Genomic DNA, 70,453 nt, shown 5'->3' on the forward strand with positions numbered 1-70,453 from the left:
AGCGCGGCTCTGATAGGCCGAGGGCGCTGCCCGTCGCTCGGCCCCCGCTGCCCGCCCCCCCCTCCGCCGCTGCCTTTGCCTGCGCTGCCGGCGGCGGGAGAGCGGCGCTGGGGCGGGCAGCGGGCGGGCGGCGCGGGGCCATGGGGCCGTGCTGAGGGTCGGGGGGTGCCCATGCGGCGTTGGGCAGAGCCGAGCCGAGGCGGGCGAGCTCCAGCCATGCATCCCGGCGCGCCCGCGGGCACATGGGGCAGCGCTTGAACCGCTGCCTCGATGTCCCCGTGGCGTTGCCGCCGCTGAGGCGGAGGCTCCTGCTGCTCTTCATCATGCTCTTCCTCTGGCTCTACATGTTCTACTCCTGCGCCGGCTCCTGCGCCGGGCTGGCGACCCGCGGTTCCCCCGCCCCGTCCCGCGCTGCCCCGCCGCTCCCCCAGCTGCTGCCGCCGGCTGCGGGGGAAGCGGGTGAGGAGAGCAGCCTGGAGGAGCAACGGGCAGCGCCCGACGCCGCCAGCCCCATCTCCAGCTTCTTCAACGGCTCCGGCACCAAGCGGCTGCCTCAGGCCATCATCATCGGCGTGAAGAAGGGGGGGACGCGGGCGCTGCTGGAGTTCCTGCGGGTGCACCCCGACGTGCGCGCCGTCGGCGCCGAACCCCACTTCTTCGACCGCAACTACGAGCGGGGACTCGCCTGGTACAGGTACCCGCCTCTCCGCCGGCACCGCGGGGCTCCGGAGGGGTGAGGGGAGGAGGGGGGTGTCCCCCCGTCCCGTCCCGTCCCGCCCGCCCCGGCGGGGAGGTGCGCGGCTCCCCGGAGCGGAGCTGTGCGGGGCGCGGGGTGCGCCCGCCCCGGGCTCTGGAGCAGGTCGGGGGAGCGGCCGGGGCGAAACGTGAACGTCCCGCTAAATAACACCCTCCGAAAAAAAAAAAAAACCCTAAAAAAACCCAAAAAAACCCCAGCCGAGCCCTGCGCGGGACTCGCTTTCCCCGTTAGCCCAAGCGGCGGCTTTATGCGAGCCAGACCGTATTTAATCTTTAAATAAAGGTTAAATATTTTTAATTTTTTTTTTGAACACTCGTATTTCGTTGTACTTCCAGGGCTTTTGCTGGAGCGTGTATTTTTCCTTCAGCGTGGGGTGTTGCTGGGGGGTCGCTGACGTGTCCCAGATGCCCGTCGGGTCGGGGCACAAGGCAGCGCTCCCGGCAAAGGCAGGTTTGGGGGGGCGGGGGGGCGGGGTGACCCCTCCGGGGAGCGCAGCGGCAGCCCGGGGCTGGCAGGCGGCAGCTCCGCGGCAGAGATAAAACTTCCTCGATCGCTTCATACGCTCCTGCTCGGTTAACTTTCTCCTACCGCTGTAATCAGCTTTATCGCCGATAAATTACTCCGGTTTGCCATTTCCAGCCTGGAGCTGGGGGGGGAGATAAGTGGCGGGGCACGCGGTGGTGTAACCTGTGCTTTGGGGGACGGGGTGACACTTTTTGGCTGCGGGGGTAAAGTCTAAAAAAGACGGGATTTGCATCCTGCGAGGGTGGATGTGGAAGTAATTTCGCGAGGAGCAGTGATGGTCTGTGCCGGGCGGGTTGGCAGGAGCGGGAGGGGATGGATGCGGAGGGAAAGGCGGGTGCTCCCAGCCCTGCTGAGACACGATGTGTCGGGCCGAACCCCCTTACGATTTATTTTTTTACATCCCTTTATGATTAAATTTCCTTCAGCAAGAATATTTTGAGCGTGCCTTGCTGCTGAACGTTTACAGGAATAATAAAGGAGCAGAAGTTGCAAACTTTGAAGCTGGATGGGAGCTGGGAAGTTCTGAATTTTAACCTCTTTGTAGTCTTGAAGCTCCCACTCTGCAAGTCCGATTAGCTTTATGTCTCTTTTTTAAATTTTTATTTTTTTTTTTAATGTTGCCATCCCTCAGCAGTTAGTGAGATGAAGGCAGGATAAGATCTGGTGAGGAGGAAGGCAGTTTTGAAAGGCAGTTTTCGTTTTAAGTGATTCTAGAATTTTGGTGGAGGATGCAGCTGCGTCGTCGTCCCGTAGCGACCGTGATGAAATCTTCATAAATTCAGTTGTTTGTTAAAAAATATTCATCTGGCGTTTTGAAAGGAGAACTTGTGTATAACAGAGCAGAAGACCTGTCAGGGTTTATTAGCAAAATGGTGTTGTACGCGTTGAACTCTGTTTTTAATTAAGCACCTAAATTAGACCATAAAATGGTTGATTAATCTTTTACAAGTAAGAGGTGGAAGGGGAGGAGGAGGGAATAATGCTTATGATTACATTAATCTGTTATCCCAGATGCGGTGGGTGAAAGTCACTATTTAAAGGATACGCATTACTTTTAAATTCGGAGAAGCTGGCATCAAAGTTGGGTATAACTGCTTAAAGTTTCACCTTATCAGCTGCTTAATTTGAAGCAGCACGGGCCCTATCCCTGCAAATCCACTGCTACATTATTAAATAGACATTATTAAATAGTAGCTTTGCAAAAGGGATGTTTTCACTGAAATACAACGGATCTTCAGGTCCAAACGGTGACGCTCCCGAGCGTAAGTGATGCTGAAGGTCTTGAAATCACCCAGGGACGATTCACCCTGCGGATCAGAGCGGGTTTGTCTGGCTGTGGGAGCAGGACCTGAATCGACTGGGGGAGGGCAGTTGTGCGTAGAAGACTAAATAATGCAAAATAAATGGGGGGAGGATGTATTTGCTCAAATCATCAGGCAAGTTGTTTGGTAATGTGCGTTATTTCTAACTTTGATATGAATTAGATGCAGAAGTTTGTTCCTATAAATTTCAGCGTTAGAAATCAGATACTATAAAGCTCGAAACTCCCCCTGACTTGAGTGAATCTTGGCTTCTCAGCACTCCTCGAGAGCATGCTTATTTCTCCAAGCCCTAATGAGACTTTTATTTATTATCTTAATGCCAATAAGGAGATGCGTTTGTATTTTCTTGTTAATGGCCCAATAAAACCAGATTAAAAATGCCATCAAATATCCGCTGTGCCAGCCGTCGTGCCGAGAGCTGGGCAGCCTCGTCGCTGTTTTTCGGATGCTTCTGCACAAATTGACTGAACTTTGGAACTCAGGGAGTTACTGGTGTGCTCAGCACCCCCGTCCGTGCAGTTTCAGTCCAATTGCCTGGCTTTGAAAAGATGAAGATGCGATTTTTGACCCACGTCTCATTGAAAGTATATTTTATTTGAGTGGCTTCTGGCTAAATTTGGTCAAATCTGTTAGGAGAGAGTGTGTGTAAGTTGTTCCTGCCGTGTAGTGTTTCAATGTAACGTTTTTTCAGATTTCCAAGAGGCAGAAGACATCACAAATTTGCTTATTTAGCTTGATGAAGGCTTCTATTATGGGCTATTTGCGATTCATCCTATTTATGTTAGCTACTGATCTCTGTCTGAAGTTTTAATCTATAGAAAATAACTTCTGAAGGAGGGAATACAAACTTTTTTTCTTGGTCCGTTTTCTGCAAAGCGAAATGAAATCTGTTTGTTGTTTTTTTTTCCCTTGTGTGGAAGGCAAAACAGAATCAAGTGGTGCTGACCACTGTTCCTAAAAAGCAGAGGAAAAAGGGGAGGGGGGGTTGGAAATTGATTTTTTTTGATAGCGAGATCGCCAAAAATCTAATGGAAATAACTTCTGTACGCACATTGCGGGGGTTTTCCCCCCGGTAATGAATACAGCATGTTAACCGCTTCAAGCGAAAATATGTACCATGACAGAGGAGAAACGGGATCCAGGCACTATTGCGAACTAATTTTAAGTAGTGCTTGGAATTTTCGGATAATAAAGAAGTTTCCTCCTCGCAGCAGTAAGGAGTTCAGCGCGGCCGCCTGTGTGCGCATGTGTCCGTCTGTCCGGACGAGCTGCCTGCCCGGCAGCCCGTCGGGAAGCTGTCGTTTTCTTATGGCTTTACTGCATGGATTGGGGGGGAAAAAGTGTTTCTTGCAAGCCTAGAAAAACAGTTGTTGAGATTATTTTATATTTTTTGTATTGCCTTTCTTATTTCATGCAACGATGATGCATTTTTAAATATATTAGGGACTTGAAAGCCTTTCGTCCTATAATTAATGTGAGGTAAGAAAAAAAGATCATGTCATTAGTGTTATGGGGTTTTTTAGGGTTTGTTTTTTTTTTTTTTTTTATTGTTTCAGGCCTGGTGGGCTGTAGTACCCGGTCCCTTCTGCTGCGGGCTGAGCGTTCCCAGCCCCACTCAACATCACTGATTTATATTACGAGGCTGGAAACCCCGTGCCGTGGCTACGCCGGCTGCAGTCTCGGTCGCCGTGCTGGCCCGAGCTCCTCCACCTCTAGCAGCGAGACGGGACACCTCCTTTTTTTATTTTTTTTTTTTTTGGGAGGGGGGAAATTCTTCAAACTCTGGGGCTGCATCTTCCCGCTCTTGCCAGGCTGCCTTAATTCGCTCTCCGTGCTGAGGCTGTGGGTGGTTTGGGTCAGCAGGATCAGGCCCACTCGTCTCATGCTGCACAAGAGCTTCAAACGTGTTTCTTACTCTCCCTGATGACCTAAATAAGTGTTGGGGACCTCGATGTGCGAGTGCTGCTTCACAGCAATTCCTGAATCATGAGAAACTTTGTTTGTTTTTTTTTAAATTTTTTATCTATTTTTTTTCCACCCCAGGAGCCTCTTTTTTTGCCCCAAGGAGTGTGTGAGGGTGCGAGCGGCGCTGATGCTTGTGACGCGCTGAGCTGGGAGCAGGGGAAGGACAAGGTGATAATGGTTGAAAGTTCAGGGCTGAAAGCGTGGCTGAACCAAGGGCAGGTCTTGACCAAGGCAGGATTTTGCCCCGGCCTTTGGCCATTCTCTCTAAATCCCGAATTTACAGTGGCAGTGAAGGTTTAGTACCAGCCACTTAATTGCCACCATGCTTCGCAGCCTCCCGAGCAGGGCAAGGATCCGGCAGCGCGGGCACAACCGAGTGCTTGCAAAGCTCCACGTGTTGTTTCCACTGGGAGTTGCAAGGTTCGTTGACCCAGGGAAGTTTGAGAAAGGTCTTGATTCTCCCAACTGAACTTTAGGCACAAATGGCTGTGTTTGAGCAGAGACCGATTCCTCCAGCGCGTTCCAGTGGGCTGCGTTGGGTTGGAAGGAGCATATCCTCAAGGATGGTTGTGTTCTCTGGGATGGCTTTGCCAGGCAGCTTTCCCGTTGAGATTTTTGTCGTCTCGATGTAAAAAAAAAAAAAATTAAAAATCAACTATTGACCTTGCATTGAGCCGTGCTTGAGCGAACGGGGACTTTTAATGGTCCCCTCGACACGTGCACAGGGTTCGGCGTCGTCGGCCGTTGCAGCAGCTCCCCATGACGTTGCCTTAGCGAGGGAGAAAATGGCCCCAAAAAAGAAGGGCTGGGCTGCTATAGTCAGTCTGCAAGGCCCTTGTGTTTGCACGGGATCATTCCTTTGGATCTGAGGAGGGTTGAGTTGTTCAAACAGATGGCAAAGATTATTCGTGTTGCTGGGGTTTCAGCGCGCTGCGCCGTTTCAAGCATGTTGCCCGATACGACGCACGTGACAAGTTCTTCCCAGCACGACGCTGGGAGGGGGGGACGACATTGTCTGCCGTGATCGGGTTTCACGGCCTCACCTGTCGAGCTGCTGAACTTTTCAAAGTTGACCATGCGTTGGGGGTGACTTATTTGGATGGTGGATCTGCCCGGCTAATCGCGTTAGCGCAGCGCCGCGCGGCGTGCCGGGGAGCGTTGTGCTCCCTCTTGGCACGAAAATGATGGGAATGAAAACCCGCGGGCTCCACTCTGGGTTTGGGATTTATTTATATATATATTTTTCTTTTCAAGTGCGCCATGGCCAATATCGGTAACACACCCCAAGCTTTGGATCCCTCAAGGCCCTTCCAGTGAAGGCTTTGTTTTTGAAAGCATCCAGCAAGCCCCAGATGCAATGGCTGTAAAAACTCTACCCAAACCGCTGTTCTCTTGAGCCATGTTTCCAACCTGGCCTGGTCCTGGACTTGCCATACCATCAGGCCTTGCTTGCTGAACAGCTCTGTCTGCTCTTGCCTGGATTTGTTGCTCTTAATCCATCCCAAGTAGGAAGAAGTCTAATTTAGTGATCATTCAGCGTGAGTGGTCGTGTCTTCTGCTGGGGTGGCCATGGGTGATCAATGGGTTCAGGGGATAACGAATTGGCCGGGGCCACGCGGGACGGTTAACGTATGGGCTCAAAGAACAACAAACAGGGGGCACGTCGTTTCGGCGGTGTAATTAGGGGGTCAGGGGCTATCGGCTGCTACCTGTTGTCGCCATGTGGTGTGTGAGGAGGGGCTGGTGGAGAGGCTGCTGCTTTGGTTCGTGAAATGACTAAGTGCTATGCTGGGTCCTGACTTGCTGCTGATGACTGTACCGGGGCTTGCCCACGCCATGGCAATTTCAGGTCTTTCAGCAGCTCGCTGCGTGTTTCTTAATGAGCTTGCAAGAAACACCGTGTGCTTTTTGAAGGAGCTCAGCCCAATGGCCATCATCAGCGGTAGCCGGAAGGCAACTGAGTAAATGGACCTTATCTTGACTTTCTTAACGGAAAGAGGAAAGAAATGTATTGATAATCAGCAGGCTCAAAGGGAAGGTGGGGTTAACTCGGGGCAGGGGTTTACTGGTGGCCAGTGTGCTGTTGGGGAGTGTCTCCTGGACTGGAGGTGGTTGCAAGGTGCCCACAAACAAGTCTGGAAGGGCATCGCATCATCAGGCGAGGGGAGGAAGTCGAGGTTGGGAGCACGGTCCCTCTGTCTTGGGTGTCTTTCTTCCTGGGGGTGGTGGGGACTGCTCAGACGTGATGTGCAGTAGACCTTAGTCCGTTCGTAAAAGTGATGGGAAGGAGATAACCTCTCCTGGTGTCACGTTGGCTTCAAGGGTTCCCTGCGGTGGTTTTCATCTTTGCAGTAGCTCTGAAGACAGAGGAGGAAAATGGACTCAGTGATGGTGATTTTCCATGCAGTGTCCTTGTACTGGGAGGGGGTGAAGGCTGTTGAGGCGTGAGGAGGGGCGTGTGGGAAGCTCTGAGCTGGCTACCTTGGCTGCTGACCTGCAAGACCTTCCATCCCAACTCTGTGACCACATATGCTCCTGTCTCAGGAGTCATGAGAGGCTCAGACACTTGGGTGGTTGAGGTTTTAGATGTTTTAGAGGGTTGAGGGTTTAGGGTGGGAATGTTAGAGGAGGATAGAAGTGCTGCTGGCAGAAGACCTCATTCTGATTTCAAATAAATGAGTAATTATTTTTTTTTAATTCCTGCTGTTGAAGTAAGTGAGCGTGGCAGTGCCCTGTCACGTGGTGGGTAGCAGGGAAGAAGAGAACTTTATTTAAAGGAAAATAACACCATGTTCTGCTAAAGGCTTTACATCTGCTTCAACCTCCTCAGAAGCACCCTGGAACTAGCCCGATACAAAATCTGTTTTATTTTCTTCTCTCCCTTCAGAAGAGGGATGGAGAAAACGCCTCTACTGCGGGATGCTGTGACTTAGCGCTGGCATCAAGGGAATCATGGCACTTTATGGCAGCAGAGGGTCTGACCCAGAATTTAACTTGCAGCTGGTCTCAGATGCCGGGCCACGCGTGGGTAGCCCGGCTCTCGACGTGGCTTTGTGCGGCAGCGCCCGAGGGGCTCGGCTCTGGCAGCCCGTGCTGGAGGGAGATGGCCTCCCTCGCCAGGACAGCCCTTCGCCTTCTTGTCGTTCTCGTGCTGCTAAAATTCCTAACAGCAGAGCTGCCATCTCGCCAGTCCGCTCGACCAGTGCTGCTGGGGCAAATCCACCGAAGTGACCGGATCGTAAGAAAAGTGAGCGGTTGTCGCCTCTCCCGTGAGCTGCCACGGCCTCTCCCCTCCGCAGCGCGTTGCCGGCGGCGCAGCTGGCAGCTCTTCCAGCGCAAAGTGAGAATCGTGCATGGGCTTTGGTTTTATACGCCGGTGTATAACGTTGTAGGTGGATGTATGTATTTTATACGTCCCTCGCGGAATGTGAACGCGAGGCCAAATCCTTTGTTGCCGCAACCGCCGTCCGGCAGTACCGAGCGCGGCTGGAGTGAAAACACTGATTCTCTGTAAAAAAAAAAAATGTGCTTTTCACGTGGGAAGTGCTTTTCATATGGGCTCAGGTTGGCTCTGCTTCCTCATCGTGCTGGTGGCCAGGTCTGGACCAGGTCCCCAAACTTCACCGTGTTTAACGCAGTCCGAAGCCCTGCCCGGGGGAGGGCTCCAGGATCAGGCCCTTGGTGTGTGTCCGTGTGACTGTGAGTACAAAAAATGTTTCCCCAGAAGCCAAAAATCCATTACAATGATTAAAGCAGCTGGACAAGCTTTATCCTAGAGCCCCGAGCTCGCAGCCTGTCTCAAGCATCGAATGCAAACTCGTCTTAGAACTCGAAAGTCTGCGGGATACAGGCGAGCGGCACGGGGAGGCGTAGGAAATCTTTAGAAAACTGCTGATTTGGCAAAAGAGCGGTTGAACGCGGGAAAAGCAGCTGCCCTGGCGTTACGCTGAGGTTAAATTGCGTTAATGTTTTTGGTTTGGAGCCGGGGCGATGGCGCGGCTGGTTGCACGGATCTTCCCGTCACTAGGGGGAGGACGGAACGCCGGCGTTTTATTAATAAAAAGTGCTTTTTTGCTGCTTCGTTGAGCTATTTGTTGAAAAACTGGCAAGGCTTGCAGCTTTGGCGTGCCTTCGGTTTGGGTTTGTTCGTTTTCTTTTTTAAAGGTGTATCGGGCTTGGAATGAAAGCAGGAGGTGCCGGAGTAAAGAGCAGGAGTGTCCCAGCAGCGGCTGTACCTGGTCCTCAGCTGGTTTATACGTGTGGTGGAGAACGTGGCTGCGGAATGGGAATTGCAGAGGGACCCCATGGCTTTGCTCTGTGCCTCTCTGCTCCGAACGCCCTGCATCTGCCTCTGGTGCCACGTTTGCCCAATTGTGCTGGATTGGAGCCGGTATCTGTGGGCACTGGGGCTGTCTCTGTCTTCTGCAGGTGGGATGGGATGGGATGGAGGAAGATCCTGAAGGTCTTGTCTGGGAGCAGTGGGCTTTGGGGGTGTCCGTTAACATCCCCAAGCATCTGCCCTGGCTTCATGGAGGCTGGGTGGGACAAAGTGAGCTGCCCAAGAGCCAGACAGCCTGAGCATCACCCTTTCTTGAGGAAGGGCTTAGCGAAGTCCATCTCCTTCTCTCTTGTTGCAGGGAACTTGTTGCAACTTCACACAAAGCTGGTAGCTTTTTTTTTTTTTCCCTTTTTTTTTTTTTTTCTTTTTAATTTCCCTCTCAAGCTGGTCTGGTAGCTAATGAGCCTTGGGCTGTCTGCATGGCATTTTGACAAGCAGAGGGAGTAGCGAGTAGGGGTGTTGAGCAGCGCACAAAGCCTTGGGAGAAGATATCAGCCGTGCCAAAGCAGAAGCGGAATAGCCGGTTAGGGTTTCAAACTGGGTTTGCTGCAAGTCGAGAGAGGCTGGGAGCTGCTGTCTGCTCCAAAGCCTCCTAATTACAGGCTGGCGCTGCCCGGACAGCCGGACGCGCGGGAGGAGCCGCCTGCCCCGCGCGCGGGGAGCGTCCCGGTGTCTCGGCACACACCGACGCCTTGGCCGGCTGCCCCGGCTGCTGGCTCCCCCCAGAGACGATTCCAAGGTGACATGGCTAAATGCAGTGTAATAATTAATCAAGCTATAAATAAACAAGCAAGCTCATGTGGTCCTAAAGCAGATTAAGAGCCCGGGAGTTTCCTCTCGCCCGCCTTCCTCCCCGCGGTCTTCTCCTTCCTCGGTTCCTCTTGCGGGGACCCCAGTGGTGGTCACGCTCAGCCGTCCCAGTGAGGCTCACCGGTTGGGTTAAGCAGCTGCATGGCTGGGTCTGAGCCCAAAAGTGGTGGGGACAGAGCAATGCCTGCTCCAGCGGACACCCTGGCTCACCCAGCTCCTCCACCAAACCCAGTCATCTTCTTGCTGGTGCTGGAGGAAAGGCCACGTGCAGCATCTCTGCCATCCTGGTGGGGATCACTTCAGTGTCGGTGCCTGAGGCTGGGAATAGCCTCGTACTGGGAACAGCTACTGAGATTTGCCATCAGTGTCATCATTATGAAGACAGGCTGAGAGAGTTGGGGTTGTTCATCCTGGAGAAGAGAAGGCTCCAGGGAGACCTTCCAGCAGCCTTCCAGTACCTAAAGGGGCTACAGGAAAGCTGGACAGGGGCTTTGGACAGGGGTGTGTAGTGACAGGACAAGGGGCAATGGATTTAAACTGAAAGAGGGCAGATATGGATGAGATGTAAGGAAGAAATTCTTCCTTCTGAGTGTGGTGAGGCACTGGCACAGGTTGCCCAGAGAAGCTGTGGCTGCCCCATCCCTGGAAGTGTTCGAGGCCAGGTTGGATGAGGCTTTGAGCAACCTGGTGTAGTGGAAGGTGTCTCTGCCCATGGCAGGGAGGTTGGAACTAGATAATATTGAAGGTTCCTTCCAACCCAAACCGTTCTATGGTTCTATGATCAGCAACAGGTGTTTCAAGACTCCTGTTGCTTTGAGGTTCAGTATAGCCGTAGTTGAGCTGCTTCACTTTTTTAACCCTGCTTCAGCGTGGGGTTAAAACCTCCACAGAAAGCATGTTTGTGGGGGTTTCCCAGCATAGAGGTGGGAGAATAAGCTGGGATGGGCTTCCTGGAAGAGCTTCAGCAACTTAAAGTTTATAATGATGCTTGAGACTGAAACTGAGCAAATGCTTGCGTTGCAGCTCCTGTGGACTTGAGATTTGCATGGGATCAAAACTGATACACTTTTTTTTTTTTTTTTAATTCTCTTACATCTATCTAAAACTGGTCAAAACTCACTCACTCCAAACCCCAAAAGTAAGAATTCAGGGATAATGTTTAGTTTAAACTCCAGGTTACTTTTAATGTAGCTGCAGAAACGTGCCAAGAAAATTAAAAATCATGTTTCTTAATCAGAGGTGATGTGTGCTGTCGAGGCAGTTGGAGAAGAGCAGAGCAGCTTTCAGCAGCTCCAGATCAGTCTGGGTTTTGCAGCTGGGGCATGTGCATGCTCTGAACCCATCAGCAAAGTCTAATCCTTGGCTTTGCAGAACGAGAATCTTGGAAAACTGAACAGACCCCATGGCTGGCTCTGGGAGTAGCGGGAGAGTGAGCATCGGCACTGCCCATGCTTGCTCCGGGCCCTCTTCCCAGCTGCTTCCCAGGCTATCTCCTCATGCACATCCAGTTGACCGAGGGCCTCTGCCGAGAATGGGGACTGGTGGAAAGAAACACATGGGATTGATGGGTTCCATGTGAGAGGTTGTGTTTGGGTGACTCAGGTTGCCCAGCTCCAGCTCCCTGGCTCTCCGAGGCAGAGCTGGCTTGCCTTGGTTTCCAAGTGCCGGGCTGTCTCTACATCCAGGAGATGAAGGCAGAGAGAAAAGGCTTTGTGAGGGCTCACAATGGAGTCCCAATCGGTTCAGTCCTGGTCGGAGGAGGCCGGGCTGTCTCTTTGGGAACCCAAGAGTGTAGAGATCAAAGGTGGGAGTGAGTCAATTACAATTCACATTTGGTTCATCCATATGTTTGGGTATTTGAAAGGCTTCAATGGTAACCCATTTTATATCTCTTATGCCCATTGATTTGTTAATCTGACACTTGGTTTCATCTGAATAACAATAGCTCTCATTCAGACTCCTCAATGTTCAGGGAAAAGTCATTTCACTTGGGTTGTGCTCCAAGGCCTCAGCAGACCGGCCCACTGCGCTCTTGATGTAGAAGGGCTTGAAGGACTACGGGATAATTCAGCCCTGTTGCCGGCTCTGGAAGGAAGCTGGCTCTCTATGGAAACAGGGTGGGATGCTGAAGGTCGGTGCTGGGTTATGGGACGTGTGGTTTTGCTCCATGAGGTCCTTTCTGGTTGCCACCATAGCCGTGCACCTGCTGTCGCAGCTTGAGGGGTGTGAAGAAGTGGACAGGGTTACAAAGAAAGACAACCCAAGTAGTCACAAGTTAGAAAGCAAGCGTGGAGAGCCCTCTTAAAAACACCCTGAGCCCATGTGCTGCACTACTTCAAAACATTGGTATGGCCATGTGAAGTCTCTAATTATGTGAATACCTGTTTAATTAGAAGCAGTGCTTTGCATCTCTTGTACTTGCAGCAGAACATCTCCACCAGCTGAGCCTGCTCTTACAAGAGCTCTTGACTGTATTTCGTTGACTGTTTATGACCACGTCATGATCCCACGTAATGAGTGGGGCAGGAGGGGAGTCTGCAGACAGACCTGCTCCTTCATGTTTGCCTAATTGATGCCTGTCTCCCTCCTTTGCTGAGAGTTTCCCTCCTTCCCAAGGCTGGTTTTGTTCCTTCTGCTCTACCCTGAGACCTGCAGCGTCGCTGGGGACCCACCTTGGGACGTGGTGGCACTATGAACCCATAGCTTGATTGCCTCAATTGGCACACTACTTTTTTTTGTCCTGGAAGTTAATTTTATTTTCTGTCTTTGGTGCTTGGTGCAGGGGGTAAAAAAAGGGCGGGGAGAGACTCGGGAGGTGCATACTGGCCTAAGTGGAGGTGTTGGGGGAAGAAAATCCTGTTCTGGACAAATGTGTCTCACTCACTGCCCTGGTCTGTTTACCACGGAGTGATCTTAATTTCCAGTGCTACTCCTTTATGACCGTAAATCACAAATCCATTAACAAATGAGTCGGGGTGACAATCCCATTTGTGTTAAAATGCGTTTAGGGATCAGTACTGAGAGGATCACCGGTGTATTAATTTGCCAGGTCTTTTGTTCCCCTGGGTGACAAATATAGCTCATCCCAAGGGGGGACACACTGACTGGGCCAGTGTCCAGATTGCCACCAGTTGGGGTCATGGTCAGTTCCACCCCTCCCTTGCTGGGAAGGAAGCAGGAGATCTTGGGAAATGAATTGAGTGGCTCAACTTGGGATGAGGGCTAAACTAATTTTAAATTCTTGACCTACTCATGGGATGCTTGAGGTAACTGGCAGCCAGCTGGTGGGTATGGGACATGCTGGCTTGTTTGGCCACCTTCCCTCATAGCTGGTCCTTCTCTGGTGAGGTTGTTCTTCACTGCCATTACTGGCCGCCAGGAAGGAGACCTGTCCTCTGTCGGTCAGAGAGGCCATCCCCTTGTCTTTAAGACAGTTGAGGAGGAACCTCAGTGCCGCATGGTTACGTGGCTGGTTTGGGTGTTGCTGAAGAGGCAGGTGGAGTCATGCAGCTGGGGTTTGGCAGCAGCTCTCTGGCATCACTTGGCCCGTGCTAGGAACACGCATGCATTATCAAAGAGGGCAGAAAAAAAATTGTAACTTTCTTTTTCCCGTAGTGAAAATGGAAACGACAGCACAGAAAGTCACCAGCTTTCCAAGGCCTCTGCTGCTCAGGTGGGGCTGGGTGCCCATAGTATCCCTTTAGGTGCAGAAGGTGGATTCCTGGAGATCATAAGTCACTTTTTTAAAGACTTGTAGATGCCTATCTGCCTCAAGGCTGGTTTCAAGTCTGCCCCAGCCCTGCCACTCTTCAGAGCTCCCTTCCCGCGTGCTGCAAAGGAGACAGCAGGGTCTGGCTTGGCTGTTGTGTGGAAGATGCTCCAAGGGCTGTCGAAGCCTGGCAGAAAGTGCTGCTGGGTGAATAAAGCAGTTTCCCTGCTCCCCGCCCTGCTTTGCTGTGCCCATGGTGAGGAAGAGGAGCAGAGCTGTCACCCAGCTGTCACTGTCACCGGTCCTTTGCAGGGCTCTTAACCCAGCACAGGGGTTTAAGCCTCCCTTCGGTATGTCTTACCCCGAGGGCAGACGGATCGCTGGGATGTGAACGGCCACGTGCAGCATCTCTGCCATCCCGTTGGGGATAGCTTCACTCTGTATCGGTGCCTGAGACTGGGAATAGCTACTGGGATCTCCCATCGGTGTCATCGTTATGAAGACAGGCTGAGAGAGTTGGGATTGTTCAGCCTGGAGAAGAGAAGGCTCCAGGGAGACCCTCTAGCAGCCTTCCAGTACCTAAAGGGGCTACAGGAAAGCTGGAGAGGGGCTTTGGACAAGGGTGTGTAGTGACAGGACAAGGGGCAATGGCTTTAAACTGAAAGAGGGGAGATTTAGATTAGATCTAAGGAAGAAATTCTTCCCTGTGAGGGTGGTGAGGCACTGGAACAAGTTGCCCAGAGAAGCTGTAGCTGCCTCATCCCTGGAAGTGTTCAAGGCCAGGTTGGATGAGGCTTTGGGCAACCTGGTGTAGTGGAAGGTGTCCCTGCCCATGGCAGGGGGGTTGGAACTAGATGATCTTGAAGGTCCCTTCCAACCCAAACCATTCTATGATGCTCCCCTATGTTGGTTGTGAGCCGAGGGGTGCAAGCTGGGGCGTCTCCCAGGGCAGAAAGGGGCTCCAGGGCTTATCAAGAGGCTTTTTCCTCTAATCGCGACTGTTAAGCCCAGCGGGGCAGGTTGGGCTTGATTAGCAGAAGCGTGTGTCGAGGTGGCAGGCGAAGCCCTCCCTGTGCAAACGCTGGGCGGCTGGCGCGGGTGCTTGACAAAAGGCGACGTTATCAGCGTGACTTGTTACCTGCCTGTGCGGGCACAGGGACTGGGGCAGCGACATCTGCGCTGGGGGAAAGCACAAAAGACCTCTCAGTGGGGCTGTGATTTATGAACATGGCAACAGAAGAGCGTGGTCCTGCCCGTATCTCGCTGGGTCAGTTTTGTTCGGTGGCTGTTGACTTGTGCGACGTTGAGTTTGGGGTTGACTCTTAGGCTTGTGATTTTTTTTCCCCTTTCTAGCAAAATCGGAGCAGGTGAAATGCAGGGCAGAGGGACAATGTGGTAGGGGTTGCTGGAGTTCATCTTCTTGTAGTCCTGTCCTGGGTGGAAATGTTAGGTGTTTCTGAACCTTCAGCCTGGTGTACCGGGATCAGCTGCTTTTGGTGGCTAGAGAGAGGATGCTGCAATGGTCACTGCGTGTGTACTCAACCAGAGAGGTAATTTATAAGTATGTGCCACAGAAGTCCATTCAAACCTTGTGGACCTCCACCCTAGAACGGACCCAACCAGAGGTTGCCTCTCTTGAGCCAAACCCCTTTTCTAGGAAGCTTCTTCCTATTGCAGTGTGGCTGCAGAAACACCGCAGTGGTGAGTAGCTGCCGTACAGGTGACTGGGGGTAGGTGAAGTGATGACCATCTGCCCCCGCAGTAGATGCACAAGACGTGCCCTTTGGGTCCAAACCGAGATGTGCTCTGCTCGCTGGGCTCCTCACCTCCAGCATATGGCATAATGAATCTCTGGGGAAGGGCCTTGAAGAGCAGGTACTGTAGGGATCAGGCTGATGGGATAACTTCCCATGGGCTACCTGGATTAGGAATACCTCCTGGTGTCCTAGCTAGGGGCAGGAGCCCCGGGGTGCTCTGGTGTGACAGGTCATGGGTGACAGGGTGTCCTGTGCCAGGTACAGGGTCCAGCCCTGCGGCACATCCCTTTGGGGGAGCCGGGAGGATGCTCTGCTCCGTTGGCAGTGATGAGTAGTTTAACTCTTGGATGAGCCACGGTGCTACTTGGTTTGGGCATCTAATTCTTGAAATACCTGGTGCTTCTGGGACACCAGCTGAAAGCTGGCGAGCTGTACGCAGTCTGCAGTGCCGGCCCTGCGCACCTCAATGCCCACTTCTGCTTCCCCCAAATCCCAGATGCCCCACGTCCAGGGGGTGTAACCCAATGGAGATTGCTCCCTTTGCCGCAAGGAAGCATTTTCCCAAGAACTACAAGGAGGAGGGATGCGTAAGACCGGTGAGTAGCAGTGCCTGTAGGGTTTTAACATCTTCCAGCGGATTAGTGCCATTGCTGCAAATTAAGAGGACAAATGGGTGGGTGTGGGAGCAGTTTGGGGCTATGGGCTCTGTGCTGGGCTGGCGGGTGTGTTGCGGATATGGAACACCGCCAGCACGGGCTGGTGCTCATCCCACGTTGGTGTGGCTGAGCGTCCGTGGCAGGGAAGGGAAGAGCCTCGGGAAGAGGCTGCAGTGTGAGCAGTGGGTGCCAGTGCTGCTGGGACGTGGCCGAGCTGCAGCTGCCTGGCAAAGGAGCTGCCGGCAAGCGGTGGGCTTTGTGATGGGAGTTGGGGGAACAGCCCCGTGGTTCTGCTGGAGATGGAGCCAGGCCCCTGAAATCGGAGTCTCTGGGTTTGGCTGAAGCCAAGTGGCAGCCGTGTTGGCCCCATGTCCTTTGCCCCAGGGGACACTTCTGTCACATGTGTGTACCATGGCTGTGTCTTGGATGTCACACTAGCTGTGACTTCCTTACCTGCTTTGAAACCTCCTCCAAGCTGAGCTTCCTTTGCTAGCTTTCCTGAGCTAGCAAAAGCCATGCAAGAAACATGTTTTGGCTTTTGCCTTTTTTTTCCTCTTTCCACAGTTTTGCTGATAACTCAAGACCTTGACTCTCTTGCTTTGCCTTTTTTTTTTGGATGGGGACATTACTTCTGTGCTTGCAGCTGCTGAGCCAGTCCAAGCTCAGCAGATACTAGTTCCTGCTTCCCAGGAAGGGCAGGATCAGTGCTACCCAAGTAAAACTGAGTTCAGGTAACATCTCTACTACAAGGATGTGTTCGACCTGCAGTCTTTGCAAGAAGCTCTGAGAGCAAAGCTTTGTCTTGCGATGAATCCATAAGTGGATCTACCCAATCTTTGCATAGCAAGAGCTTAGTGCGCATAACGTTGGCTCAAGGCTGTAAATTTTTGAGGGAAGAGAAACGGCTGGTCCTTCTGCTTGTGACAGAGTAAGAGGCAGAGGCAATCTGGAGAATTTATTTTTCCCCAGTTGAGTTGTGGGCGCTGAAATCGCGGCAGATGTCTAAAATTCTTCCTCTTTCTGCCCTTTCAGGCTGTTGTCTGTTTAATTTATAGGGAAAAAAAAAAAAAAAAAAGTTTCTACTGCTTTACAATAAACTCTTGGATACTGTGGGAGCAGTCGTAGCTTGTTCCAGACCTGCACCGGTGCGACTCTGGAGTAGCTGCTGAATTAAGATCCGTGCCAGGGTGAGCAGAGCTGAGCCACCTGCTTCTGCTGGAGGTGGTGAGGACCGGTACTGGTGGCCTTCAGGGGCCAGGAGGGAGGGAAGGAGATTACACCGGTGCAACTGGGGCACTCCTGCAGGGATCACTCCTGGTTAAACACTCCGGCGGGGCGTGCTGAGAGGTGACACGGTGCAGGAGGGAAACGTGCAGTGTGGCAGAGACAGTTGGCCCTGTTATCTGCTGGAAAACAAGTCTTTAGTCCCAGTTTACCAGTTGGCTTAGTCATGCTGGGTATAGGTTTTTTTCTCCCCCCACCTTAAATGATGAGTTTTATAGAGCTGCCCCCTCCCTGCTCTGCTTTTAAACAAAACCAATTTATTTTTTTTTCCCCTTTTTTGGGGGAAATGGAGACAGATTAGAGTAATCTCACATGATTTGAGCAGTGGAGTCCGGTGGTGCTGGGCGATATGCTGAAGAACTCACCCATGAACAGCAATTAGCTTTTAATCGCGGCGCCGCTCGCAGCCCCCCGCGCCCGCCGGGGCAGCACCGGGTGCTCTGTGTCGGCTGGGGCGGCACTGGGGGGACCCGCAGCCACGAAAGGGAACCGGGGGGTGGCTGCCAGGGGTAAGATGCTCATTTCAGCCCCACCCCCTTACTGCACTCAAAAGCTCTTATTTTCAGATTAAAGCACTATTGAAGCATCGGGACAATGGAGACCAAATCCTTCTGGGGGAGGGGAGGTGCTGGCAATTGCATCTTTTGTTGCTTTTTACTTCTCTACTTGCCTACAGCCTCCCCCATCCCACCCCTCCAAGAAATCCACATAGATGCTGGCGAGCTGATAATGCAATCACTTGGTTGGGACCTTGCTAATAGGATTATAATTATTACTGGAGATGAACTGGAGTGAATAGAATATTTAACACTTCATCTTAAATTATTGTAAGTCCCTCCAGAGCAGCCCTTTGATATGTAAAGTGCTGCCCCTCTCCCCCCAGTGAAGGTAATTATTTAGTGGAAGTTCAGAGGTTTTAAGTACGATGGGGGACAGAAAGAGGCTTCAGTGTTTACGTAAAGAGGAGAGTCTATATAATGAACTGGTAGAGCTGCTGAATATCTTGCCTGACTCCAGCAAAGGAAGAGGGAAGGTTCTTGTGAGCAGTTGTAACATCTCTGGCTGTTGTTGGAGGAAGAGAGAAGGAAATAATTGGAAACTTGGTCCTTCCTAGTCAAAAGAAAGCCTCACATCCCTGCAGCCCAAGTTCAGTCAGTGCCTGAGTCCAGCTGATGACAGTGGCAACGTTTTGGGGTTGCTCTTTGAGGCTGGATTAATTTTTGTTTGAGGGAATGACTAGGTAAGCTGGGAGACCTCAACTTGGCAAAGAGATGTCTTGGGAGAAGCTACGGTACTCTACTAAGTCAGAGCTGGACTGGAGATAGAGGGAGGGATGGGCTGGTGTGATGGTGCAAGGACTGGGACTATAGCATGAGGCCAGGAGCTGATGCTCAACAGGCAGAGCAGTGACCCAGGGTGGGCTGGCTGTGCACATGGAAGGTCTGTATTGGGTTCAGGAGGAACCTGGAACAAGGGCTTGGAAGAGAGAGCGATTGAGGGTTCTTAGGCTGACAAACTGCATCAGGCACAGGAGAGTCCCTGAGCTGAATTTGGGTGGAGGCTGGGAGACCAGTGGGGGACGGGGCATGCTGCTTGCCCCGTTCTTGCTCTGCCCTTGTCCTCTTATGGCCAGGGTTGGAGATGCGGGCACATCCACAAGCAGGGTGCATATCTCTCAAGCTTTCAGGTTGGTCCCATGCCCTTGAGCCCTTCCTCCCAAAGGCTGCCAACATGGAGCATCGGCTGTAGGGTGGGGAGGGGGATTGCTCCAGCCAGCTGCTAATGTCGTGCCTTTGCATTCCTCACCAAGGACAGGCATGTCCCAGGAGTGACAGCCACATCACCCATCAGCCTCAAAGGAGTCTTTGTGGCTCTTTGGTCTCTTCCTTATTCTCTCTGGAGAAAGCACAAACCCCATCCCCGTGCAGACGAGGGTCTCATCAAGTGTTTCTACTGCTGTAAGTTATTCCTCCCCTGTAGGTTGCAGCTGTGGAAGGCACCATCTATGGTACTTAGTTACAGAAGGCAGCAGCCCTGCAAGGGATAACATGACATTGTCGTGGTTATGAGTCTGTGCGTCCAACTAAGCCACTTAAACCCGTCAGGTGGAGGGAGGGGGTTTTGGCTGGCGGGGGGCGGGAGGCAGCCTTTGCGGCAGAGGCTGGTTCTGCTCATCACACCGATTGCTGTTCCTGGAGACACGAACCCTCCAGGTCTTGTGTGCAGATCCGGCCCTGCTTTGTCCGGGTCTGGTGCTCAGATGCTGCTGCAAACCGTCCGCTCAGTGCCTGCGGCCAGGCAAAGCTCCCTGTGTCCCTCGCCTGCAGCACAGGGAGGGTCAAACCTCCGTGGTGGCTCCTGGATCTGATCTGAATGCGGTGACTTAGGGGGATGTGGATAAAAGCCTTTTATTAAAAAAAGATAAAATAAAACAAACCCAAAAAGCCCCAACCTCCCGTGACGGCAGCGGCGCGTTGTCCCTTCCTGGAGGCACTGCTTGCTTTGATTTGCCGGGGCTGCTCGGTGCGACTCGGCTCTGCCGGCGTGGAGTGGGGACCAAAGGACCATCTGCCGATGCCCCACGTCTCCCCGCTCCCCCCAGCCTTTGATGGGATTCTTTTATCCACATCAAAGAAACTGAGATCAGACTCCAGAGCCTGTTCCTGTGGGGTGTGTGGTGATGCCACCTGTGGCCACCAGCTCTTTGGCTCCATGGAAGCCCCGGAGCAGGTTCATGATGGGGAACCTCTACACGCTCTTACCCTCCTCTCCCTCCTTTAATCGCCAAACTCCCCAACAGGTGAAGGGCACGTGGAGATCTGGGGGCAGGAAGCAAGGAGAGTGAGAAAAAACATTACTTTCAGACCCCCATATTTGTTCCCCCCTTTCCCTCCTCCTTCACCAACCCCTTCCTCACCCCCAAAGTTCATTAATTCCCATCATCTGGTTTGTGTAAACGTCGTGGCGAGCATTGGACGGCGCTGGATAGGGTTACACCCGTTTCAAAAAGGCCGAGGCTGGTTCCCAGCCGTTCCCTTTTATTGTTGTATAATTTGCCAACCCAAACAACGGGCTCCCGCTCCAGACAAAGGCGCACATGTTGCTCTTACTACTGGTCATAAAAAGAGGAGCAGCCGCCTGCTACTGTACCGGTCCTTGGTGCAACGGCAGCCCGAGCCGGCGGAAATTTTGGTACGAAAAATGTGATGTATCAAATAATAAGCCAGTAAAGTGCTCCCAGCCTGAAAGAGTAATTTGCTATCACCTCTTCTCTCTCCATTTCATTTTCCTCCTTCATCTTCCTCCTTTCCCCATCTGGAGCTGTTGCCACCAGAAAGTGGAGTCAAAGCCAAGTGGGTGATTTTTGAAGCCACTTGACCTCGATGCTGGTGGTAAGCTCCGTGATGTCATTAAAACACTTTATTGCTTTAACAGTCTTTCCCTGGGATTGTCAGGTTCTTGCTTTTAAGGAGTATTTATGGAATTTGATGGTTTTGTGATCAGTTCCATAGAGAGGAGGGCCAGATGGGGTCCAAGTGTGATGGCCGTGGGAGCTGGGCTGGTGATGCTGGTGGTAGTGGTGATACTGGTGATGCTCTGGGGTTTTGCTTCCAGAGCATTGCAGAGCTCTTGCTGGCTGTCAAGTGCCAGTTTTAATCCAGCCCTTGGCTGCTCTCATCACCACTGTACGTTTTTCTTGCTTTCTGACAGCAACATGCTGCCTCAGAGACTGGGAACAACTGGGTATCCCCTTGGCAGAGTGGGTGGGCTGGAAGGCAAAGCTGCCATCAGCAGAGATGCCGCCTCCATCCTTTCCTGGGTGTCTACAGCTCTTTTTCAAGATACTAGATTTAACTCACTTGGCCTAAATTTATTTATTGATGTGTGGGAGGAGAGGAAGAGGCAGAGGAGCAGCGGGGTTTGAAATGAGAATTGGCTGTGCAGGGTGGGAACAGCAGTTAAAGCCCTCCTCAAAAATGTGTTTGATTTAAGGCAGCAAATGGATGGACTGAGCTTTGATGGGATCCTGGCTGGAGCAGAGCTGAGCAGGACTGTGCTGGGATGAGGACAGGGGACGGGAGAGGATGCAACAGGCTGGAGAGCATCGACATGGGAGGGGACGAGGCTTCAACCTGCCTCATCTTCTGCATTTGTTTTCTTTAGAGCTTTTCCGAGCTGGTACCAGCAGGCTCGTTTGCTTTCCAACCTGCAAATTAGAAACACAAAAAAAGTCATCACAAATTCGTCATGTGCACCGAATTGTGCCATATTCGGGGTCGTGCTGCCTGGGCTTGTTGTCACCTTGGCTTTTCAAACCCCCTGTCACGACTCTGGAGGCTAAAAATCTGTCTCCTTCCAGGATGGGAGAAGAGCTTTTGTGTCTACTTCTTCCATTTCTGTTCACCTTCTCACCATGAGCTTTCAATCTAATCTATGTGGTTTCTCAGACAGCCTTTTGGGAGGATTTGGGGGCACTTTCTCTAGAAACAGTCAAGTTGCCAAAATTTGGGTTTTCTGGGAAGAAATCACTTTTTGTCTTCTTGAAACACCAGTCAGGAATTTGGGTAGAAACTGGCCAGAAATAGGTTGGTTGCTCAGTGTGTGTACTGCTGGACTGCCGAGCAAATGGTTCTGGATTACTCAGCATGAATGTGGCTGATGTCCAAAATAGCTTGTCTTGCTTTTTCTCCCCTTTTCCCCTTTTATTCCTCACTCCTAGGAAACAGCTGTGGGAAGGGAAAAGTCTAGAAATTCCACACCAGAGGCAGTTCTGGCTGTTTCTGCTGGCAGAGCTGCCGCGGGGACTGCTGCATCTCATAGCTGCATCCTGGTGCTACAGCGTCTTATCCTGACCATAACAGCACTTCTCTTGCTTTTCCAGTATCCTGCTCACAGCGATCCGTCTCGTTTGAGACCGGAGGGTGCCATCGCTGCAGCATGGGGCACCCTGATTTTAACACTTACCAGTGGGACTTCAGCTCTTGAGCACGTTGGGGAGGGGGGAGCATCTCCGAAAGCGATACTGGATGGCTCCAGGTGCTGGGTAGGAATATATCTGGTACGAAACCCTCCCCAGGAAGGAAAACTCGTCATCTGCTCGGCGCCGGGACTCCTGTTCGGCAGCAGGAGCACCAGAGCGCGCCGGGTCTCGGCTGGGCAGCCTGACGGTGACCTCCGTGCGGGCAGACGGCCGGGGGCGGTGGTCCCTGAGCCCCTCGGGCTGAGCCCCACCATGGGGCTTCGGGCTCCTCCGGTAGACCCTGGAAGGGTTTATCCCAGCAGGTGTTTGCGGGTGACAGGAGGTGCGTGGGGGGACCGACAGACGTCCCCGGGGATGAAATCGGTCCCAACCGCCACGCTGTGCCCTGCGCGCCGCTCTGCCCTACCTGCAGCGAATTAAGGAGCAACAGGTTGCGGGGGTCCCCTCAACCCCCCCGTCCCACACCCCCTCGCCGTTCCTCCTTGAGAAGTGGCAGCAGATTAGCCGGGAGCCCCTCTGCGTGGACAAAAGCCGCCACAAAGGGCATTAGGCTTCAGGATTGGATTACCGTGTGGCCACCTGTCATCCCCACTTTGGATATTTATCTCACTCTGGGTCCGGTTTTCACGTCGGAGAAGTTTGCGTTTAAAAAAATAAATAAATAAATATATAATCCATCACCACCCCCCAGTGCCTCCCCAGCCTGACGGAGTTCGTTTTAGCATCCCTCCTTATTCCAGGCTCCGGAGCTGCGTGGGGCTGGGGATTAGGGCTGTTTGAATAAAGAGAGCCTTTATTACATTAGTCTAAGTGGTTAATAGGTAAAGTAGGGCAATCCATCTTTAGACTAAGCCTATCGCTTCGCCTACGGAGGGTGCAGGCTTCGCCGAGGAAATATTCATTAAAGGAAAAGCTTTTCCTCTGTCCCTCTTGACATGTTAATGGCTCGGGGTTAGGGGCTCTGCTTGATGCCTGCGGAAAATTCATGGCTGTGCTCAGGCAGCAGCTCCCTCCTCTCGCTGGGACCCCCCGGCACTGCCGGCGCCTCCGCCAGAGTCAGCAGAGCGGTGCTGAGCCCTGTGGTGCTTTGCTGGCTGGGATCCGCAGGGAATAAAGGCTGCCCGGTGTCTGGTGGAGCTCCTCATCCTCACTTTCTTCTTCTGTGCTCAGGAAGTAGGTGCCTCATCCCTTCCCGAGCAGGGATGTCGGGAGAGGCTTCAGATGATGGGTGAGGGCAGTGCTCCAGCGCTGGGACTCTCTGCTGTGGAGCGTTCTCAAGGCCAGAAGTATTCGTGGGTTTGCAGGATTAGGCAGTTCATAGTGGCTGTGGAACAGGATGATTTGGATGCAGATGCTGGCTCCAGAGGTCTTTGAACTCCAGGTTGCCAGAGGGCAGGAGGATAACAAGGCAGGAGGGACTGCTTGCCAAGCGTTTCATACTATCTTTATTTTCCGCTGCAGCCCTCAGTGGTGTCTCCATCCAGCCCTGTCCCGACTGGTGCGGCAGCTTTTGTCCGAGGGCTCAGCTGAGCTCCCCGTTTCCCACGGCCTGACTCCCTTTGTCATCTCCCTTTCCTCTCCCACGCGGACAACGGTGGTGGCTGCACCTCTGCCGTTCTTCCCGTGCACCAAGCAGTGCTGGCAGAAGCTGCTCAGGTCTCTAACATGCCTGTGAAGCTTCCATGGAAATAGAGGACTCTGTAGGTGTCACGAGCTGCCACCGTTGAGCTGAACGTGGGTTTCTGCTGTTACCTTTGCCCAAAGGGGCTGCATCCTGCCAGGGCACAGTGGCTTCAGCTCTTCTAACCATTATGGCTCCTCTTTCTCCTCCTTCTGCCATGGCTGTTGTTGAGTGCAGCCCTTGCTGTCTTCGAGGCCCAGAAGCAGATTTATTCAGAGGTGGAGTCTGGTCCTACTTCCACCAACACGTACGCCCAGCGCGTTGTGTTGGAGCTGCAGTGCTACGCATGAGCCAAGTTGCCCTTCTCCAGTTGTGGCTTGAATGGGAATACGCTTCTTGGTGACTTTTCCACCTGTGTGAGACCAGCCAACTTACCAGTTCTTCCTGTCCCTGAGGCTCTGTTGTCTCTGGCTGCCGGCATGACAATTGATGCCTCTATGGAAGATTATGGAAACCATGGGAAAGCTCATCACAACGGACAGACCCATGCAACAAACCTTTGCTTTCCTGAGTGCGATGCTGTCAGAGGTTCAAACACATCCATGGGCCACAATATTTGGCTTCACTTGCTGCTGTCTAGCTTTTATGCAGCCGCTTTTCAAACAAGGCAGTGTCTGAGACAGTCTTGAGGATCTTAGTTTTGGGCTGTGCCTGGCACCCATCTGGGTACAACAAAGGAAGGGAGTGCTGGAGCTAGGGCTGAAGGCTGGTTTTGGTGGACTCAGTTCTTGTTCTTGGCTTGAAGGCTCCATTTCAATATCTGCTCATCTTAGCCTGTGCTGACCAAGCCAGACAGCAGTAGCAGTGCTGTCAATGATGTGCCTTGTCTTGCTTCTCTTGCTGTGATGGATCACCAGCGAGATGTTCTGCAAATGCCAAGGATTCAGGTCCTCTCCAAAGTAACAATTTTGAGGGGCCTAGACCTGCACAGAACTGAGTGCTTTCAGCTCTGTCAGAAACAAAACATGTTGAGTGTCCTCAGCCACAAACCAAGAGTGAGAGTTCAAGTGCTGACTGGTCTGCAAAGGGACTGACCCTGGGCTGGTGGATGCCTCTTAGACAATGAGTTGCTCCTTGCTGTTTTCCACTTCTGGGCTGCACTCCTCTGTGTTTGTTGAGACGCTAATTAAGAGCCTGTGTTTCCCAACCAGATCAACTGACTCAGCACCTCCACCCCCAGCAATTTCCTCCTGTTTCACGGCCCAGCCCTACCCAGTGCCTCTCTTGGGCAAGGAGGAAAAAATATACCTTGCATCATTCCCAGAAGACTGATAAATACTGCCTGTAGTGGACCTGGAGGAGAAGAAGGTCTCGAGGTGCAGGGCCCTATACAGCAAGCAGTCTCACAGACCTGACCTGAAACCAAAGAGCTTCAGTGCAGCACAGCCATCCTGGGCACGTCTTGGGAAGCTGTCTCCTCTCTTGGCAGCTCCTAGGCCATTAAGAACCTCATGGGTTGAAACCAATGTCTTAAATCAAGCTGGAAAGTGATCGGTGGCCAGCGCAGGATGTAGAACTCAGATTTAGTGTGGCCGTAAAAAGAGACACCACTTAATGAGTAGACTGTCAAAATCCACATCAGCCCACGATGGATTTAAGAGTGGATCTCTGAGCGTTATTGACTGGCTCTGTTCTGCGACAGCGTTATGGGTTTGCAGGGTTGGCCAGAAAGGTGAAGGATTAGTCAGAGTTTTATTTTGGTTACTGTTTTTTGGCACACGTTTCCTCCTGGCTTCCAGAAGCTCTCCCGTCCCAGCTGTCTGGTAGACCGGCGTGATTTTTATCTGCATGTGAAACTCCACTTGCATGGTCTTGAAATCACAGCCCGAGGGGTTGCCACCACCCCTGGGCATGGCTGGAGATTTCCACAAGCTGATATCCCCTTCCTCCATGTCTGCCTTGTCCGTAGCCACTTTGCCCAGTGACCCATGTGGATCTGATATGGGAACCGTTTTTGACAAGGGCGTGTAGTGACAGGACACGGGGCAATGGCTTTAAACTGAAAGAGGGGAGATTTAGATTAGATCTAAGGAAGGAATTCTTCCCTCTGGGAAGCATTTTGGTGGTGAGGCACTGGACCAGGTTGCCCAGAGAAGCTGTGGCTGCCCCATACCTGGAAGTGTTCAAGGCCAGGTGGGATGAGGCTTTGAGCATCCTGTGTGGTGGAAGGTGTCCCTGCCCATGGCAGGGGGGTTGGAACTGTATGATCTTGAAGGCCCCTTCCAACCCAAACCATTCCATGATTCTATGACCATCTGCCACCATGGAGAAGGGGCTTTGTGGGCAGCCCCTGAGCACAGCTTGCCTGCAGCGTAGAGGTGTAGTCATTGGGTGCGCCTTGCCAGTAAACACATTGCTTAAAGTTAATGCCAGAAGCTGATGAAGTAAAACACCAGGTACGGTGTGAGCTGAATAGTAGTTGCATAAATAGCTACTGACCAACTTTTACAGGCATGTGGTGATTTTTGATTCAATCTGACCTCTCATTCCTGGTTTTCCTATTATTTGGCCTTAGAACAGATGGGTCAGATATTTTCCCTTGGCTTCTCAATCAGGGCAACCCTTGGCTTTAGCACAAATTATCAGTGGCTTTTTTAATTGCAAGAGCCCATGGTGATCTCTGGTGTAGAAGCATAAAAGTGGTAAGGGAGGAGACGGCCGTCGGGGAACAAATAGCCTCCGTGTGCCGTAGGTCTGTGGGAAACGCTCTTTGAGGCTTGCAGGTCACCCACTGGCTGCTTATTTCTCTGGGCTGGGTGGATGCTTTGAAAACTTGAATCAAGTTTTATAGCTTTAATTTTGTGGCTGACTCCCCTCTTGCTTTTTTTTTTTAAAACTGTCTCACAACCCAGAGCAAATGAGTCCCATTGGGTTGTAAAGGGAAAGAATTGGCAAATGGTCTAAAATATTTAGGCTTGCCTAGTGAATGGTAGGAAAAAATTACACTTTTTGATTCATGTTGCTTCCATCGTTTATGCAGCTTCTCTAGTTTTTCCCCGCGTGGTTAATTAGAAATAACCAGGGAATAAGGTGGAATTGCTGAGGGCTTTAGGTTTCAAGAGTGTTTTGTGAGGGTCCCTCCTACTCGTGGGCTGAGGTTGCGTCATCTCCGTGGTCATATCCTGCATCCTGACCTGCTGTAGCCTGTGTGGCAGTGGAGGGGAGAGGTTGTCCTTGTTGGGCACTGGACTGGGATGTGCTGAAGGTGCCACCAGCAGCTCTTGATGCTCCTTCTAGTGCGTATTAGGGAGCAAGTCTGCACAGCGATAGGGAATAGTAGAGCAATGGGTAAAGCTGGGTGGAAGAAGACCTCTGCGGCTTGGTGAGGTCCCACTGTTGACAAGAAAGGCATGTGCTGGGGACAAATTGCACCCTCTCGCCTGAATTCGGAAAAGTAATGTGTTTGGGATGCTAAGGGAAAGCAAGGTGGACGTGTTCTGGAGAGCTCCTGCTTTTCTCCTACGCCGTTCCTCTTGTTCCACTGGGGAAAACGAGGCCTGGGCTCAAGCTAGGGGCTCTCTGGCATCGACCTGAGCCAGGAAAGGCGCCTGGTGCAGCTCAGGACTCATCCTGACGGGACAGGAGGCGATGTGGTCCACGTAGCCACGCTCCAGGTGCAAAGTGCAGCCCAGATAATCCACTCACGGGTAACTGGGAGATTACTCAGATGGATTTCCAATACAGTGGCCTTTAATAATAATCCCCTGTTAATCCCTAAATCAATGGCAGATGGATTTATCTGTATGAGCTGGATGACCTGTCTTGGCATTTTAGGGAGAAAAAGTCTTGTGTCTCTATGTGTGAATAGGTGTGTGTGTATATACACCTATATATTGGTGAACTTGGCAGTGTTACGTTTGCGTTTGGACTCGGGGATCTTAAAGGTCTTCTCCAACCTCAGTGATTCTGTAGGTGTATTTTCATTCCTGCTACCTGCTGGTCTGACCTGTGCATGTTTTCCTGGCAGGGACCTCATGCCCAGGACCCTGGAGGGGCAGATCACCATGGAGAAGACCCCCAGCTACTTCGTCACCAAGGAGGCTCCGGCCCGCATCTCCTCCATGTCCAAGGGCACAAAGCTCATCGTGGTGGTGCGGGACCCCGTGACCAGAGCCATCTCGGACTACACCCAGACACTCTCCAAGAAGCCTGATATCCCCACCTTTGAGAGCCTGACCTTCAAAAACAGGACTACAGGCCTGATTGACACCTCGTGGAGCGCCATCCAGATCGGCATCTACGCCAAGCACCTGGAGAACTGGCTCCTCTACTTCCCCATCGGGCAGATCCTCTTCGTCAGCGGGGAGAGGCTGATCAGTGACCCCGCGGGCGAGCTGGGCAGGGTCCAGGACTTTCTGGGCCTCAAGAGGATCATCACCGACAAACACTTCTACTTCAACAAAACCAAGGGGTTCCCGTGCCTGAAGAAGGCGGAAGGCAGCAGCAAACCCCACTGCCTGGGGAAGACGAAAGGCAGGACCCACCCCGACATAGACCAGGAGGTGGTGCAGAGACTGCGGGACTTCTACCGGCCCTTCAACATGAAGTTCTACCAGATGACGGGGCAGGACTTCGGCTGGGACTGAGGCTGGCGTGGGAAAGTCCCCTGTAATTTCTTGCCCAGCACGGGTTGCGTATATAAAGAGATATATATGTATGTAAAATGTACAGAAATCTATTTTATAATAATTTATTTTTAATTCCTAAGCAATTAATTCACTAAGCTGCCTAACCGCACTGGCTAGAACGGTAGCCCGTAACCTGTTTAACATTCCACGGTGTTTAATTCTAGTATGTCTCTCTTTTTTTTTTTTTCCCCCCTCCTCCTGATTTCTCCTCTTATTGGTTTGGTTTGTAACAGACGGTGCTTCCATTTTTCCTAAACAAAATTTGTATTTAAAAAAAAAAAATCAAAAAAAACGAGGGTGGCAGGGGAGGGGCGGGGAGGGAGGGAAAGCACAAATTTATTTTTGTTACGGGTATCTGGCCTTTATAAACACTTGCTTTCCCTATTCTGGTGTCCCAGTCTCTGCTCCGGTGTTGTGCTCCCTCGTCCCACAGCTTCCCAGTGAGTCCCACGACCCCAGGGGGGGAATTTCTCTGGGGTGGGTGGGGAGGGAGGCTGGGAATCTCCCTACAACCCATGTACCTCTGCTGAGCAGCAGCGTGTTTTACCGGTGACTGGAAAGCGCCGGGAATCCCAAGCCATACAGCTCCTGCTCCGCGCCCGGGACTCGGCCGGGGGGGACGAACGTGCTCGTTTTGCAGCAGAGGAGCCGCAGAGCCTGTCGAATGGGCAGAGCCGTCTCCTCGGTGTGCTTTTCCTTCTTGCCTTTTGTCAAGGAGGCTCTTTCCCACGAGCCCTCTATGCATTTTAAATCTTTACTGCAGGACAAATGCAAAAATACGTGTGCGTGTCTGTGACACGCTCGGGCTGACTCGCAGGAAGCTCGCTCCAGGAGCGCCGGTGCACACAGGGCACTGCTGGGAGATGGCTGCACCCGCGGTGCCAGGAGCAGCCTCCACCCACCGAAGATGCCAGCAGAGCCACAGAGCCACATGACAACGCCAGGTCCCTGCTTGGTGCCATCCCCAGCACGGAGGGTGTCCCAGGACACGGTACAGGCAGCGCTGTCTCCAGCCTGAAGCAGCCCTGGGGCATGAGATGGAGGAACATCAGCCGTGACCCTTTTGATTCCCATTACTGTTTGGTCTGACACCCTATCCGTGGTCTCTCCCAAGGAGCAGCATTTGCCGAGGCAGGAAGAAATGCTGCTTTGCCAACGAAGATGAGTTATAAGAAAGCAGGGGGGAGCCTGGACTGGACGTGGGTCGGGTGCTGCTGGCAGCCCAGGCACGGCCAGGTCCCTCCCCGATGCCACGGGTGAGCGCAGGGGTGGCAGCCAGGCAGGAGAGGAGGCTCCGAGCGCTTAACCATCAACCTGGGTACAAGAACCTGGAGATCCTTCCCCTCAGGTGGAACCCAATGCTTTGGGCATTAGGACAGGTTGGTGGGGCTCTCCTGAGAGCTCTTGCCATGTTTTGTGTGCTCAGGAGGTTTTGATAAATACCACATGTCCGATGCCTTATCCTTCCTGTCGGAGGTTCTGCTCAACTGGAACATTTTTCGGAGTAAGGTGGCAGCAGAAGTGATTTGCTCCTTGAATTTTTAACAGAAGCAGGGCTGTGTTGTCTTCGGGCAACAAAAAGCCATCGCACCTCCCCTGCGAGCGCTGGGACGATGCACCGCGCGGCGCGCAGAGCTCACGGGATGAATCCCACGGTGTTGCCGTGCGAGCACTTGGTAAAGTAAAGCACTTGCAGTGCAAGTAGAACTCGAAACAGCAAATGCACCAACGGGCAGAGCGGGTGTGAGTTGAGTTAATGCTCTAGTTTCGTACGCATTGCCTATGCAAATGCCTGCCCTGCACTCCTCGTAGCAAACCACCTTTGAGCACCACACTGCTGAGCCGTGCCCAGCTGTGGTGGGGTGTTTTCCATGGCATTTCCCAGATGTTTCTTCTACTTTGCAGCGCCTTTGCTCTTACCTGCCCCGTACAGCTCTCTGCTGTGGAGGTTTGGTGGTGAAAAGGCTCTTCAGAGCCTGGACTGGTCTCCTTGGGTCTTGATCTGGTCCTGCTCAGGTGGATGCAGCAGAGAGCAGACCCACCTCTGGATCTGCTGGAGGGGTTTGCGGGTGAAGTGCTGCCCTTCAGTGCTTTGTTTGAACCTAAGGGCTCTGGGCATGGCTCAGCAGTGTCCCATCTCCGAAGTGCCAGTGAGGCGCGTGTGGGTGCAGCGCGCTGGGGTGTCCTCAGGGGAGATGCTAAAAGCATAACATCAGGACTGAGCTGCCCGGCAAACCTGCCGTGAGCAGGATGCAAATCCCTCCTTAGGGATTGCCTCCAAGCACATCTTCCTACAAACAGGGAAAGTTGGGCAAATCCTCTCCTTTTTGCCCTGAGCCATTTCTAGCAATGAAGCGATGCTTCAGGCTGACGCGGTCCCTCTTCCAGAGGTCACCGGTGCGTGTGGGACCTGCTGGGTTGCACGGGTTGACGGGCCACACATGCCACCCCCCCGGTGCTGCAAAACGCAGCTGCAAAGCGAGGGTGGTGGTTGGATCTATGCATGGTTGGGGACTTTGGTTTTAGCTCCGGCCAGGTCCCTGGCTCTGGTCCCTGCTGCCAGGACAGGAGCGTGTCCGCTTTATCACAAACCCTGCTGCTTTTGGGGGGCTGAGGGGTGGGGGGTGCGGGGGAGAAGAAAGTATTTCTTGGTGGAAAAAGGTGATTTTTGGTTCTCAAAACCTCAGTCTTCCTCCTAGCCGGCTTATGCAATGTGTGCAAAGAGGCTCATGCTCGGGGCAGAGCTCCCAGCCCCGATGCGCCGCTTGCCCGGGCGGTTCCGCCGGCTGAGCCCTTCCGCTGCGCGGCCAGAGCCTCCGGCATCCACCGTGGCTTCCTTCTTCCCGACTCCTTCCCTCCGGAGCGCGTGCCCCCCGCCTGCTTCCGAGGGCTGGAAAATTTCGCATCCCCTGCGTCTTCCCTCTCTCGCTTTCTTGGAAACGACTTTTCAATACCCCGACGCCTTCCTCAGCTGTGCAGCACAGCCTGGGCTTAATTAGTCTAATCAAGCCCTGCTGCAAAGTGCTCTCACGAAGGTATCTGATGGAGAGCAGAAATGCAGAGAGAACAATAAATAACTCTTCTAACCTTAAGCAGATTTTCAGCTCCGGCTCAACGTCCTTCGTAACAACGTCTGCACTAGACTTTTGATGTAAAGGCCTTACCTAACGATGAAGACGATGAAGGTGAATTCCCCGTGGTTGCTAATGCTGGAATCAGTGCTATTGCCATCATTTTTTTAAAAAATACCTTTTTTTTTTTTGAAGTTAAACTCGGAGGTTTGGTGAGTTTGGTGGTGTTTTTTTTCACGGTGTAACATTAATTTATGGCTGAGTTTCATTCAGTCCTGTATTCAGAAGTGCAGTACAGGTATTAGTGATGTGTTGTCTGTAACATGGTTCTATAGAGTAGCCAATTTGTAAGACAAAGAACAAAAGGAACAGAAAAACGAACAAAAAAAACCTCAAAAAAGAAAAATCTGGAGAAAAAATGTAAATTGAGTATTTTGTGGTATGTACAATACAAATTAATTTTACACAGAGAAAAGATGTTTCTAGGAAAATGAAATTCTGATAATTCATACTATTTGTATGAACAAATAAAAGCTCTATTTTACCAAGTGCTGGGCACAGTTGTGTTCCTTCAACACCGGGGAGGTGGGGGTGGCCTCCCCACATGGGTTTGGTGGTGCTGCCCCAACACCTGCCTGTCCACCCCGTTGGTGTCTGTGCGACCGTGCTGGCCCCACGGCAAAGCCCAGCAGCGCGTGCTGAAGCCAGCGGGATTTAATCACCGGCGTGAGCTCCCACCCAGCCCAGGGCTGTGTTTGGGAGCCGGAGGCTTCACTGGATGGTGAACAGGTTGGGTGGGGGCTGGTCTGTCCCATCGAATGCACCTTCACCAAACTTCATTTTAAGGAAGGAGATCTGAGGGGTTGCCCTCAGCCCTGCTGCGAAAACCGGATGGTCTTAGTGGTTGGTGAAACCATCCTCCCACGTCAGAGATGCTGGAGGACAAATTCAGTCCCCTATAGCCGGTGGTGGGGACACTTTCCAGTGCCAGGTTTCTTTTCGAATGCATTACACTTATGGTGAAGATGCTGGTCCAGACCTCTGGGGCCCACAGCTGCTGTTGCACCCTACACACTCAGCACTTTAAGATAAAAATTCATTATCATTAAATTCAGAAGAGTCCCAGGCCAGTGCTATACAAAGCAGCACCTAAAGACCATTACAGATTTATGTAATGTAGCAATTGCCACTTAACTAAACTGAATTAAAATAATTTAATTTTTCTCAGCCATTCTTGCATCCGGTGCAGGGTAATTGATGGGAGTCTTTCAGATTGCCCATTTTTCAGAGACCTTCTAGAAAAAGGAGTTGAAAATAAGTGCAAGATTTAATATAGCGATTTAGGAAGAGTTCAACCTGGAAACCTGCAGCTTGTCAGGATTATAATTGGCTGCTCCCAAACTCTGGCAATGCTAAAACTCCATAGGTGCCTCATTTTTAATATATATATATACATAGGTTTGATTTTAAAATTCCCACATGCCTTTTGAGTGGCACAGCTGGACGTGCTGAGAGCTGACTTCAGCTTGATGGAGTTGAGCAACTCATTCTCACCTCGCCTTGATTGCATTCAACACCAGGTGCTCCTCTGCTGATGCCCCAGCAGGTCAGTCCTGTAGGCACCCATGGTCTGAGCTCAACCTGGTTTGGCAGCCGCTCGTAGAGCTGCTATTTTATAAGAGCTACTCAGTTCTGGGATGGAAAGAGTGGGGGTGCTTTTCCTTCACAGGGGGACTGGTGTTGGAGGTAAGTCCTTATGGGGCTCGGCATCTGCCCCGTCTTTTGCATCTCCCTGCAGGCTACTCCCAGTTGCACCTGGGCTTGTGGATGCTGGGGATTCTTTCCTCAGTTTGGACCTTGGCCCCATTTCTCAGGTGCTGTTTTGGCAAGAGCATCTAGAAGATAAGAGTAAGGGTGTCTGAGTGGTTTATGGGATCACATCTTGAGTACAGAGAAGTGTTTGCTATGGAGAAGATGGGCTGAGGAGTCTTCTAGTAGCTCTAGGGACCCTAGCTAAAGGAGGAAGCTCTTGAAGAAGGAGAATGGTTTGATGAAGAGGTAGTGAGGCTGAGGCAGCTGCTGAAGGGTTACTGCTGGTGATGGTGGTAACTAAGGTGTATTTACTCTTTTTCTAGGTTGGTGGAAGAAGGGTGATGAGCTATTGCTTTCATCTGAAAATTGACCAGGTCTCAAGGTTCTGCAAACGAATGTGGTGTCTCTAGTGAAGGTGCTTGGGGTCCAGTGCTGAGATAACATCCCAGAAGAGTGTCACCTTGCAAAGATGCAGATGTTGGGGATGAGAAAGCACAGAGCAGCGAGGAATTCATCTGAAAGGGAAAGGGCTGCTGCTCTGAGTACTTCCACACGGCACCTGGAGGGTGTGGAGACCTCTTTGAGGAGGGTGAGGGAAGGTTAAAATGAGGGAGGAAAGAGCTGGGGGTAGCCTGGGAGCACTAGGGAAAGATCTGGGCAGGATCTGCCAAGGCAAAAAATTGCTGGTAAAGCTTGGAGTTGAGTCCATTGAAAAAGTTGGGTGGATTTTGTAGGTAGCTCCATGTTTCTTGGTCTTTGGACCAAAATGATGCATTTAAAACAACCTTGAAGCTTGAGAAAGCTTCTACTGGGGCCTGCTTTCAGGAAGAAGTCATTATTATATGAATACTTTTTTTCTTTGGGATTGGTACATAGTTTGCTGAGAGTTTGTGCTGCTGACAGTCCCAGTTCCCTGACCACCAGGATACCGCAACAGGAATTGCTTTGCTTCTGTTTCCGAGTTTTTGTTATTTTTTTCCCCTTTCAAAAAATCTTACTTAGCCACTAGATCTGGCTGTTAATAGCTTTATTTAAAGCTAAACTTTATCATCCTCCAATTTCTCTCTGTGGTTAAGAACCCCAGTGTTAACTCTTTTACTAGTGCATATATTTAAAAAGGTAATAATACTGACTAATTCATTATAAATCATTCAAACATTTCTATGCAAGGTAAGTGTTCGGCACCTCGTTTAATGGCTTCTTTATTAGAGAGGAATTCCTGTGTCAAACGTTAGCGTTGGTGCCTTCAGCTGGGATAAAATTCCTGTCAATCAGGATTCCCCTCATTTGCAGATTATAAGGAGTTTCACTAAAATGCCCATTCCAGATCCTGGCAGGGTCCTACACCCTAATTCCCTGGGAGGTACCAAAGACACAGTAGGTTGGTTGATCTCTCTGTTTTCTAAACTCTTCTTGCTGTTTGCTCTGTTTACTGCTGCTCCCTTATTTTCCAGCAGACCATGCTTCAGTCCTGCAGGATCTTTAGATCTTCTGCCTCCACTGTTTCCCCCTCCCCCTGAGAAGGGGCTTACAAACAGGATTGCAAGAACCAGTTGCTGTCACTGTAACAATCCAGTGAAAAACTGAAGAGCATCCTCCAGGAATATTATTTGCAACTATTTATACAGTCAGCTATAATTGGGAGGCTTAATTCGTGCTCATTAAGTCCTCTGAGGTGCTTGATGAGAAGCTCTGCAGCAGGGCTAAGTATTACTGGTTATTCAAGCTGCTTTCAGCAGTGAAGGCATCACCATTTGTCTTGGCTTGATCTTATCTCCATCCCACAAGGAGCTGGTAAGAAGGACATTGGTACCAGTTGTCTCCAGGATCAAAGTCCGATCTGGATATTGAGCTTTTGCCAGAAATCATGTGCCGTGCCCTGGAAGTAACCAAAAATCCTGAACAAAGGAATGGAGTTTTTACATAATGTGCTCAAAAAATGACTTGGCAGAGGAGATGCAACTGGCTGCTTTGACATCTAGGTTATTTAGCTGGGAATTTATGTGTCAAAAGCTTAAAAGCTTCACCAAAGAAAATTTAAGAAAGCACCATGTTTCCAACTAATTAAGTAATGTCAGCCAAATATAATTTATTTCCCACCATCACTCATGTCTACAAGAGAATTATCTCATTTTTGATTTCTAATGACTTTCTCTCTCTCATTAATCTAGCCATGAATTATTTTTATATAACATTTTGGCATTGAAGCAAAGAAATTTTTTTCTTTTTAATAAGAACAGCATCCCTAGATAATTCTGCATCACTCCTGAAAGAGGGCAGGAAATCTAGCTTGGGTTTCATGGCATAACTCCAGCCTCCCTCCCCAGGAACCCTTGTAGGCTCTACCTCAGTTCTTCCCCAGGACCTCAGCTTGTCCTTGTGCTCCCTGCAGCCTCTCTAGTCCTTTCTTCTAATACAAAGTTGGGTATTCAGGTTCTGGTTTGATCTTTTATTCTAACAAAAACCCCAGGCTTTTTCCTGCAGTTCTCAGGGAATTTTTGTCAAGTGCTTTTCATAGAACCCTGCTGGCTTTTCTGTTTCTCACAGCATCCCTGACTCTTCTCACAGATACAGGCTGTTGCAGAGGTTTTAACTTTGATTCCTCCACTTATCATCTGTGGCTCTGTCCCAGGCATGTGTGTCCCGGTTATTGGAAGTGTTGGTTTTGCTGCTTTGCTTCACATCTTAGTTTTTACTAATGGTTTGTTATCTGAAGTTCAGCTCATTTCTTCCCTCTGAGGTGTTGAGGCACTGGAGCAGGTTGCCCAGAGTTGTGGCTGCCCCATCCCTGGAAGTGTTCAAGGCCAGGCTGGATAGGGCTTTGAGCAACCTGGTGTAGTGGAAGGTGTCCCTGCCCACGGCAGGGGGGTTGGAACTAGATGATCTTGAAGGCCCCTTCGGACTCAAACCATTCTATGATTTCCAAGTGCCTGGAGCAAGCTCTTAGGCTGCTCCCATAGAGGACTGTCTCAGGCATATAGTTTGCATCCAGTAGCCCAGCTCTGACCCAGATAGGTTCATCTCCAGTTCCTTACTCTTGGAGCTTTCTTTTTCTGCCACTTTTTTCTGTTCACTGAGGTGAACAGGAGTGAATCTGTAATTTAGAGGTCCATGTTCTGCCTGGGTTTTCTCTAGTTCATCTGAGTCCCTTCTCTGGTCAAGGCAGACCTTGAACATAACCTAAAGAGATTAGCAAATACACCTTCTTATGAAACTTCCAGTCCCAGCTGCAGATCAAAGAAGCTTGGGTAGTTTAGAAAGGCATCCAGCTATTGAGTACTTTACATATATTGGCCTGAACCTCTCAAAAATCCCTTTGTTTCCAACCACTGCAGAAGCTGAGCCTGCAACCCACAGTCACCGAGGGCAATCCTACCGCATCTCCCGTGGGAGGAACTGCTGTTTCCAGCCAGCCTGGCTTGCTGCAAGGTAGCCTGGTTGGCAGATGACCCGGGCATACAGTTAGAGCTGCTCCAACACCTCTTTGGGGAGCGCAGGAGGGAGCACACAGCCAGAAATGCCAGCAGGGAAGTGCCAGGCAGGCAGAGCCTCAGCTGGCAGAGTTTTGCTGCCTTCAAAGGGTGAGCTGAGGAGGAAGCTGTGGGCGGTAAACAGATTGCTGAGGGGTGATATGGAAAATGGGTAAGGTAGGACTGCAGAGGGATGCCTCAAATATTGGCTTTTTGTGCCCTTTGCATGAGCTGGGGTTGCTTAGAGGTGCTTTATATGTCAGAGTGTTGCTGGAACCCAGCAGGTCATGCCCACCGAGACACTAAATGAGTAACTTAAGTTGGAGGTGGCTGACTGGCCACAAATCTTGAAACTCTCATCAGGACTGAAACTGCACTGCTGGGTAGTTTGGGATAAGAGGAGTCACCTACAGCTCAGTATTTAGCTACTGCTTTTCACCAACAGCTTTTAAGGGGAATATGGTTACAGCTGGCTGGGATTTACTGTAGTCTTCCTCTGTCACCCGTGTCCTCTTGGATGACCAGCCAGGCTCCAGTGCTGAATTCCCAAAACTGAGCTCAGGGAGGAACAGGGAGAAAGTGAGCAGATGAATCACATCCATGTGGTCGCAGCCCATAAAGCTGGAGGACTCTGGTTGGTGCATGGTGTCGCTGCTGGGGACTGGGAAAGGCTCTGGCCAACCTGTTCTAGATCCAGGGTCCCACATCTCAGTGGGCACAGGAGAGACCATGTTGTTTACAACCTGCTGTAGGAGCTGCAGAGCTGCTCTACTCTACTCTCTCCTCCTCCTAAGCCAAAGCAAAACTTGAAAACCAAAAAGCCTGACAAGAACTCCCCTAAAACCCAAAGGAGTGGTTTTTTGACATGTTTCTCCTCCCCAGATTTTTTGTTATTTCCTGTGAAAAATCAACTTCACCTGTGGCAAACTGCTTTGCAGAAACTTCCATGTAGTTAAAAACCGAGAAAACAACTTTTTGGAAAACATAGTGGCACTAACACTTTTGCTGATTGTGACCCATCATAAGGCAGCCAGATGGGGCAGTGGGGATCAGAGCAAGGACCTGGACAGCTGGATGTGGCTCTGCAGCAGCAGGGGAGGTGAAAGCCTGATGTCCCAGCTGATAGCTGAGCAGATAAAGGTCTATCAGGCAGATATGGAGAAGTGCTGGAGCCACTGGGCTATACTGGCATCTGAACCCATGGTAACTGCTGTTCAGTGGACTAAAATAGAACCAACAGCAGAAGTGTCAGACTGCATATTGTTCTTTAATCACAAGAACAATAGAAAAAAATAAAACTTCAAGCCAAGTGCTAGCACAGCTCTGCTTGGGGGAAGCTCCAGGGCACAGACCTCCCAGGGCCCAGCAGCACCAAGACAGCCCGGGGAGGACAGCCTTGCTGAGGCGCGGTGTCGAATCGAGCAGATACCTATCCAAAAGCTGGGGTAGGTCACGTGCAGCTGTAGGTGTGTTGCATCTCCATCCGCAGTGTGGGCTACTCAGGTGATGCTGAGACATGGACAATTTCAGATCATCGTAGAATAATACTGTATAAATATTTTCAGGTCTTCGCATCAAATTCCAGGGTGGAGGGCTGAATCCTCAGTTTGGTGGGAAGTGAGGCTGGTTTACACCCTTCAGCTGAGGTTGTCCAAGGGACTTCAGTGGACCTGCAGGGCTTGTGGCACCCAGTGGGATCTGCTTCTACAGAGCTTCTACCCCAAGTACAAGCCTTAATTCTTACTCCATCTACCTTGGTGTGGCCACAGATGCAGGAAGTGATACAGTTGTACAAGAAACCTAGTTGGCTGTCAGTCCTTGGGAAATTCATATGCCATGTGTCGGTCTGGCTTTATTCATCCCTGGAGGGGTAACAGTACAGGGATCTCATTACTCTGTGTGTATTTGTTTTGTACTGCTTTGTTTGAGAGCATGCCTGGCAACTCCGTTGTTCCAGCATTGTGCTGGAAAATACACAGTATTTATGTATCAACAGTGAACAAGTCTCCAGACAATCAGAGGGATGCGATTCCAATGGTACAGCGGTATGGGGGATGCAGGGTGAGGAGTCTTGCACAGGACCTCTCGGAGTAAGGAGGTCGATATGCTGGGCCATGGGGCATGAGGGCTGGGCTACCTGTGGAAGAGGAGTATATGAAAGACTTGTTGAGTGTCTGTGTTGCCATTCGTGGCAGATCCCACAAGTAGTCTCCAGTGAAAGGGATTAACCTTTGTGCTCACGTGCAGCTCTTTAAAGGTGAAGCCAACAGTCCCTATTCGGGTGCGCTCAGATGACCAAACCAGCAGGTCATTGCAGAAGGTCACATTCAGAAGTTCTGACTACTTCAGGGACTCAGCTTCACTTTCTGGCCTTCTCAAGGAAAGATAATGGTGTGAGACTTTGATCTTCTGGGTTTTTCTTGACATTTTGCAGACACTCTAAAAGATTTATAACAAGGCACACTTCCAATTCTGTACGATCCTGTTGTCAAAAGCAACTCGGGCTTTTGGCATTCATTTTCCTATGGAAAGCTGATGAGAACTAGGTTTCTATGGCCTCTAGCTTCAAAATATAAATGCAATTTCCTTGCACTGGCACTGCTGGCGGTTAGATGCCTAAATGAGATCTGGGCTTCAGCTCCAATCATTTCTGAAAACGTTACCTCAAATATCTAAACCCCAGATGCTTGGGCAGTTTCTCTGTTGATTCATAGGTCCTGTCAGGAGGTCATCTAAAAAGCAGAAACAAAATCCTGTGTTTTGGGACGTTTGGTTTATGTTCCTGGATAATTTGGATGGGTTTTTTTTGGCAAGCTGCTTATCCTGCCTGTGTGCCTCTGTTTTGTTTCCACCTTGAAAGCAGAGCTCCTGGTTCTGCCTCACCTTACCCTGATGGCATTGTTAATTCTGATGCAGCACTTGGGTTCTACACCTGGAAGCATGTGTATCTCTTGCTGTTCACCACCTTCACTCTCCTATTTAAAAGTGTAAATAATGTGTCCTAGGAATAAACAGTAAGTTCAGGAAGAGCTTATATGTCAGAAAAGATTGACTAATTCTTGGCAAGGGCAAGTTGGCATAGCCGTGGTGTCTTCAAGGGAGCTGAATTGATTAATGTTAGCAGTGTGGCTGGCCCTGTTTCTCCAGATGTTCTGCTGAATGCCTGCAGATAATGAATGCTGCCTGGAAATCTACAGAAATTTATGAATATTTGGAAGATAAAGATGGTGTTACATGGGTTACCATGACCAGCTCCAGGCATGGCTCAATGCCAGGCAGTAGGCAGCCTTGCTCTGCTTGCTGAAGCACCAAACACTGCCAGAGAGACCCTAACTCAGCTGTGGACAAAGCTGTTGCAGCTACTGCTGAAGGTGGATTTATCAAGTGAATGATTGTAGCTCTCTGCTTCTCGTCGTGTGTGTGTGTGACATAAACATCTATTATCTTCATTTGTAAAATTTCTCTGTGGCTCACCTCAGGGCAGATACTTCTGAGAGCTCAATTACAGGCAGTTAGTTGCTTGACAACACTTCTGGCAGATGCTAGCAGAGTGCAGGCACTGTATCCCCGTCAGACTGCAGATCTCTCCATTTATTAATGTGCTGTCATCAAGTGGTGCCTGAAGTCACCTGGGAAGCTGTTGGGTTTCTCAAGGGAACAGAAATGGATGCAGCCTGGAGGATGAGGTCCTTGTGGCTGTTACAGGAGGTCCTGGCTACATTGAACCCCATTGAGACAGAGGGCAGCATCCCTGTGTAAGGATCAGTCCTTGTCCCTGGAGACCATGCCATCCCTGGAAGTGTTCAAGGCCAGGCTGAATGAGGCTTTGAGCAACCTGATGTAGTGGAGGGTGTCCCTGCCCATGGCAGGGGGGTTGGAACTAGATGATCTTGAAGGTCCCTTCCAACCCAAACCGTTCTATGATTCAGACAAAAGAAATTTCGTCCCTGCACTTCAAGTGCAAAGGGGCAAATTGATTTGCCCAAGGATGTGCAGGAAACCTGTGGCAGAGTTTGCAATCAAAGGTGGATTCCTGGCCCTTAGCCCACAGCATTAATACAGGTACAAATCCCATCCAAGGACTGGACCTCTGCACTCTTGAGGGATCAGAGAGAGAAACTCTGTCCCTGTGCCAGAGCCACCAACTGGAATGGTCCTTCTAGTGTTTGAAGGGGTGGCCCCTGCTGTCCTTCACCTCAGGGTCTCCCCACCTGGTGGGTGGCTATGGTGAGGAAGGATCTCTGTAGGCTTACAGCACCCAAATGATGCCTTCTGAGGTGTTTCCCTAGCAACCTCCTGCTCTGTTGACTGACACAATGGGGGTAGGATGGGGCTAAGAGTCTCCTGATAGTGATCTGGGATCTTTTAAAGTTTTATTTATTTAAAGAGACTTCCATTCCCCTTCTAAAAGGCAGTGGAAGGGCTCTGCATGGCCAAATGGCAGCTCCAGTGATCAATCAGTTCCTCCTAACGACCAACATCCTGCAGCGGTGAAGGGTCACAATCAATCACTACCTATTATTATTACATGATGAAATTGTAATTATGGGAGGGAAACGCTGCGTTACACTTTCACATCCGTCATCCCAGAGCTGCGTGCTCAGGTGGCACCTTTCAGTCAAGTTCAGCAAACTACTCACCGAAGGCCCATTAGCTCCCTCCTCCCTCTTGGCCAACAGGTCTACCTGCCTCCTGGTTTGGCACAGGCAGGAACTGAGGCAAAACAAGGTGAGGAAAAATGTGCAAAATGGAGTTTATTGTACCAAAACTCTTCCAAGCAAATTCCTCAAGTGTCCTTACTGCTTCACTGGTGCCACAGCATATCCCGTAACCAGCCTGTGTCCTTGGTCCTGGAGGAATGGTCCTTGCATCCTTGCTAATAGGGATTATTTTTTTTTTTCTGGCAATTCTAAACAACTTTTTAAAATGAAACCAATTTAAATATCTTGGCAGATCACAAAGCTTAAAAACAAGAAAAGGATAACCCCCCGAAGTTTTCGTTGCTCCAAGATGAGTTATTTTGTTAAAACAATCCAGAAGTTCAGAAGTGACTCTTCTGATCGGCACATTTAAAAGTCTGATTCTGTTTTGAAAATACCTGAAAAAAAGTGCTTTAGAGACTTCTTATATATGAGAGAAATGAACAAAGTATTTTGCAGTCAGTCAAAAAAAAATTTTTTTTAAAATATTGGTCAGAAGTTTCTCCCGTATTTCGAAGGGGTCACATATCTGTCAGAAATGAGCCTTTTGTGGGGCAGTTGGATGGATTCAGGTGACCTCAAGGTCTCTTCTAGACTATCTTCTGTGACCCGGTGACATTAATCTCTGTTCTAATGGCCTGATCATCAATTATCACTGGATAAAGGAAAATGTCATTTGATAATACCTGCCTGGCTGCGTTTGCACAGGCAGCTCCCGAGCCCTCAGCCCTGCGATGTGAGGCAGGAAGGGGATCTGGGGCACACCTGTACTCAGTTTTGGTTTCTACTGGGGATAGTTGGGAAGCTGCTACAAGTGATGCTGGGCTGGATACGTTCCGGTACTGCCCTGGAGCACAGAAAGAATAATATACCTGTCATATCCCCCAGCCTAGACCTCCCCAACAAAACAAATTGGTGTAGATAAGTCCAGCTGCCCTGCTCTGGCCAGAGATGGTAGAGGAGATCCAGGTCAATTATATGATTATATCCAAGTCCTGGGCTGCATCCAAAACAGTGTGGCCGGCAGGTCGAGGGAGGTAATCTCTACTCTGCTCTCTTGAGACCCCCTCTCCCCGCCACAGTACGGTGTTCAGCTCTGAGGTCCCCAATGTCAGAAGTACATGGAGTTGATGGAGCAGGTCCAGAGGAGGCCACAAAGATGATCCAAAGGCTGGAGCACCTCTGCTATGGAGACAGGCTGAGAAAGTCAGGGCTGGAGAGTTCAGCCTGCAGAAAAGAAGGGTCCGGGGAGACCTTCCAGCAGTGTTCCAGTACCTAAAGGGGCTACAAGAGAGATGGAGAGGGGCTTTGGACAAGGGCATGGAGTGACAGGACAAGGGGCAACAGCTCTAAACTGAAAGAGGGGAGATTTAATTTAGATATAAGGAGGAAATTTTTTACAATGAGGGTGGTGAGGCACTGGAACAGATTGCCCAGAGAAGTTGTGGTGGTCCCATCCCTGGAAGTGTTCAAGGCCAGGTTGGATGAGGCTTTGAGCAACCTGGTGTAGTGGAAGGTGTCCCTGCCCGTGGCAGGGGGTTTGGAACTAGATGATCTTGAAGGTCCCTTCCAAGTCAAACCATTCTGTGATATCCCTGAATTAGGTATCTCATGGGATTGAGGTGAATCTGGACCAAAATAACCGTATGGCTCTAGTCCCAGGGTAGATCTAACAAAGTGGACAAGGGTGTTTTTCCCTGCATCAAAACAGCAGTAATATGAGAGTTGTTCTGAGTGCACATACATGAGTAATAATTTCTCTTTTCATCAGAAGACCACAGCCAATGCAATGTCTCTTTTTTTTTTTTTTTTTTTTTTTTTTTTTTTTTTTTGAGCAGGAGGACAACTTAGTCTACAGCTCTGCTTTTCCCTGTGGAGAGGGTTCCTGACAATGGCAGAAGTCTTCCCTGTCCCCATGGGGTGACTTCTTCTTTTTCCTTCCATTTCTGCTCCAAATTGCTTTTATATTCACATGATCAACCTTTGCACCGTCTTGTTAGGTGCTTTTTGTGATGTTAAAGAATACAATCATTTTTTTTCCTTATCTTTTCTTGATTGTTTCCTCCCATTTCCCTCAATTGTAATTGAAGAAAAATGGTTGGGGAAATCCTCAGCATAAAGATGGCAAGACTGGGTTAGAAGTGGTGGGTTTCTGCTGTAAAACATCCAGAGTGTCCCCTGTCTGTCTCTGTTTGGAGTAACCATGTGCTGTGCCAGGAAAGCTACTACTGGGGCACTTAATCTATTTGTCACTTCCTCTTGATCCTGAAGACCAGACTCTCACTGAACTCCTGGCAAGCTCTGCCTCGGGGAGGATGCCACTGGGCTGGAGAAGGCCCAGAGCTGCTGGTCCAAAAAACTTTCAAAGTATTTCTCATCAGAGGATAAGATACTTTCTAAACAGGAGGTGGTGAGGATGGAAGCATCACTGAGACAGTGTTCCTCTTGCAACAAACTACTCAAGAGTTGTCACGTCCCCTGGCAAGAGAGTGGCTCCAGTTATTCTTAGACCTTGTTTATAAAAATGTTAGTACAGAGTTTACAATAACAGAGCTCTAATCGACCTAGAGTGTGTATTAAATAAATAATACACGGGAATAAAGTATCAATGAGTGGTGTCTCTAGCAGACATCTGTTTTCTCACTGGCCTGCAGCCATACCTCTCTGGGCTGTGATCTCATCAGCCAAGTGAGGTCAGCCGAGATCAGCTCTTAGATGGATAGAAGCGTGCGATGGCAATGCTGATGGGAGCTGTATGCTGGTGCAGAGAGCGTGTAGGTTTGCTATTCACTGGTGCTTGCCCTGCCTGGAAGCAGAGGGAATGACATGCAGGTCGTCACCCTCCCAAGGATCATCATCTTGAAATCCTAGACCCACTGACAAAGACCGGTGGGTAGGTGGATTAGCAACAGCTTCTGTCTAGAGGTTGTTTCTGGAAGTTAGGATATACTCCAATGTTTTTATGGGGTGCTGAATGGCAGAAAGGCGCCAGAGTTGCTTCTTGGCAAGCGAACACCATAAACATCCAAACAAACGTCGATCGGAGCTATTCTCGAGGAGCCAAAGGTGTAGCAAATTTCAGAAGGGCTTTAATAAAAAGGAAAGCAGAGCCATGTTTTCACTGTGATAAAGCAGTTTCAGATGGAGCTGACTGATATCAGCAGGGCTTTGGCAGAGAGCGAGAGGAGAGCAGCCCATAGGATGACCAGATGTGGGATCTGAGACTGCCTGATCTACAGGAGGAGAGTTGTTGGTTTGGAGAACTAGATTCTCCTATCTAGAGCACACGAATGGATGCAAAGGTCTTCCTTGAGGTGAAGAAGCAGTTTTTTCAGTTTTAGCCCCTTATTCCTAAAAGTAGACTCAGCTGTGCCTTCAGTGCCCGTAAAATTGTTGAAGGAGACCCTTAGCTGTCAGTCCAACGTCCCTATTCTGTGCGTGCTGTGAGCAGAGCTGAAAACCTCTTGCAATGTGAAAAAACAGCGTCTGGGTTGCAGCTGCCCACGGGGGGAACAAATCTGCTGACCCCAACGAAATATCTCCTTCCAGGCTAGAGTTCCCCTTCCCTGGTTCTCGTGGTGCCCACTGGCTGTGCTGGCTCGGGGCTTCCCCTGGGCTGAGCAGAGCACTTGGCTGCTTAGCTGCACTTCAGAGTACTTTTCCTTTCTGCATATGCCCTCTGCCATCCCTGGTGCCCTCAGCTACTCAAAACCAAGATTTCTTTCCTGTCGCAGAAGGCTGCTGGGGAAAACTTGCCAGGAAGGCAGCGTTCACAGGGCTCAGCCCAGAAACCCCTTTTCTCCTATCTGGTTCTCTCTCCTTCCCAGTCCTTTGACATGCTGGCACTGCAGTTTGCCTGAGGCTGTGTTCCCTGCATAACGCTTGGTTTTGGGGCAATGGATAAAACACCTGGCACAACTACGCTCATCCAGCCTCTTTGGAGGCACGCTTCGGTTTTGTGAAGAAACGAGGTTGTCTTGTCCAGCCAAGCTCGGTGTCTCGTGCTGTCCCAGCACACAGTGGGATGTGGGAGATGGTACGTGGTCCCTCTGTGCTTTTGGGGGGTTAGTGCTGCTTTCAGTGGATTAGCTACAGCCAGAGCCTTGTTTCTGACACGTCACTTGAGTTGACTAATGTCTTAAGTGATTCTGAGACTCACTTTGCTGTTGGAAATGAGGGCACGATGGCAGAGGAGAGGGGTCTGTTTTGCTTTGAATTAGCTTCTACTTTTGAGGCCTCAATTACACTCAGGTCATGATTTCTACAGTTTTTTTTTTTTCTTGCAAGCATTAGTGCTAGAAATGGAGTTAAATTAGAGAGCTGAGAGTTGCATATATAATAGTGCGCGCCCTTGTGCTAGGGACTTAAGAGAAATGCCAAATATAATGGATTTCGTGATAAAAACTGGGAAAAAAAAGGGTAGTCCTGTGTGTTGACAGCTCCTGGAGTGGAGCAGAAGTTGTGTTGATGTTATCGTCTACTTAATTAGATGTTTTGAGCCCAAAAGACTTCACAGTGGAGATGGAATTGGCTACATGTAGTTTTAAGGGAGGGTTCACAAGTAGTATTTGGCCTCTGAAAAAGGCCAATTTGTCTAAAAGACATTAGCCAAAATGACAGAACATGAGCGATCGCCTGGGAGATGGGTTGCTAATGGGTGGCTTTCAGTTCATGTCTGTCTGCTTAAAAGCTGTCAGAAATCTTACGTTAAGACAAGCAGTTTCTTGTTTCCTCGGTGTATTGTGGGGAAATGGCCGTTCCTCTCCAGTGTGCTCCAAAAGGTGCAGACACGTACTTGCTCCATGGGGGTGGAAACGGAGCTGGAGCCCTTTGTCCCCTGGTGAAGGGTCAGGACAAGCTCCAAGGAGCTGAGCAGACAAATACCCAAAGCTCCCTCAAATCCAGGGTCTACCCAGTACTGTCATGATGAAATACCTTCCCCTTCTCCTCCATGGTTTTCCACCTTCACCCAGGTTGTTCCCCCTCCACAGCCCCTTTGGCAGGCAGCACCAGGACACCTTCCTCATCGGGCATGGAGTCATCCTGCAGAAGGCAGAGACCAGTACCTAGGCATCAGATTCCTCCTCAGGTGTTTATCCCTGCTGGTTTATCCTTAGAAGAGATAAAAATGAGACACCTTCATACCTTGGAAGACCTGGACTGGAACCCATGAGCAGAATGTTGCTGGGATAGTCTTGGGAGAGCTGGTCTTTCCTTGCTGCTGAGATAGGTGGCTCTGGAAGTTATGAGTCTTAGAGATGGACGTTTAGGGAAAATGCAGGTCTTTGTTTCACCAAATTGATGAGAGGAGGAACAAGGCTGCTCCAGGTGCTCCATCTATGCTGCACATGGGGGTGAGTCCGGCCAAGAGGTGTACCTCTGCTAGATTTAATTCAGAGGAATGAGCTATGAAGATTCACCAGTCAATCAGGGAATGTGAACGCTGTTTCAGGATGCTCACCCACAGTGTGGTCACGGTTTTTGGAGGAAAGCTGTGCCACCCTGGTGGCAAACAGCAACCCAGCAGGACCCAGCACCAGAGGGTTGCAGCTGCAAGAGCCATAGGTCAGCTCCCAAGCACTTCCACCCTGAGCTTCCTATTCATTTCCACTTCTGATTTCCCCTTCTTGAGGCTGATAAACTCCACCGAGGTTATAACCCAGCAGCCAGGAGCAACAGCACTGAAGCCTGGGGAGAAGAGAGATGGTGTTCCTCCAGCACAGCAGCAACAAATATGGCTCAGGTGGGTCCTTTACCTTCCTGTGCCGCTGTGCTGAACTCCGCAACCTCCCACTTCTGCAGAAACTTGCATTTAGGCCTAATCTTCCTTTAAATTTATCTGAATTTTTAATGCAGCCCACCTGTTAGAAGTCGTATAAGCTCAGAGTAAGGGAGGAGATTAGGATGAGCTTTTGGATACATTTGAAGTGCCTACTGTATTTAGGATTTCTAATACTGAAATATTTAAATGAACTGAAAGGTTCTTCCAGGGCCCTGAGTCATCAGCTCATTATTGAATTTAAGGCACAGTATGACTAATGAAGATTTAGGACATTGTTTCATATATTTAAGTGCCCTTGCTGTGCTTTCACGTATGAAGAGACACATCAGACACTTCCATGGGCTTTGCCCACCTGGATCATCCACTGTGATTTCCATACAACCCCTCGAGCCAGGACCAGGCACAAATCCCAAGGGGTTTGCATGTCCCTGTGCACACACCGTGCCAGGGCTGGGGTTCCCCAGGAGCCCGTTTCAGCCCCAGTTCTGCCACTGGCCTTGGCAAATGGCTTACCATTCCCAGCCCTGCAAACAGGAATCGTTTTTTGGGCTGTCACAGAGCCTTTAAAGGCTCTTGTCTTTTACTAGTGAAAAAGCGCCAGAGCGTAAGGGTGAACAGCACAACCAAAGAGGGATTGTACCTCTAAGACAGCGGGATTGAGTGCACCCTCCGCAAGTTTGCAGATGACACCAAACTGTGTGGTGGGGTGGACACGCTGGAGGGAAGGGATGCCATCCAGAGGGACCTGGACAGGCTGGAGAGGTGGGTCTGAGAGAACCTCATGAAGGTCAACAAGGCCAAGGAGTGAGCATGTGAGTCGGGGCAATCCCAAGCACAAGTACAGGCTGGGTGGAGAATGGGTTGAGAGCAGCCCTGACGAGAAGGACTTGGGGGTGTTGGTTGGTGAGAAGCTCAACACGAGCCAGCAACCACATCCTGGGCTGCATCCAAAGCAGCGTGGGCAACAGGTCAAGGAAAGTGATTCTGCCCCTCTGCTCTGCTCTTGTGAGACTCCCCTGCGTTACTGCATTCAGCTATGGGGTCCCCAACTGAAGAAAGACATGGGGCTGTTTGAGCTGGTCCAGAGGAGGCCACCAAGATGATCCGAGGGCTGGAGCACCTCTGCTATGGAGACAGGCTGAGAAAGTCAGGGCTGGAGAGTTCAGCCTGGAGAAGAGAAGGCTCTGGGGAGACCTTCTAGCAGCCTTCCAGTACCTAAAGGGGCTACAAGAAAGCTGGAGAGGGGCTTTGGACAAGGGCGTGTAGTGACAGGACAAGGGGCAATGGCTTTAAACTGATAGAGGGGAGATTTAATTTAAATATAAGGAGGAAATTTTTTACACTGAGGGTGGTGAGGCACTGGAACAGTTTGCCCAGAGAAGCTGTGGCTGCCCCATCCCTGGAAGTGTTCAAGGCCAGGTTGGATGAGGCTTTGGGCAACCTGGTGTAGTGGAAGGTGTCCCTGCCCGTGGCAGGGGGATTGGAACTAGGTGATCTTGAAGGTCCCTTCCAACTCAAACTATTCTATGATTCTATGAAAATATCAAGGACTGAGCCAGATGCAATTTTATATAGCTATGGAGTCCTAAATGCATGCTTAGATTCCCTCAACAGTCAGTGGAAAACTGGGGATGCTTCCAAAATGTGGCTGGGGTTAGCTGTCTGTGGAAGCACAGACCCAAATGGTAGGTATGATACATCTAGGCCAAAGCTAATTATCTCAAACAGCAGTTCTGTTGGGTGCAAGCAAAATACTATTTGGCTTACATTTACGTGTTGTCTGAAATCATTTGTCAACAATCTTCTGTAATTAGATCTTGATTTAGGCTAATCATTATATGCCTTGTTAACTCAAAGTGTGTATTTAAATCCCCATTAAACATAATAGGACACAAGCACGTGCTGAAGAAATGTGAAATATTTTAGTGGCTTCACAAAAACACTGAACTGAAATACTCAGCCTTTTTGCTGAGTATTCAACCATTCTTTCCACTGGCCAAAAAAAAAAAGCCCCATTAATCAAACGTCATGAGCTGTCTCCAATTATTTTGCCAAGCTGGGAAATTTGTGAAAATTCCACTCTGGAAATGTGAAAGTAAAATGTGCCAGTACATTAAAGCGTTTTAAAGCCACTGCTGAAAAAGTGGTGACATGGTGGTTTCGTTCCAATTTTCTATCTGTGTTGGTTGGGGTTTTTTTTTTTACCTTTTGTCCCTACAGAAATCCCAGTTTTGCAAAAGTCACTTCAATTCTGCCAGGACTGAATTTGCAGCCTTGCTAATGTAATTAACGTCTATTACGCCAGTGTGTGCCCTGAGCAGCTTAACAGGAAAATCTAATAACGTTTCCTATTGGAATGTTCCCTGTTAAATGGTCAGAGTGCTTTAGTGTGTTTTCTGTAGGCAGCATTGTTTAATGGAAATGTTACACAAATTAGTATGAGGCCCTTGGTGAAATGGGATCTTTAATTTAATTTGATTTTACGGCCAGGACGCAGAACGATTGCTGCTTTGGCCTCGCCGGCGTGCGGCCGGGCAGGATTAGGTTTTGCTGGGATCACCTTTGTAATGACTCCTCCGTAGCTCTCGCCTACGGAGCGGCAGAGCCTCGGTTATTAGCTGAGCTGTAAATGGCATTAATAACGTCCTTGTGGAGCAATAGCGTGGCAGGATGGCCTCCATAAAAAATAGGAATCCTGTGGCTGGCCGGTGATTTGGTTTATTTATTTATTTTATTTTTAAGGTGGGTAATAAAAGAAGAAAATGGAAAGCTTGTGCCTTTGTTTTTGTTTGGCCGGATGGGTGGTGGGAGCGGAGGTGCAGATGTTTGTATAAAGTCCCGCTTGCTGTTTGCTGAAGCCCCTGTTGAGTTTGCTCTGGGTTTTCGCGATGGTGGTTGATGGAGCAGGGCCAGTGCTGGAGCTCCCTGGGGACCCTTGTGCGGAGCTCCCTCCCTGACCTTGCTCCGCGTCCCGAGGTTGCGGAGAAAACAGCTGGATCTCCCACCGAGGAGGGACAGGCAGGATGGGAGAACACAGCCACCGTCTGTCGCCAGCCATGAGTGCCCCTACCCAGGTAACATCTTGATTGTCCCTTTTTTATCCCTGGAGGAACCGAGCTGTGAGCAGGGTGATGTTCCCATCCCCTCAAACCTCTGAAAGTGGTGAAATCCCAACTACACAGTCCCCTCAGTCAGGGAGTTGGTTGGGAAGGATCCTGGGGCTGGTAAATGCTCAAATTTAGCCTCTTCCCTACAAAATTTGGAGTATTGAATGCTGACACTGCGTGAGGGAGATGCTGGGATTGGCTCAGGCTGGGCTGGTGCAGCTCTGAGAGTTCCATTTGGGCAGAATATTAACTAACGAGGCAAGGTTTCTTCCTCTTTTAGTTGTTTCGCTTCTGGAGAGAGGAAGGGATGAAGATCCCCCTGGATTCGAGGAGAGCAAGGAGGGCAGTTTGTTTAGGAAACTCTCTGAGATGGCGCAGTGTATCTGCACGTTATATGTAAAGGGAACGGTCTGCCTCTCGTCAGGATGCTGCTTTAACTCTCCCCAGGAGGAAACTGCCAGGCCAGGGGTTCTTCAGTTTTTCATCATGCAGGCAGAGCTGTTTCCTTCCCCAGCAAGGAGAATTCCTTCTTCAGAGCAGACTGATTAATTCTCTCCCATGCACCATTTTGTACTCCGGGTCCTGCAGTGCAGACCCTGCAGTCCCTTTCTCAGTGTCGGGCGCTTCACAGATGCGTTTGAAGTTGAAGTCTCTTCCAGGAGCTGCTCCCAGTGTCCATGGGGCTGGTTGTGCCGCAGGAATAGCAAATTCCTGAACATTTTGCTAGGTGTCTGTCTCCAGCTCTGCTTCCCTTAGCGCGTGCAAGCAGCTGGCCCTGGGTTGTCCAGCCAGTCTCTGGGCCAGCCCAGAGCCCAGCACAGCCAGGTTTGATTTAGATTTAATTGAAATTTCCCCTAAAGCATGGGTCCATAATCCCTCCACTATGTGCTATAGTGTCTGAGGTTCCCCAGGACCCTCAATCTTCCAGAAAAGCTCCGTGAACAAGGCAGGTGCATCCCTGGGTATCGATCCCTCCCGAGCAACCAACCCATTCTGTGATCCTATGTTAAAACAAAGCTGAGAGCCCAGGAGCAGCTACGGGTTTTCTGGCACAGCAAGTTGGGGACTGGGAGTTGACTGTGCTGATCTGAAATCGGACTTTTCTTTCCAAAACAAGTTGATAGGTGATGGAATTCTGAGCTCAGAATTCAGACAAAATTCTCTCCCTGGCTCTCGATAGCATTTAAACGAAGATCTAAATCGATCGCATTGATGTACGAGGGCAGGGGAATAGGATGGGGAGTAGAGAAGGCAAATGATTTGGGGAGTTCTCAGTGGAAAATGGGTTTAACAACTTCAAACCTGTTCTACCTGTTTGTAAAACAATGGGCTTTAAATGGTGGTATCCTCTGAGAGAAAAGCCCCTAAGCGGAAGATACTTTGACCAAAATCATCGAACAGGGAAACCTGCACTTCTTGTGTGGTTCCCATTACCAGCTAACAGTGCCTGTACCCATATAATGTCTTTATCATAGATTTCTGCTGTTTCAAAGGAAAAAAAAATAGCTGTCGGTTCCTCATACTGATGAGTCTGTAAGACTTCTGCATGGTTTTGGTGGGGTTTTTTAGTTTGTTTGTTGATTTTTATTTTTTTTTCCCCATGAGTATTAAAGCAGTTTCAGAAGACAGCTGGGCTCACTTCCACTTTAAATTAGGGAAGCTGAGGCACAAAATGAGGTTGTACTTTGCCCAAGATTATAAAATGAAGAAATGACAGAGTTTCATAGAATCATGGAATGCTTTGGGTTGGAAGGGACCTTCAAGACCATCTTGTTCCAATGCCCCTGTGCCATGGGCAAGAACACCTTTCACTACACCATGTTGCTCAAAGCCTCATCCAACTTGGCCTCGAACACTTCCAGGGATGGGGCAGCCACGACTTCTCTGGGCAACCTGTGCCAGTGCCTCACCACCCTCAGAGGGAAGAATTTCTTCCTTAGATCTCATTGAAATCTCCCCTCTTTCAGTTTAAAGCCATTGCCCCTTGTCCTGTCACTACACGCCCTTGTCAAAAGTGATAGACCCAATTTTCTCCCCCTGAAGCCCAGGGCTGTGTGAGACTTCAGAGGGCACTAACAGTGCTTCCCTGGAAGCACAGGCTCAGGACCGTTTCCCTTGCCTGTGAGTCAAGCTCTCTTCTAGCAGCAGGGCCATATGCCCCCTCCATACAGTCTAACTCAATGATTTATACGCTCGCTGGAAGGCCTTACACACAGGCAGATCTGGCAGTAATGGTACTTGATAAAATCCTTCCATCGTCGTCATTTGGTAATTGATGTTAGCAGTTTAATGCCTGCACAGAGCATGTTTTCATGCTGTTGGCACGAACCACGTGGAAATGATTGATGAGATGTTTGGTCCTTGGCAGGAGCAGGGGCAAGAGAAGAAGCTGCCTTTCTCTTGAAGTCTTTTGCTCTTATTTGCTTCCTGCAAATTCAAACAGCTGGGCTGGGGCTTCTCTGGTCATGAAACCTCATAGTCTAGGAGCAGCATAAAGAGAGACCTTTTCTCAAGCCTGTGGTGTTGCTGTCTTGGGTCCTCACCCACGTTATTCTTTTCTTGGTTGAATATTGCCACCCAACTACATTTAAATTAATTTCTACTTATGGGACATCGTGTTCTGTGCGAGAAAGTTTTTGTGAGTGCTGGGTGAAACAGAGATGGTGGCTCAGAGGAGAGTGCTATGGCAGCATGTGTGCGTCATCGCTGGTGTCATCTGGGCTTGCTTGTTCTTGCTGCACCTCTCCTGAAGGTATGAGGTACAGAAACCTGATCTCTGCAGGACCTCTGAGTCACTTCCGTAAATACAAGATAAGAAAGCTGCTGTTCAGGAGGAGAATTAGTAGCAGCTGTTGTCTGGGGTGGTGGGACACGATGCACCAGCAGCATCCTAGCCATGGCACATGGTGTGGCCGTGGTCAAGGCTCTCCAAGGTGATGTCATTATTGTTTATCCTTGTAGAGGTTGCAGCAGAACTTCCTGATGCAGGGTTTGGAAGCTGCTGTGGTTTGAATCTTCCTTTGATGTGGGGCAGTGAAACTAGACCTAGAGGAGTTGGAAAAGAGGATGAAATGTGGAAAAGAAGAGACAAAGTGGAATATTCTGCTTGCTTTTATCTGCAACAAAACCCGAGTCTGTGTGTGTGCTGTTAGATTTTTCTCAGAGATGTTCTTGTCACAAAGACCTTTTTCTGCAGGGACAGTATCTGGGTGATGCTGATACGAGCAGGAGTTTTGGATTTGTGGTGGACTATCTGGTTTGAATCAAATAAAGAGACGCTCTGAATCCCTGTCCAAAACACAGATGAAGCCTGCAGCATGTTAACAAGATGAGAGAGTCTGGCCAATTCATTTAATCTGTTCCAGGCTCCTCTTGGCTTCCAGGTGTTCATCTCGGATCACAAGCCAAAACATCCTGGGAGAGGCTCTTTCTGTCATATTTCCAGCCCATCTGATAAGGCTCGCACCTCTGAGCCGGCATGCTGCTGCAAGGTTCCTGCTCTGCCTTAGCCAGGGATGTCAGGTCAGGGCTTCAAGGCCAGATCCAAGCTTTAAATGTAGAAATAAATAGATGTTGTGTCAACCAAACGCCTCACCAACTGTAATGCATTTGACCTCACAGCTCTTCTGTGGGACATGTGCTTTGTTTCACAGATTGGCAACTAATTTTCTTGTCCAAAGTCATATCAACTCCTCATGGCAGTTTGTTTGAAGGATTTAAGGAGCTGTGCAAGCAAGTAGGCAACCCCATCTATACATCAGTCAATGCTAAGAGAGGTCCAGGCTCACCTCTATCCCCAGATAAGTCTACAGGACAGCCACATACTACCTTGCTGACAGAGCCGTGCCAGGACTGCTCAGGTATGCCCAGGATATCAGGTGGACTTAATGAAGTAGGGAGATCCCTGTGCTAACGTGGAAGTGGTTTGGGGCTGGTGATGGTCTTGCTCTTTGGCTTGAAGCAAGTCTTCTACAGTCACATCCCTTACAGCAGAGCAAGAAGCACCGAACTTGGACTTCTCTGTTCTTCTTTGGCTCTCTGAGCTCTGACTTGCTTTGGAGAGAGCAGAAGACTTAGTGGTGGGGCTCAGTGGCCCATGCTGAAAGGAGGAAGCCCCCTGAACTGTTCTTCGCCTCTCCAGGAGCAACCTTCTCTAAGGAGCCCAGTGGGGTGGTGAACAGAGAGCGGAAGTAAAGAGGAAGAGGGGAAGATTCATCCCTGATGATCTCCCTGAGCACTTGGTGGGTGTTGGACTGCCCCAAACAAGGCTAAAATTCAATCCAAAGGACTTGTCTTTGCCACAAAAGCCTGGCTTTTCTCATAGTTAAATTGAAGATGCTCCAGACTGACTTTTCAGTGTTTCTTTAAATTATCTGTACATTCTACTACTAACACTACAAGTAGTTGCCATTTTTTTCCCCCAAAGAGCTGAATCTAGTCACTTTTTTCCTCTAGGCTTCAGAGGAAACAGAAAGGTACTTAACTTATGTTTTATTCATTGCAGTCACTATCTCTTGTTAATTTACTTACATTATTTACAGAATTTTAAAGTATTTTGTGTGTCAGGCAGCATCCCAGGCCCTATAAAATGCTAATTTTCAAACTGTATCAGAGGCAAACATCTTTCCTGGGCCTCTAGGTAGACAAAGGGTCATCCCCACTCTTAATTTATTTTTCATGATTCTATATATAAATGCAATAAAGCCTGCTTGAATGGCAGATCTCAGGCAACCCACTTCTCTGTCTGGTTACGTTTTATGAAGATCCATTGTGGTTGTGTTACTGGTACAATAAATTTAATTTTTGATCTAGTGCCCTTAATTACTAAGGATGACTGAACCTGGTTTAAGTACAGGAATAACTGTGTTGGATCTTTGCCCTAAATGGTAATGAAACGTAAGGTTCAGAAAGTTCAAGTAACTTTCTGAAAAGAAACTAAGTTTTATTTTCACAGTTGCTTCTTTGCACTTCCTGATTCCAGCGAGAGAGGAAGTGGGGGGAAACCCAAACCCCAGAAGGCTCTTAATGTTTTAGGTTTTAATCTCATGTCTGCAAGCTCTCGGCAAATTGGTCCTGTTCCCAGCCTTGGGATGTTTGAAACTTTCGAAGTGCTGGGACAGTTGACACCATAGAATTGGGCAATACATGAAGATTTAGGGACATTTTAAGATCATCTAAATCACTGTGACATGCCTGAACCATGTGTTTCCTGCTGGTCAGTTGTCTCTCAAGGTTTAAGGCCAATCAACAGGAAACACTTGACATCAGATTTCACTGGAGTTCGACGTGGCAGAGTATGGCCAGAGGTATGTAGCCACCATAGCATGTCCTGTGAGCCCCTCTGTCTCTCGGTCACAGTAGTTATTGCCACTGGTGTTCGCTGTATTTCTTCCAGATATCCCTAAGGTGCCTCAGTGCTCCTCTGCCCAGTTAGGGTGGTGAGGCACTGGACCAGGTTGCCCAGAGAAGTTATGGCTGCCGCATCCCTGGAAGTATTCAAGGCCAGGTTGGATGAGACTTTGAGCAACCTGGTGTAGTGGAGAGTGTCCCTGCCCATGGCAGGGGTGTTGGAACTAGATGATCTTGAAGGTCCCTTCCAACCCAAACCCTTCTATGACATGAGTGGTCATAGAATGGGAGCAGGGCTCATTCAGACCTCTGCTAATTGCTCTGGGGAAGTCTTAGGGGAAAACAAGATATTTTGATGTGAAGCATTGCCTTCCTGCTTGCTGGATACAGAAGCAAATAACCTGGCAGGTCTGGAGTTGCTTCAGGAGAAGGGAGGCTGAGGCTGGGATGTGGCTCAGATCGGTGCAAGAGCCAGGCACGAATCTGGGAGCGACTAGGCTGGGTTCAGCAGGCAGTGGCAGGACACTGCAGCACCAGCTCTCTGCAGACAGAGCCCTGGGCTCTTGCTGTTGTTTACAAGGCAGAGCATTTTTCCTCTGCTCCTCCTGAGATCTGCCTGAACGAGGATGCCTCTTCTCCATCTGTTCGGTCTCCAGCAATGTTCGTGTGTCATGGCAGTGGCTCCACCATTCTCTATGGGTGCCATGTCAAGGAGAGGTCAGATTGTGATACATAAAACCACTTAATCTCAAAATTAATTTAAAGGTGACATTGTTCTGGTTTTTCCTACCAGAGGGAGATTCTCTGATGTAGCGCCTTTGATCAAAAAATGTTGGCAGACTTGAAGACTTCATTTGAATTTTGTAGCCGCTCTGAGAAGCAAAGCAGGGATATCAAGTTGCAAACACGTGGTCTTGGCAAATATTTCTCAGTGCTTGGAGTTTCATGGAAGTTTTAGGATTTTTCCAGTAAATGCATCATGGTATGTAATCTACTCTAGATCTGCGAGCTGTGTCCTCAGTTAAATGCAAAGCCCAGGGCTTTATTGGTGGGATGATCTTGATGAGGTAGAGCAATGCAACCTGAGCATGGGCAGCCTGTGGCACACCTTCAAACCCTTGCTCCCTGGAGGCTGAAGCCACGTTCTCAGCATCTCACAATGCAAATATCTTTTGCTTCACCTAAAAAACTAGCTCAGTGACACGAGCAGGCTCATGAGCCAGGGTGTGTAATGATGTCGGCAGAGGAAGACGTGGCCCTGCACACAGTACTGGTGGTGTGTGATATCGTGATATGAAAGAGGGTCGCTCAGCCCCATAATAGCACTGGGGCAACCTGTGGTGTGTGGACAGCTGTTCCTGGAGTTCCGAACGGCACAGCTCCGCCAGCAGCCTGGCACTGATGGCTATCACTGGGACAGGATAGACCAGAACATCATCTTTAAGGCTTCCATACTCACTTCTGCCATCCCTGAGGTTGTTTTAAGTGTAACTGGTAAAGTTCTGATGAGGTTGGTTAAAGTTCTAACACATGTTTTAGAAGGAGCAGTTGTGATGTTTCCAACTGTGATGGTATCTTTTTTGGAAAAATGACAGATATGTTTTTTGGAAATGACGGGGAAACCTCAGAGGCTTCCTAGGGCTGAAAGTCAGGGAGGTCTTACAGCGGGCCTGTTACATCCTTCCGGCCCTCACTTTGGAAACAGATGCCTGCAGGACAGTCCAGTCTGGTAGACATTGTGGTCCTGACCACTGTCTCAAAAAGATCACGGCTGAAATCCTTTTGCCACTTTGAAATTAGCCACTGTGGTCCTACATAGGTGCACACCTCTGATGGATGCTAAGAGGACAAGTGGTTCCACTCTGTTCGGCTCTAAGAAGAGCTGAGTGAAGAGCAAGGCTTTGCAAGGACTAGGAGACTATTCACAGTAACTAGCTCAGCTTTGGTAGTCTGGCCTTGATGCTAGACTTTATTTGGGAGGTTTTCTTTTCCAATTTTGCAAACTGCATGCATGTGGCATTATGCTGCTCAGAAATTCTTTGCATGTGCACTGTAGCTAGAAGGAATACACTTCACTTACAAAAGCTGTCATTCTGTTAGGGAAAAAAAATATCCTATTTACAATCTTATGTGAAAGATCTCCCCCTACTCCCTTTCATCTTAAAGAACAAATTGGCACGTTCATGAACGCAAGCCCCAAGAACCTGGATGCTGCTCAGACACTTGTGAAGGGGTTTCTCTGCAGTCAGCGTGAGCCTCCCTGGGAGCCTGGATGATGCTCATCCGGTACCTGGGAGCACACCCCACTCTGGGGCTGGTTCTGGATGGCTGCCTTCAAGTCAGTGACACAGTCCTGGCTTAGAATACGTTAGATTCATCTGCAAAGCAGAACTGGTAGAATATTAACTTTGATAGGAAATAAGGATATGGTAATTTTACAAGTCATTCTGTATGGAGTCATTGTGAAACGGAGAAAGGCATCAACAGTTGCCCATTGGAAGTTACTGTCCCCTGTAAGTGAGTGTAAATATGTTCCTCTTCCATCCACAGTCTTGTCACCACCTTAGTGCCATGTTCCAGTGAACCCATGGATCTATATCACCACCCATCCATCAGGCCTTCTTCTCACCGTATGTAAGACTACCATCTTCTCCAACCATTCACTACAAGTTGACTTGAGTATGCATTGCCAAATGTTCTCCTGTTTCCCCAACCTTGATTTGTCTTTTACTCTACTCTGAGGTGAGAAAACCTTTCCCGAGGGTTTGGCGACTACACACCATGCTGCGTTTGCCAACATTGGTTAAATCTGAATAAATAAGTCCATATGTTCCCAAAAGGAACCTGCTTGTTCTGTGATGTCACAGCCTGGCCTTGATGACATCGGTTAATTATCGCAGGAATTACTGTGATGCCCCAGGCAATTACTGGCCAAAGCAGACGGGAACTAGTTGCTGAATGGGGGAAGAAAAAGATTCTCTTTGGATAAGAGCATGGGAAAAGAAAGAATGGAAATTGCATGATAGGTTAAAGGAGCTTTTTATGTGCAGAACGTAATATTTCCCTGTCTGTGGCACAGATGAATTCTGTTTTGCACAGTAAAGAACCTGCAAGGAAATACACTCTAAATAGGCTGATGTATCCAGGTACAATAGCAAGAGATTGCTTTTTTAAACAGATTGAAATTATAAATCCATGTACCTGGAGATAAATGAAGGGGACACAGTTTCTTTGAGGACAACACTGGAATGTTTCTGGATCTCAAAAACCTGCTTTATACACACGAAAGCTAATGTATTCCAAGCTGGATCTCCCATCTGATCATTTCCATTGCACTTGCTGAAGTGTATTATACTTCCAGGATGTAATTTGCTTTAGTGAAATTGTCATTTTTATTCCTAAATAGCGGGCGACCACTGGGCTAAGGACAGCTCTCCAGAAAGTGACCTTGAAGATCACACACCGTTACCGACGCCTTGGTTAAATTGCAGAGAAATGTTGAGACTGCATAATAAGATGTTGATTGTCAGGCTGAGCAAGCAAGCTGAGATGAAGATGATGTTGGGAACTGCTGCTTTGCCATCTTTGCCTGGACTGTTCAAAATGCTTTTCTTGATTCTCTCTTCATCCACTATCTTTCCTCTGCAAACTTCCTGCAGATAAGTTTCAGCTCTTCTTGGGCAAATATTGCTCAGAATAAATAGGGAGGCAGAGGAAAAGTGTTTGTTTTATACCTCAGTGGGGTGATTAAAAAAAATCTCTGGGTAGGCTGCAGCCCCTGGACCATTGTTCCTTTGTGGGTTCTGTAGAAACAGTTTGGGCTGTATTGATTCCTTGTGAAATGAAATGTTAACAAATGTGTAGCAACAGTGGAAGATGTTTCCTTCTCCCACTTGTAAATTTTCTAGGCCAGGAGGATTTTTTAACCTTTATTCCCCAAACCCCTGGTTGGAAGTTCAGTGAGGTTCACGGGAAAATTTAGTGCAACAATTATCTGCCGGTTCAGCTGGCTTCTTCCCCCAGATGGAGGCTGTAGTATCTGTCATGAAAGTAACAACAATTAAATATCCACAAAACTTTGGACGCAAGGCAACATAGGAATAACATTGCTAACTTTTTTTTTCCCTTAAATATCCTTATTATTTCCAAATTTATTAACAATTATTCTCTTGGGGGGGAGAGGCTCCTTGGCAAGTTATTCTCATTTCTGCCTTACTCTTGTTATTTTTTTCACCACGCTATAAGCACATCTGAGCATTGCAACACTCTGCAAGCTGAGGGACCTGCTGACAACAGCCTGGGAGCAAAGCTGGACACCACTCCATGCTTTAGAGGTGCCGGCAGCTGTGCGGAAGAAAATCTGGAGCTTGCTTTGCTATTTTCCATCTCCTAGCAGGAAAAAGGCTAGTAAAGGGAAATTAATGGAGATCTTCCCCTCTTGTTGTCCACTGAATGCTTGGTTTTAAGTGGCAGATTTCATCCAAATCCCAGTAAAACGCACCTAATCCACGTACTTTGTGTCATAGTACTCAGCTCGTAAGCTGCCCTCCAGCACTGCTGCGTACCATGCTCTGATGCATCAACCCCATAATATTCTACTTATCCATACGTGGCCTCCCTGCATCGCACGGCTGTTCCCAGTGTACCCAGGTGCGCCGCGCTGTAAGGATCAGCTCCCAACACGCTCTCCCTCCCATGGTTTATGGCTTTCACTGTTCTGGCAGGGAACAAAAGGATCTGACCTCCCGAGGGCGAGCGGGGAAGTTACTAAATAACCACGTTCTCCCTTCCCCAAAGGGCTGTAAATCCTGCTGAAATAGTGGTTTCGCGATACGCCAGATGAGAAGTTGTTGTAGGCCACCGGATGATTTTTAATTGGACACGAACCAGAGGAAATGCTTTACCCTGGAACAGTCCCACCGTCCCTCTCCTGCACAGCACGCCTTCGCTGCTGGGTCGCCCGGCTCTGCTCTTGCTGCGAGCACTGGCAGCATCCGTGGGTCAGGGAGGGTCATGGTCCACCCCAGGAAAGGACACCTCTCCTTCTTCACCCTTCCCTGAGGCGCAGAGAAGCTTTGATCCAGCTTTCAAATCCCTCTTAGCCTCTCCTCCAAAAGTTCAGGGACAGCTCAAGGTCTTTGGACTTGCTGAAGATTTGGCCACAGGGGGAAGGACCCATGGTAGGCAGTGCCAGAAAGCCCACAGCCTCTTGTGGATTTGGGTTGGTTGTTTTGGGGACAGGTCCTATGAGCCAGAGAGATGAGGACAAGTAGAGGAAACATCTCTGCTCCGTTGAGAAAAGCGTCATAAACCTTGGTGAAACAAGGCCACAAAGCCAGCAGGTAGATGAAGTGGTTTTATGCCAACTGTCCTTCAGCTGCAGGTTACGTTCACGTCCTTGCCTTTCTGAAGAAGGCAAGACAACACAAATATCACAACAGACTTCATTTTTTGCCTGTGTAACTTTTATTAAACACCGTAAAAAAGCTCCCTTTCTTTACAATACAGCTCTTCCAAAAGGACTCTTGAACACTCTTTCTCCTCCTCTTGGTTATTTTTTCCATGCTTCGACATCATTATGTGAGGGACATTACCAAGCTCCTAACTGTGGAAGAAACAGTTCCGAGCCAAAATGTACTGCTGAGAAAAAAAAAAAAAGTACTTTCTATGGCTCCATCTAAATACAGCCAACTCCATTTTGTGTAGCTCCAGTTTTATAGGAGAGATTTCTGAAGTCCTACCCTGAGGTCACCAACTCATGGGAAGGTAACACGTGGTCGATCAGACTTGTGATTTCTCCCTCCCCGGCCAATAAGTATCAGTGCTACTTTTCACACCATTGGGGAATGACCCTAATTAGGCTTATTAAAGTTAGTTCTCTATTAATTGTAGGCCATGATCCTACAAACACCTCTGCATATGTACAAACATTAACGCTCAAAGAGTTCCCACTGAAGCCAACGAGGCTGAATCCATGCTGAAAGTTGAATGTTTTCATTAGGGCTGGTGAGAACAAGGTTTGTATCCAGACATTCACTGCATTTTGGTGTAAGAAAGGACTTTCTGATCACTGATGCAGTGTTTAGACAGATTATCTAGAGATGGAAGCAAGAGCTTTGTATAAAATAAGAGTCGAACCAATCATTTCCTCAAATGAAAGCACAATCCCAAGATTATTTGTTTTTTTTCCTTTCAAGGAAAAGATGAGTTTAACTTGTTTTTATACCACGTTATTGTGGCTGAGCACTCTACTGGTGTCTTCTGAGCTCCTTACCAAGCGTTGATGCTGCTGTACCATAACACATTGCAGCAGCAAATCAACGCAGTTGCTTCCCCTCCCGGGAGTATTTTCCAGCACAGACAGGAGCGGTGGTGCTCACGGCATTGCTGAGAGCAGTCGAGCCGTGGGAAGGCTGGCTTGTGCCTCACGTGGCTTTGCCACCCAGAAACGCTGTTCCTGCCCATTCTGGTACCATGGGAGTAACTGCAAGAGACAACAAGGGGCTCAAAGCTGTGCCAAGCCTGCGTGCACCCACCCGACCTGTAAGTAACACTGGCCTTCACCCTCCGGGGCTGGCACTGTGTCTTGGCTGAGATCAGGTGTCCCCTGGGGACTGACAGTAGCTTGTCTCTCAATCTGCTCTCTGTCATTTCACGCTTCAGTGAGACGGAGCACTTTGTGAAACTTTTGAGTCTTCTGCTCGTCAGGTCTCTGATGCTAGGCTGTGATCTCCAGGAAAGGCCTCCTGATGCTTTTCTTTGTTGTTTGACTAATTGGAGCCTCAGGAAGGAGATGTGCACCGTGGACACCAGTGTGCTGCAGGTTTGGTTCACTGTAGCGTGTCCTATTGAGAACTTCCCAAGCTTCGCTGCCGCCATGACTCAACGTGTATGTTCTCCTCTGGGCTACGGTTCATTAATTCATGAATTAAACTTATTGCTTCTTTAGATAGAGGCTATATGAGAGCATCCCATTGAGTTTCTTAACAGTTCTTGGGTTTGGTGATTCAAAGCCTGGCTTTGAATGTGTTGGAATAGACGGAAAGAGTTCAACTGATTTTTTGGGTAAGTTTGCTTCGGGTCATTCATGAGGAAGAAAGGACACCACCTGAAGATGTTCCTTGAAAGTACATCTTCCTTTCCACTGCTTTCACAGGAGTTGAAGAGCTGGGCAGTCTGATCAGGCAGACGAGGCACCACGGGTCAAGGAAAGTCCTCAGCTCTTGTCTGGACCCAGAAGGCAGCTGAAGCTGAACAGTGGCCACTATCACGAACACAACACTACCATTCGCTGTGGAGATCTCTAATGAGCCAGGAGCGCTGGAATCTTTCCAACGCGTCGCCCCTGTTGGCTGCCCTCCCGTTTGGTCATGCTAAACGACTAGGTAAATAGGCCTTTCACGAAATCTAACACCCGCCCTACCTAATCCCCCCTGCCTTCAAACTGTGGGGCTAATCAGTTGTTTTGACATAACTGGGATCCAAATTCTATAAGGAACACGGCCAAGAAAAGTTCAAATCCAAGACCAAGATTAATGAGAACTTCAAAGAAATTTACCACCAAATGTTACTAATTTAGTACACCCTGTGTTTGAAACCAATGACCTAATTGGAAACTATATTCTTTAAAAGCCATTATGTCCCAGCTCTTTAGTATTCTGGAGGTGGCTTCTGAGATCAGAGTAGGTTTATGTCACTTGGTAGGATGAGATAGTGGATTTCCACTCCCACCTCCCTAAAACTGGGATAAAATAGCCTGCTGTTGACTGCACGAGGTGAATGTGCTCTCAAAGCCCAATAAATAACAGATTCATAATCAGACAAACAATTTCCTTCTGCTCTCTAATAAGTGAGTATAATATTACAAATCCTTTAAAGCTGGTTAGAAGAATGAAAGGTCTGATTAACTTTGCTGTCATGTTGCCAAAAAATCAGCACATAAAAAAAAAAAAACAAAATGTACTTAGTGTAAAAATGTACATTGTGTGCTGTTGGTACGTCTGCTTTGCTGAAGTTTCACCGAGGTCTAAAGACATATGGGTGCAGGAGTCAGTCCTGCACTTGGCTATGGATTTGGGTCAATCTGGGAAGAAAACCTGAGGAGAAAATCAGATAACTGACTCCTTTAGCAAAGGGCAATCAACCTGCTGTGGAGGTCAGGCATACTGTTATCAGCTCCTGCATATCTCTGGGTCTTACCTTCTCCCTAGCACTGCTGCAGGGTTCCATGCTTTCCTGAAAGGGTCCTGCTGTCACGTGCAATGCTGCCTCTTGTCCTGCATCAGACCATGCTGATCCTCACCCAGAGGGCCAGGATCAAGGCAGTCATCTTGGAAAGCCCGCAGGTTTTTCCCAGCAGGTGAGCCAGAGTAAGGCCAAGGTGAGAGTCATCTCACCTGCTGCTGCAGGTGGAAGTCTTCTGTGGATGTAGACTCTGAATCACAGCTGTCGGTATATAACATAGGAGGAAAGTTCTTCTACCTCGGACATCTACTTTAGTGTGAACTGTACCATCATCTGGCTGTTTCTCTGCTCTGACTGCGGGGAGGCTGTGGTGACTGCTCAGACTTGCACCTTCATCTCCTGAGCATCAGTGAGGATGGTCAAGAACCCCATCATCATCAATGTGCCTGAATCACACAGCCAGGCTATGCAGGGGTAGCACAGCCAGCCCAGCTTTGCTCAAGACAAGGTGCCCTATGGGTTAGACCACCCCTTCCATAGCTGGTACAGAGCCCTTGCCCTTCTCATCTGCCTGCTGTCCTGCAGCTGAGTCAAAGCTGCTGTGAATATAAGACGATGGGGAGAGGAAGCTTTCCCAAGCCTTGGTGATGTTTCAGCTCCAGGGATGCCTCCAAAATCAGGCACTGAATTCAGCCAGAGCTGCTGCACAGAGCTGTGCATAGATGCCCTCCCGTAGGCTTGGACGTGTGTGTCCATCACACACTATGTGACATCTCTGGGGGTTTGCACACGCATGGAGAAATGCTGCCGGTTGCACGGCGAGGCTGCACCAGACAGCAGAGGTGTATATTTTTATGGTTAGAAGTTCTTCAGTTCACAAGCTGCGAGACTTTTTTAAATGAGCTGGGTTTATTTAAAATAATGAGAATTTCTTTCTTGCCATTGAGGATACCAGTGTCCAAGAAGGAGCTGTGAAGCAGAGTCTTCTTGAAAAATCTTGATTGATTTTTCTGGGCAAAATAATAGCTCTGTAAGGGTCTGTAGAGAAAGTTTTGGTCCATACACCTGAATAACCATTAAGTTAATTATTTGGGAGGTACTGCTGTCCATTTCAGACACTAGAGGATCTGGGGTACCTCATTTGCAAACGCTGCCATCTCCCACGCAGTTCAAACCCCAGTGCAAAGGTGAAAAATTGACCATGAAAGAAGAAATGTAGTTTTTCAACGCAAAGCCAGGCTATGAGCTGCTTACCTGTCCCTGCAGAGAGGAGAGAGGAGCTTCCCTGGAATTAGGGGACATAACTTTCCGACCTGCCATTCTCTGAGGATCTTCTAGTAGTTTGGAAAGAGAAGTTAATAGAAGTTAATTTCTAATGGAGGTTACATGATGTCTCAGACTGATAACCGGTGTTATTCCCCCTTTCTGCTTGACTTAAATGCAGAAAGCAGTTATCAGCTCAAAAATAAATAAAGGAATGGCAAAAAAGAAAAGAGAACTTGACCTGGCTGGAGCAATTTGGATACATTCAACCTTTAAGAAAGATTCCTTGTTTTCAGGTTGTTGAAATTTTGCCAGTAACTGCTTAGTGAACATCAAAGAAGGTTTTCCTTGGGCAGTTTTCAGAAAAGAGATTTTTTTTTAAAAGGAGATTTTTTTTTAAAAAAAAAAAAAAAAGAAAAACCCCCAAACCAAATGGGGTCCTTCGCTGGCTGAGGAGCTGATTCCTGCTTGGGTATGGGGTACCTGATGCTGGTCAGATTCTCAGCTCAGTGGCAATCGATGAGGTTGGAGCAAGTTCAGCTGAGCTGCACAATTTGCTGCCACCAAAGGCGTTTCTATGCGTGCTCGGTGTTACCATACTCATCTGTTAGATGGTTTTTAATTTATGCTCCATAATGATCCTTTCCCGCTCCGATGCAGGACAGCATCCCCGTTCAAGGCAGCGCTGAAGCACACGCTGAGGTTTAAGCACTCAGTGGTTCTGCATCTGCCGAGGAGGGCTGGATATTTAAGTGATTTCCTCTTTGGGGCCTTACAAGCCTTGTGGGGTTCGTGCCACCTTCGGAGCCTGGGCAGAGCTTGAAAGGTTTAAGTGCAGGAGAGACCATATTTCCCAGAAAAGGGAAATTTGTATTTTATAAACCCCGCAGTACCCATTTTGCTCACATCCATTTTATGATTATAATTACTTAGATTACTTTTAGTTTAGATGGAGGAAAACAATAATGAAAGGGTAACTAAATAAAAAAGCTCAGAGAAAGAAGGAAAACACTGTGGTTTCTGTTCAGAACTTTTAACCCTTCAGCAAGAGGAAGGGCTGGATGGTGGAGGAAGGTGGAGGAAAAGGATGGCTTGTAGCTGCATACAGACCACTATAAGATTTCTGTCTGCTCTTTTCAATGGAACATTCATCCCTGCTGTTCCAGAAAGGTGAATCTCCCATATCTTCTCCATGCTTAAATGACTTGTGACTCTCCAGATGTCTGCAAGAAAATTTGGCATCATAAATACATATACATAATAAATATTTGTATATCTACATACACACATAATAGATATATATAAGTGTAATGCAGTTTAAGAGTGTTTAGAGGGCAGGTCCAAACTCCAGAAGGTCCTTTCTATCGACACCTCTGAGTGATGGGCACTAGAGACCAAAGGCTCACCCATGGTGTGTCTCTGCTGCTGGCTGCTTTGCCATGAGTGAGTTACTGCTGCACGGAGCTGCTTTGTCACTGCTGGGAATTTCCAGAAGACTTTGTCAAATGTGGAGGTAACGCTCAGCCCAGGACAAGTGGAGGGGGGTGAGAAGGGCATCGTATGCTGCAGCATCACCTCTGTGGATTGATGGTCTTGTGCTCAAGCAATGGAGCATCTGTCTTCATCCCTGGCTCAGCTTGTCGCAACCTCTTGCAACGCTCAGCGGCTGATGTCCCCTGTAGGTAGAGCAGCACCAAATGCCTGTGACCACCCCCCAGGGCTTCCTGATGGGCTCTGAGTCTGAACGAGGCTTTTCAGCCTCAAACAACTGATTTTATGTGAATTAGATAAATAATTAAGATAATCATCAGTCTGAGGGAATCGCTGGCAAACCAAGGTCCCGCTTCAGGTCCCAGCGCAGAGTCCAGCCCCAAGGTCCAGCGAAGCAAGCTTTGTTTGTTCTCAGCGACGATGCTGCATTCACACAGGTACAGTGGAGGAATTGGGAAAGACATCTCAGCACCTGCAACCTGCTACAGAAAAGCAAATAAAGATTATAATCTTGTAAACGCCGTTGAGCGTGGTAAATGCTAAAACAAGAGAAATCTCAAAGCAGGGACTCATGATCGCTGGAGACACTGTATCTTCACAAACAGCCCTCACCGCCTTTCCAGTTCTCATTACGGTGGTGGAAGCTGCCTTACCTTCTTGCTGTAAGATGCAAAACCCCAAAAAGGACACGAAACTTGTTCTTTCCAGGAGCTCCCACTGCACTGGGCTATGCCTGCATGTCTGAGATATCCGAAGCTCAGAGCACCAGAAGCACTGCCTGGATAGGGTTTGCTGAACTTTATTGACCTTTTCTGGGTGTTTCTCGCAAAAAAAAAGGAGACAATGTCTTTTTTCTGGATCCCTCATGAGCCCCAAGAAGCAAGTGCCATGTGCCGTACGCCTGCCTCAAAGTGGATGGCAGGCTCCTAGGAAAGCCAGCAGATGTATCGGTCTCTGTGCAGTGGCAATCAGGAAAGGAATTAAAATTATAATATGTTGCCATGGTAATGAAGTCTCAGGATTTGGCTAGGAGGAAAAGTAAGGTTGTAGCTAGTTGCTCATGAATTCCTCAGTAGGCTTTTCAATACTCTGTTTCCTTTAAATGAAATTGGAGAAAGACTTGCAGTTCATAGCGGGGAATAAAAATTTTATGAAGCTAAATCTAGGCAGTGTTTTAGTGTCAGTCAGCATTAACCCACAGCATGAACACATAAATAATTGAAATTTCACATACCCCAGTGCTCTGGGTTAAAGCACCGACAGCACTCGAGGGCTGGTGCTCTGCGGGCAGCCGCGGGCAGCCCAGAAGCTCATGAGCTTCTTCCCGAGCAACCAGAGCATCCCGGCTGGCATGAAAATGTCCTTCCCTGCATCCTCCTGCTGCCCCACCTCCTTACAGGATTCTTCTGGCCAGAATAAAACAAGATAAACCTGACAGGTTTCCCCTGGCTTGGAGCAGGTGAGTTTAGCTGCTTAAGGAGGTATTTGCAGCTCTCTCTTGAAGTCCAGGTTTCTGCTTTATCCGTAGGAGCCCGGCTGTGGTCAGCAGGATAGCTGTGGGCTGAGGTTTGTCTGTGTGAGATCAACTCTGCCTGTGCCCAGAGCCCAAATAAAAAAAAAAAATTCTGAAACAGGTGAACAGAAAAATAAATGCAGTTAATGAAAAAAAATTATAGAAACGTAGCAGAGTGAAAAGACTGCAAAGCATGGCTTGTTTGTGAGGACAAGGGGTGGTTTTGAAAATGGATGTTCAATGGAGACTTAAAGGGAAAAAAAATATTCATTGGGGTTTTTTGGCTAATCCTGGCCCTGGTTCCCTCCTTACATCCGCAACAAGCTTGAGTAGAGCTGGATGAAAATTAATTTGCAAAGAGAAATAATAATGATTAAAAACAACTAGGAAAAGGAAACTGGCCCCAAGTTTTCCATAAATTTGATTTTAATCATTCTTTTTTCTGCTTTTCTCTTCCCATTTCCCTTTTTCAGAGCAAACAGGGAAGGTAGAGGCGGAGAACAGATCACTCATCTGCCGAGCAGGACAGAGGGCCAGTGGGAAAGGAAAGGGAGCAATTCCAAAGCACAGGAATGTGGCAGTGTTGAGGGTTTTCAAGGACCGTTTTCAGGGAGACAAAAAGAGACATTTTCCTCCAACAATGAGACGTTCTGCATCAAAAAAGAGGCTTAGATGGAAAATGCTCACTAGAGAAAAAGAAATGCCATGTGGAGACTTATTCCCTCTGCTTGGCTCCACCAAACAGCCGGTTGGGGAAAACGGGGCTGAGCGACCTCGGCCACCCGCACCCTCCGCTCTGCACCGCGCTCAGCTGCGAGCCCCGTCACGGCTGCCCGGCCCCCTCTGCTCCTCCCGGGACCCTGGTTCCCACTGCCACCCTCTGCAGAGCCAGGGAGCGAGCTGGATCTCCCAGCAGACCCTGCCAAACTCCAACCCTCCTGCTGCAGCCGTGGAGTTTTCCACGTTTATTCCCTTGCTCCCGCGCAGCAGCAAGCACTAATGCCGGAGGGGGATCGGCAGCTGCCGGGGAGGGGAAAACTCAGCTTGTCGTGGCAGCAGCATGGATGTTTGTTGGGTAAATACACGTGTACAAGTTAAACTTCACCCTTGCTGTTGCAGGATGGGCCTCGGCTGAGGTCGGCTGGCATCCCTGCCCTGCGGTGCAGCAGGCAGCGGTGTTTCATTCAGCTCTGAAGGTTTTTGATGTCAGTCTCACAATATTTTTCCCACCATGGTTGTAAAACAAGTGCGTCGCTGTTAGAGGACACAAGTGGAGGCGGATCAGCCTGATGTTGGGAAAAGAGACATGGATGAGACATGCCACAATGTCCTTCACCTGCTCCAGCGTGGAGCCACAGCCCATCCCTGTTACAGTCAGGGTGATTGCTATAGGTTTGCAGGTCCCAGAGCACTTTTCAGCTCTACAAGAACTGTAAAAGTGTGAAAACAAAGGACTGGTCAAAGAAATTAGCACACCGTCACCTTCTGCAGGGCTCCTGCCTGACGCTTCTGTTGTTCCAGGAGAAAAGCTACAGTTGCCCTGCAGGATGTCATGGGGGCACAGCAGTACGTTTGTGGCTCTGATGCTGCTACGGGCTGGGGTTATGCAATCAGTGTGTTTCACAGAGCTTGGGGGCTTGCAGACCATCTCACTAGCTCTTCTCGGCAGGTGTTCCCATTTCCACCAGTGATTGCATTCCCTAAAACCCACCGGCTGGAGGGGTTGGGTTGGATTTTTGCAGCTGTCTCACAGACCAGCTTGCCCATCCTCTGCTGAGATGCCCAGCCAGCTTAAGGGCTTTCTCCCCTTATTCATCTCTGCTCCTGCACCTCTTACTCTGTGGTGGATTTGCAGTGGACCTTCTCTGAAAAACAAGCAGCACTGTGTGCTGGAGTTGACTTTGGGAGCCTCCAAACTCCTTCAGCAGCCCACCTTCCATATTGGTCCTAGGTAAGTGTCTTCTGGGCCCTTGTAAGAGGGAGAACCAGCACTCCTAGTATCTGTGGAGGTTAGAATGCAGTAAGGAGCTCTGAGCAATCAGACCTTGCAGAAGTAGCTGGGGTAAGAGGAGTCCTGGCCCTGCAATAGGAGGGTCTGATGGCCCCAGGGAGGGATGGTGCTGCAGGAGGTTAGGGTGGGGGTGTTTCTTTGGGGGGAGACCTCAATTTGCACCAGAGCTTGTCTGTTTGTGAGGCTGAAGGATCGAGCGTTTTGAGCAAATGTTGATGATAGTAAAATAAATTTTAATGACTATTGCGTGTTATTTGCCTTCCATCTGCAGAGCAGTCGGTGGGTG

General features: G+C 49.3%; 1 protein-coding gene across 2 annotated transcripts; it reads left to right on the top strand.

Annotated features, from left to right (window-relative positions):
* The first annotated feature begins 242 nt into the window (after positions 1–242).
* On the top strand, positions 243–28,372 carry LOC104376423 (heparan sulfate glucosamine 3-O-sulfotransferase 3B1). 2 transcript variants are annotated; one of them, XM_086624041.1, is made up of 3 exons: positions 243–410; positions 483–694; positions 27,754–28,372. In XM_086624041.1, the coding sequence occupies exons 1-3, from the start codon at positions 243–245 to the stop codon at positions 28,370–28,372; spliced, it is 999 nt and encodes a 332-aa protein (XP_086480167.1). The 2 variants fall into 2 exon arrangements, with proteins under 2 accessions (XP_086480167.1, XP_086480166.1); XM_086624040.1 differs by having other exon boundaries at positions 243–694.
* The last annotated feature ends 42,081 nt before the right edge of the window (positions 28,373–70,453 follow it).

The sequence above is a fragment of the Tauraco erythrolophus genome, chromosome 20 (assembly GCF_009769465.1).
Source record: "Tauraco erythrolophus isolate bTauEry1 chromosome 20, bTauEry1.pri, whole genome shotgun sequence".
NCBI classification, from domain to species: domain Eukaryota; kingdom Metazoa; phylum Chordata; class Aves; order Musophagiformes; family Musophagidae; genus Tauraco; species Tauraco erythrolophus.

Coding starts and splice junctions, on each gene's coding strand:
- LOC104376423 (XM_086624040.1), top strand. CDS start 243: ATGGGGCAGCGCTTGAACCGCTGCCTCGATGTCCCCGTGGCGTTGCCG. Junction 695..27,753: donor CGGGGACTCGCCTGGTACAG/GTACCCGCCTCT, acceptor TTTTCCTGGCAG/GGACCTCATGCCCAGGACCC.